Source organism: Salmo salar, chromosome ssa27 (genome assembly GCF_905237065.1).
Source record: "Salmo salar chromosome ssa27, Ssal_v3.1, whole genome shotgun sequence".
Lineage (NCBI taxonomy): Eukaryota > Metazoa > Chordata > Actinopteri > Salmoniformes > Salmonidae > Salmo > Salmo salar.
This window is the reverse complement of record NC_059468.1, coordinates 18,811,533-18,883,621: the sequence shown is the minus strand read 5'-3', so window position 1 is coordinate 18,883,621 and position 72,089 is coordinate 18,811,533. Positions and strand designations below refer to the sequence as shown.

Sequence of the window (72,089 nt, the reverse complement as noted above, 5' to 3'; positions counted from 1 at the left end):
AAGTGACAGTGTGGAATTCATTGTTTACGTTGCATGGCGTTGTGTGATAAGACCAGTATGCTGGTCCAGCACTTTGACACTCAGTTATGAGAGGGCTTTACGATAATACACAATGATAGGAAGAAACTAAACAGCATTCTTGTAAGCACACTTGACCCCAAAGCCTGAGGTCAATAGACTACCAGGTTAACTGTATATTGTACTAAGTAGGCCAATCGTTAATTAATACAGTACAAGAGTGCTGTGAGTCTGTGGTTGAGTGGTTACACTCCATGCTCTTTGCAAATGTATTGCAACCTCTGCTTCCTATCTGGCAGCTGAACACAAGAGCCCCTGCAACCTCTATAAAACAATATTTTACCAGGTTACATACTGTAACACAAAGTAACATGTACTCTGAATGTCAATCCAAGGTGAAAGTCAACATAAGTCCTTTGGTAACCATTCCTTTACCTACAGTGCATTCAGAAAGTATTTAGACCCGTTCGTCCTGTTTCCATTGACATGATTTGGAAAGGCACACACCTGTCTATATAAGGTCCCACAATTGACAGTGCATGTCAGAGCAAAAAAAGATGAACGGAGCAAAGTACAGAGAGATCCTTGATGGAAACCTGCTCCAGAGCGCCCATGACCTCAGACTGGGAACAATGACCTTAAGCACACAGCCAAGACAATGCAGGAGTGGCTTCAGAACAAGTCTCTGAACGTCCCTGAGTGGCCCAGCCAGAGCCCGGACTTGAACCCTGATCGAACATCTCTGGAGACCTGAAAATAGCTGTGCAGCGACGCTCCCCATCCAACCTGATAGAGCTTGAGAGGATCTGTAGAGAAGAATGGGAGAAACTCCCCAAATACTGGTGTGCCAAGCTTGTAGCATCATACCCAAGAAGACTCGAGGCTGTAATTGATGCCAGCCAAAGGCGCTTCAACAAAGTACTGAGTAAAGGGTCTGAATACTTATGTAAATGGGATATTTCTAAAAACCTGTTTTCATTTTGTCATTATGGGGTATTGTGAGTAGATTGATGAGGGGAAAAAAAACAATTTAATGAATTTTAGAATAAGCCTGTAACGTGTAAATGTGAAAGGGTCTGAATACTTTCCGAATGCACTGTGTATAGATTGGCCCATGGGCTGAGGACTACAGGAAGTCAGACCGACAGAATGTATTGAATCAGACCAGTTACTGTGCTGCTGGATAATATTATGGGATACAGGCTCTGTTTGCTCTCTGTTGCATGATCACAGCTTGAGAAGTGTGTCGAAACAGGCTTGGCATTAGAAAAGGAGTCTTTAGAGGAATAAGATAAGGGTTATGTTAGCCTAGTCTCATGCCACTGTGGGTAGAGACTAACGTAGGAGCTTGTTAGCATTGGCCCACAGTGTTACTACACCAGTAGCGATGAGTATTGAGCACATAATACCGCTCCTTGGGAGAGGAACAGGACATGGCTTCTGGCACCGCTTAAGACAAGTCCATATTTGGATAAACGTTATTTCTTACAGGCAGCGTCGGTTTACATGGGGAGCTGTTAGAAATAATTAACCAAGATCCTTCATCCTTCCCTAAACCATGGCATTCTTTGTTGAGTATTGAGCTGATAGGGCCAAACTCCATGGGATAGGAGGACATGGCATGACATCTGGCACTGCTTCAGAAAAGTCCATATTTGGGTGGCGTTATTTCTTCATGACAACGTTCTGTGTGGGACGATTAATGTGGGTGAGATTGGAGGTATAAGAAATAAGTAACCAAGTTCCTCCTCCTCCATCCATCCACCTTTGTGACTCCCATTTTCCGTCAACTCAACCATGGCATTCTACATTCTCCACCAAATCATCCCAATTAGACACAGGAAATACATGTCTGTTGAGGAGAGACATGCCAACAGCTGTAATACAATATCCTGACCTATTTATATTCTAAGACATTTGGCAGAACCGAGCCAGACATGACATGTTTTGTGTACATTCTATGCACCATGAAATGACCTGATTATCAGGCACATTTATAGTAAGTCTGTTTTAAGGCTCGGTGGGTACAATATTTCCTCTGTTTGTTCAATGGTTTCAAATATGTGATGTGGGTGTTGTGTATTAAATCACAATGTTGATTCATGAAATACAACTTTTTAGAGGAAACGAGTACAGGGTATAGCACTACACCCTGTAAAAGGATTCAAGGTCTATATGAAAAAATACCACAAAAGGGTGGAAGAATAGTTCAATGAGGTAGTGCAACAGAGAACCAAAAGTCTGACCTGTGATTGACTGTTTGGTCTTATTAATAGCCTCAACATTAGAATGAGACAGCCAACGCTTCCAATCATTGTGCTTTCATTTGTAACTATTTCTGGTTGACTGCTGCTGAAGAAAATACTGTGGAGAAAAATCTGACAGAGGGCAGAGAGAGGGCAGAGGGAGGAGGGATGGAGGGTAGAGACAGGCATGATGGAGGGAGGGGTGAATGGAGGGAGACACTGCCATACAGTACAGTTTTGTGACACAGCTGTCTAGCATAACTCACCCAGCTGTCAGCTTACCTCATCACATCTGGACTAGCTCAGTACGCCCACCTGCAGGCAGGACCAGGGTCAGGGTGCACCCAAACAACCACCCCCACCTGTTTATCAGCCAACCACCTAGGATAACCACCTCCACTTCCTATGGAATCCCACCAGTCTATCAACAGCAGCCTAGCCGATTACACAGGGATAAACCTGTCCATCTCCCAAATCCTTATTCCCAAATCCTTCTCCACCCCCCACCCCCCTCCACCCCCCATCCCCGGGTCAGGAACCCCGGTCAGAAACACCCTAACTGAAGGGAAAGACTGCTATTATTAGATCTCTGGGCGGGAAACAAGAGGGAAACATGGATAAACTGGGCCCTAAAAGAAGGTCACAAATACAATTTCTCTTTGTGTGACTTTTTCCTCCTGTTACTCAACAATCACATTACATTTCACAACAAGTAGTGAAACTGGTCAGCAGAGACTGCACTGTAAAGAGAAAACACTTCTGACTGGGAATGTTTGCAGCCCAAATTCTCACAGCAAACAAGAGTATTTTGGTGTGTTTACTTTCTAATGCCAGTCTAACAAAAGACACATTAATTGTATCATGGCTGGATTGAATACAAACATTATTGCTTAACAGCTTCTGTTATCAAACCCTGGCATCGATGTATAATAGAGTAAAACTTGAGTTCCGATTTCACTTCTTATTAGCCAAAAAAATGTTCTTGTCATGCTTTGTGTGTTCTGATAAGCTACCCAGGAAAGGGCAAAAAATAGCCCATATTAAACAGAAATGCCTATGGGGGAGGTGTTGCTGTATATGTTCAGAGCCATAGTCATGTAATGCTTAGAGAGGACCTCATGTCTAATGTTTTAGTAGTGGTAAAAGTACCCAATTGTCATACTTGAGTAAAAGTAAAGATACCTTAATAGAAATTGACTCAAGTAAAATGAAAGTCACCCAGTAAAATACTACTTGAGTAAAAGTCTAAAAGTATTTGGTTTGAAATATACTTCTGTATCAAAAGGTAATTATAATTACTAAATTATAGTTAAGTACCAAAAGTAAAAGTACACTGGGATACAAATTCACCGTTCAGCAGGACAATAACCTAAAACACAAGGCAGAATCTACACTGGAGTTGTGTACCAAGACAATATTGAATGTTCCTGAGTGGCCGAGTTCCAGTTTTGACTTAAATCTGCTTGAAAATCTATGGAAAGACTTGAAAATGTCTAACAATGATCAACAACCATCTTCACAGAACTTCAAGAATTCTAAAACAAATAATGTGCAAATGTTGTGCAATCCAGGTGTGTAAAGCTCTTACAGAAAGACTCATAGCTATGATTGCTGCCAAAGGAGATTCTAACATGCATTGACTCAGGGGTGTGAATACTTACAGTGGCAAGAAAACGTATGTGAACCCTTTGGAAATACCTGGATTTCTGCATAAATTGGTCATCAAATTTGATCTGATCTTCATCAAATAACACAATACAAAAACCTATGTACAGAGTGTGCAAATGTAGAAGAGTAGGGAGGTAGTCAATAAATAGGCCATAGAGGTGAAAATAATTACAATTTAGCATTAACACTGGAGTGATAGATGTGCAGATGATGATGTGCAAGTAGAGATACTGGGGTGAAAAAGAGCAAGAGGGTAAGTAATAATATGGGGATGAGGTAGTCGGGTGTGCTATTTACAGATTGGCTGTGTACAGGTAGAATGATTGGTAAGCTGCTCTGACAGCTGATGCTTAAAGTTAGAGAGGGAGATATAAGACTCCAGCTTCAGTGATTTTTGCAAATTGCTCCAGTCATTGGCAGCAGAGAACTGGAAGGAAAGGCGGCCAAAGGAAGTGTTGGCTTTGGGGATGACCAGTGAAATATGTCCGCTGGAGAGCGTGCGACTGGGTGGGTGTTGCTATGGTGACCAGTGAGCTGAGATAAGGCCGGGCTTTACCTAGCAAAGACTTATAGATGACCTGGAGCCAGTGGGTTTGGTGATGAATATGTAGTGAGGGCTAGCCAACGAGAGCATACAGGTCGCAGTGGTGGGTAGTATATGGGGCTTTGGTGACAAAACGGATGGCACTGTGATAAACTACATGCAGTTTGCTGAGTAGAGTGTTGGAGGATATTTTGTAGATGACATTGCCAAAGTCAGGGATCGGTAGTATAGTCAGTTTTGCGAGGGTATGTTTGGCAGCATGAGTGAAGGAGGCTTTGTTGCAAAATAAGAAGCCGATTCTAGATGTAATTTTGGATTGGAGATGCTTAATGTGAGTCTGGAAGGAGAGTTTACAGTCAAACCAGACACCTAGGTATTTGTCGTTGTCCACATCTTCTAAGTCAGAACCATCCAGAGTAGTGATGCTAGTCGGGTGGGAGGGTGCGGGCAGCAATCGGTTAAAGAGCATGCAATTAGTTTTACTTGCATTTAAAAGCAGTTGGAAGCCACGGAATGACTATTGTATGGCGTTCAAGCTCATTTGGAGGTTTGTTAGCACTGTGTCCAAAGAAGGGCCAGATGTATACAGAATGGTGTTGTCTGTGTAGAGGTGGATCAGAGAATCACCAGCAGCAAGAGCGACATCATTGATATATACAGAGAAAAGAGTCACCCCGAGAATTGAACCCTGTGGCTCCCCCATAGAGACTGCCAGAGGTCCGGACAACAGGCCCTCAGATTTGACACACTGAACTCTATCTGAGAAGTAGTTGTTGAACCAGGCGAGGCAATCACTTGAGAAACCAAGGCTATTGAGTCTGCCGATAAGAATGCGATGATTGACAGAGTTGAAAGCCTTTGCCAGGTCGATAAATGCGGCTGCACAATACTGTCTTTTATAGATGGTGAATATGATATTATTTTGGACCTTGAGCGTGGCTGAGGTGCACCCATGACCAGCTCGGAAACCATGTTGCATAGTGGAGATGGAACGGTGGGATTCGAAATAGTCGGTGATCTGTTTGTTAACTTGGCTTTCGAAGATTTTAGAAAGGCAGGGCAGGATGGATATAGGTCTATAACAGTTAGGTTGAATAGGCTAGTAATAGGGGTTGCAACAATTTCAGTGGATAATTTTAGAGAGAGAGGGTCCAGATTGTCTAGCCCGGCTGATTTGTAGGGATCCAGATTTTGCCAGGGTAGGGGTAGCCAGGTGGAAAGCATGGCCAGCCATAGAAAAAGGCTTATTGAAATTCTCGTTTATCGTAGATTTATCGGTGGTGTGTGTTTCCTATCCTCAGTGCAGTGGGCAGCTGAGAGGAGGTGCTCTTATTCTCCATGGACTTTACAGTGTCTCAAAACATTTGGGAATTAGTGCTACAGGAAGCAAATTTCTGTTTGAAAAAGATAGCCTTAGCTTTCCTAACTGACTGAGTATATTGGTTCCTCACTTCCCTGAAAAATACATACGTGCCCCACAAGAGATGCCACCAGGGGTCTCTTTACGGTCCCCAAGTACAAAACAAATTTAAGGCAATGCACAGTATTGCATAGAGCAGGGGTCTCCAACAGGTCGATCGCCCAGCTATGAGTAGCTCGCCAAACAATTCTGAAAGTACATGCAATTTTCACGTGTTCCACCGCAAACTGTCATAATCAAATTTCACAAGTGTCTGACACAGCAAGCTCTCAGCTACTACAGTTGAAGTTGGAAGTTTACATCCACTTAGGTTGGAGTCATTAAAACCCGTTTTTCAACCGTACCACACATTTCTTGTTAACAAACTATAGTTTTGGCTGGTCGGTTAGGACATTTACTTTGTGCATGATACAAGTAATTTCTCTAATTGTTTACAGCCAGATTATTTCACTTATAATTCACTGTATCACAATTCCAGTGGGTCAGAAGTTTACATACACTAAGTTGACTGTGCCTTTAAACAGCTTGAGAAATTCCAGAAAATGGTGTCATGGCTTTAGAAGCTTCTCATAGCCTAATTGACTTAATTTGAGTCAATTGGAGGTGTTCTTGTTTATGTATTTCAAGGCCTACCTTCAAACTCAGTGCCTCACTGCTTGACATCATGGGAAAATCAAATCAAAAGAAATCAGCCAAGACCTCAGAAAAAAATGTTGGAACTCCACAACTCTGGTTCATCCTTGGGAGCAATTTCCAAACGCCTGAAGGGATGAACGTACTTAGGTGCGAAAAGTGCAAATCAATCCCAGAACAACAGCAAAGGACCTTGTGAAGATGCTGGAGGAAACAGGTACAAAAGTATCTATATCCACAGTAAAACGAGCCCTATATCGACATAACCTGAAAGGCCAATCAGCAAGGAAGAAGCCACTGCTCCAAAACTGCCATAAAAATGCCAGACTACGGTTTGCAACTGCACATGGGGACAAAGATCGTACTTTTTGGAGAAATGTCCTCTGGTTTGATGAAACAAAAAGAGTACTGTTTGGCCATAATGACCATTGTTATGCTTGGAGGAAAAAGGGGGATGCTTGCAAGCCGAAGAACACCATCCCAACCGTGAAGCATGGGGGTTGCAGCATCATGTTGTGGGGGTGCTTTGCTGCAGGAGTGTCTGGTCCACTTCACAAAGTAGATGGCATCATGAGGATAGAAAATTATGTGGATATATTGAAGCAACATCTCAAGACATCAGTCAGGAAGTTAAAGCTTGGTAGCAAATGGGTCTTCCAAATGGACAATGACCCCAAGCATACTTCCAAAGTTGGGGCAAAATGGCTTAAGGACAAGAAAGTCAAGGTATTGGAGTGGCTATCACAAAGCTTTGACGTCAATCCTATAGAAAATCTGTGGGGAAAACTGAAAAAGTGTGTGCAAGCAAGGAGGCCTACAAACCTGACTCAGTTACACCAGCTCTGTCAGGAGGAATGGGCCAGAATTCACCCAACTTATTGTGGGAAGTTTGTGGAAGGCTACCCAAAATGTTTGACCCAGGTTAAACAATTTAAAGACAATGCTACCAAATACTAATTGAGTGTATGTAAACTTCTGACCCACTTGGAATGTGATGAAAGAAATAAAAGCTGAAATAAATCACTCTACTATTATTCTGACATTTCACATTCTTAAAATAAAGTGGTGATCCTAACTGACCTATGATGGCATTTTTACAAGGATTAAATGTCAGGAATTGTGAAAAACTGAGTTTAAATATATTTGGCTAAGGTGTATGTAAACTTCCGACTTCAACTGTATCTAATCAACGCAACATTGATATAGTCACTATTTTCTTAAAAAGACAGCCAATTAATTTCCAGTAATATTGCCCCTGTCTGTCTGTGTGGAGTGCGCATTTTTCTATCAGTCCATGTGTAGCCTGTTGATGTAATAACTGTCTTGTGGGTTGACAGAAATACTTTCCCAAAAACCTTCTCAGTTAAATGTTAACCGCAAAGTAGGCTTAACTGGCAGAAGTACAATATATCATGAGCAAGTATATAATTTGTATATATTATTTGTTAATTGCTAACTTTGTCATGAAATGAGCAGCAGTACAGAACCATCTCTAGACCGGCACAATAAAACAGCACATGCCTCACTCGCTAGATGTGCAATTAAAGTGCCAGATGCCCAATTAAAGGAGAATTACACCAAAAAAACATTTTTAAAAAGCAAGATTTTTTATTTTTTATTTTACAGGGCCCGCTTTAAGTTGTTTACTAACCATTATTTTACCAGGTATATTGACAGAACTTTCTCTTGTACACTAAGGTCACGGGAAAGAGTTGCAGGGGAAAGGAGAAGACCGTGCCTATTTGAAAGCTAGACCAAAAAAATACATTTTTCTTAAGTAGCTCTGATACTAGAAAAGATTGGAGACCACTGGTATAGATCCATAGATACAAGGAGTGTACTTCCATCTCAAATGACCCAGGCAAACAGCAAAATCAGCTTTAAAAAACTAATTAAACAACCCCTCACGGCTCAGCGGTTCTCAAACTGATTGACCCTTTTTGTGACAGAAAATTCATCAGGGGCCGCCTCATAACTCGAGTGAGAAAAAAATTGCATACAAGGAGCTTTACTATGACTTCAGCAGTGCATGGCCGAACAAACCAAGTCTCGGGCTCTGGGAAGGAACATTTTAAAAGACCATCTCTTGGCATCAGAGAGAAGATTGCCATTCTCAAGCTATTTTCCTGCATTTCTACACACCTCTGATTGGGTAAAAAGAGGTTGGGCCTGGAGAAATGTAACCACTCTCAAATTCATAGACAGAGCTAGGACTGACAATCCATGATATCAACATTATAGTTTTAACAATGTTTTGAGGCTATACAGTGTTTGTTTACATTGGACACAAACATTGGAGTAAAACAAGCTTTTATTTTGGGTCCTGTAATAGCTGTCTTTGGAAGAAGAGGACCAAGGTACAGCGTGGAATTTGTTCATCTTTTATTTTGGATGAAAAAAGGCACTTCACAAAGAAAAAACAACCGACAGCCAAACAGTCCTGTCAGGTATCCTAACACACTAAACAGAAATTAACCACCCACAAAACCCAAAGGAAAACAGGCTGCCTAAGTATGGCTCCCAATCAGCAACAACGATATACAGCTGTCCCTGATTGAGAGCCATACCCGGCCGAAACAAAGAAATACCAAACATAGAAAAAAGGACATAGAATGCCCACCCCAACTCACGGAAAAACACCCCCTGCCACGCCCTGACCAAACTACAATAACACATAACCCCTTTTACTGGTCAGGACGTGACAGGTTCTGATGGGGTACGACAGTTGAACTAAGCTCATGAGCCCTTTGTAAGTTATATTCTTCAAGAATCAATCGGTATATCAGGGTATTCCATACCAAAAATGGAAGTAGCAAATAAGGATTGAAGCTTTAAACTACAGAGCGTTTATGTAAAAAAAAAAAAACATTTTGGGGGAATAAAATAAATATTTTAAGTTGAAAAATGTATAATTGGTGGAGCACTAAGGATACCAATATTCATGTTAGCCTCCTAGGCCAATGTTTTAAATAGGGAACGAATTTGTTTTCAGCAGTTTTATTTCCATGATTGATGCTGTGAAAATAGGAAATCAGCTTTCTATTAATTTTAATTTTGGAAATCTGTTCCCAAGTATTCCCATACATAATAGAGAGACACTTCATATACAAATGTAAGAAAGGTTTGAAATGATTATGTTTTAGTGAAATATTATATATGTTTTGCCTTCTTGCTGTCAATTTGCAGTCCGGGCCCCCGACCATCCACTGAAGAGAAAAACCATCCTACAACTGAGTCTAGTTGATTATCATTATTTTACCTCAACAATTAGAACATGTTTAATTGGTCACTTAGGCTATTCCTAGCATCATAATTTCACTGAATTACAAAATGATATAGTAGATTTGATATACAATTTTTGGAACATAAAATAACATTATTAACCAGTTCTGAAGATTTGAAAATAACGGTCCTGTTCCGGAACACTATAGATCGCTTTTGTTCCCGGTTCAGTTTCTGTTCCTCAAAAATGGTTGTTCTATGTCCAGCTTTCGGTTCTCTTCCCTGATTGGTTGTAATTACCATGTTGACTGTACAATCTACACACACACAATGCATAGTCCGGGTAGCCATTTGATTAGCTGCTCAGGAGTCTTATGACTTGGGGTTAAAAGCTGTTGAGAAGCCTTTTGATCCTAGACTTGGCGCTCCGGTACCGCTTGCCATGCGGTAGCAGAGAGAACAGTCTATGACTGGGGTGGCTGGCGTCTGATATAAAGGTCCTGGATGGCAGGCAGCTTAGCCCCAGTGATGTACTGGGCCGCATGCATTACCCTCTGTAGTGCCTTGCGGTCAGAGGCTGAGCAGTTGCTGTACAAGGCTGTGATGCAACCAGTCAGGATGCTCTCGATGTTGCAGCTGTAGAACCTTTTAAGGGTCTGAGGACCCATGACAAATGTTTTTAATTTCTTGAGGGGGAATAGGCTTTGTTGTGTGTCACTATTTCGAGCTTAGGGGATTGGGACAGAGGAGGAAGCAAATATGTTAGCAGCACAATGCCGTCTGTCACTCACATGCACACGTACGCCACTTATTTTTTTGGAGAGTAGATAAGACATATCAGATGATACATCAGTATTTTTTTGTTGCTGTATAATAAATACATTTGTTGCTGTATAATAAATAGCCAAGCCTTTTTGTGAAATAGCACAAAGGTCTTTACGCTCTCTTTAAACTCTCTATGTTTACGTCCCAAACGGCACCCTAGTCCCTATATAGTACACTACTGCTGAGCAGGGCTTTCTTTCTTTCCCTCCCTCCCTCCCTCCCTCCCTCTGCCAGTTCGTACTGGTGTTTCTAAATAATACAGTAAGTGGCAGCACAAGTAAGGTGTGGCCTTACCTTTACCCTGCAATTTGACATAATGACCAGCAGAGATCAGCATACTCAAATTTTTGACATAGTCCTGCAGCTGCACAACGAGCATTAGTGTAACTTCAACAATGCAATCATACCACAATAAGATTAACATAGCATGATCGGTTAATTGCACACAAGGTTCAACCGAAATTTGCCTTCCGCTTTTAACAACCCACTCCGAAATACACGTTCAGTACCAGTCAAAAGTTTGGACACACCCACTCATTCAAGGCTTTTTCTTAATTTTACTATTTTCAACATTGTAGAATAACAGTGATGACATCAACCCTATGAAATAACACACCTGGAATCATGTTTAACACTTTTTGGGTTACTACATGATTCCATATGCGTTATTTCACGTAATTGCAAAGGTGGAGCGCTTCATCTTGCACCTTCAGTGCGCCTGTGCGAACTAATCTCAGTACACCTTCGACAGCGATTTCTGAGCACTGTATTCAAATTCTTAGCTAGCTAGCTACGCAAGCTAATATTTATCTAAGCAGTGTAGCTGTGTACAAATGAAAACGTATAGAATATACTAACCTGATAATAGTTGTTGCCTAGGCTTTGGCACTTTTGGTAGCTAAATTAGCTGGTTAGTTTAGTTAGTTCCGTCTGGCATCAGTTATGTGATTGAACGACGTAGCCAGCTAACAAGGGATTTAAAGTCGAGCGAAGCAGGAAGCAGCTTTTGGAGGAGTATTTCAAAGGTAAGTGCAGCTAACGTTAGCTATTATATCTTATTTCTCAAGATACACAACTGTGTCAGTGAGAATGTACATGTATTGTGCTCATTGTGAGTTCATGAAAGTTAACTGTTTAGCGAATATATAACTACACTAGTGATTAATTAGCCAGAACTCTGAAAACTAGCCACCTGTTGCTACCTAGAGCAAGCTAACGTGAGCTATTTTGCTTGTAAACTCTAGTACTGTGCTGTAACGAGTCTATCACAGCACTTATTTGGTATCAATAATCTAGCTAGTTTTGTCATTAACTTTATAGTTACAAGTAAATCTTTATTCCGTCTGACTAGATGTTCCTATTTTAGTTAACCAGCTAGCTAGCTGATAAACTAGTGCAACTAGATAGCTATCCAGGCAGGTCAAGTCAGGTGCGTTGCACAACCCCATATTCCATAAGACGTTGGGCTATTCTTTTGTGCCACTATAACGTTACATTACATAGTATTTAGTCTGCAAAATGTTGGTTAAAATTGATGGTAAGTTATTTAGTTGGCACATTAGTTATTTCTGTTTGGTGATGGACACAGTCAGTGCCCTGCTGGTTTGGCCCCCTGCAATGCCAAGTGCCAGAACAACAATATTGTGTACAGAATTCAAGGCAATTGAAGTAGACTTGACTTTAACCACAATTTCAGACTACATTTCCATCTGTATGCCATCAAATAGGCCTAAAAGCATTTCAGCAGACACACGCAAAAATACCAACAAGGCATTTTTAAATAGGCTAGATCTATTTTGTCTAGTACAGTCATCAGTTGGATTGTTTTCAGGACATTATGTGTCATATCAGCAGGTCAACAAAAAATCCTGTAGATAGACCCATACAGTAACCTTGCCTCGTCCAGTAACAAGCCATTGTTTACAGATTGCTCGTTGCAGACGATTCCGTAGCTTAGCATCCTTGGTCAACCTATACTATTGTCCCACTTATCAAATTTTATTGGTCACATACATATGGTTAGCAGATTATAATGCGAGTGTAGCGAAATGCTTGTGCTTCTAGTTCCGACAGTGCAGTAATATCTAACAAGTAATCTAACAAATTCACAACGACAACCTTATACACACAAATGTAAAGGGATGAATAAGAATATGTAAATATATGGATGATCGATGGCTGTGCGGCATAGGCAAGATGCAGTAGATGGTATAGAGTACAGTATATACATATATGAGTAATGTAGGATATGTAGACATTATTAAAGTGGTGTTATTTAAAGTGAATAGTGATACATTTGTTAAAGTGGCCAGAGATTTGAGTCTGTATGTTGACAGCAGCCGCTCTGTGTTAGTGATGGCTGTTTAACAGTCCGATGGCCCTGAGATAGAATCTGTTTTTGAGTCTCTCGGTCCCAGCTTTGATGCACATGTACTGACCTCACCTTCTGGATGATAGCGGGGTGAACAGGCAGTGGCTCGGGTGGTTGTTGTCCTTGATGATCTTTTTGGCCTTCCTGTGACATTGGGTGCTGTAGGTGTCCTGGAGGGCAGGTAGTTTGCCTCCGGAGATGCGTTCTGCAGACGGCACTACCCTCTGGAGAGCCTTGCGGGTGTGGACGGAGCTGTTGCCGTACCAGGCGGTGATACAGCCCAACAGGATGCTCTCGATTGTGCATCTGCAAAAGTTTGAGTGTTTTAGGTGACAAGCCAAATTTCTTCAGCCTCCTGAGGTTGAAGAGGCGCTGTTGCACCTTCTTCACCACGCTGTCTGTGTGTGTGGACCATTTCAGTTTGTCTTTGATGTGTACTTCCAGGAACTTTAAACTTTCCACCTTCTCCACAACTGTACCGTTGATGTGGATAGGGGGGTGCTCCCTGTTTCCTGAAATCTCGTTTTGTTGACATTGAGTGAGAGGTTATTTTCCTGACTCCGAGGGCCCTCACCTTCTCCCTGCAGGCCATCTCATCGTTGTTGGTAAGCAAGCCTACCACTGTAGTGTTGTCTGCAAACTTGATGATTGAGTTCGAGGCGTGCATGGCCATGCAGTCATGGGTGAACAGGGAGTACAGGAGAGGGCTGAGAACGTACCCTTGTGGGGCCCCAGTGTTGAGGATCAGCGGGGTGGAGATGTTGTTTCCTACCCTCACCCCCTGGGGGCAGCCTGTCAGAAAGTCCAGGACCCAGTTGCACAGGGCGGGGTCGAGACCCGGGGTCTCGAGCTTAATGACAAGTTTGGAGGGTACTATGGTATTAAATGCTGAGCTGTAGTCAATGAACAGCATTCTTACGTAGGTATACCTCTTGTCCAGATGGGATAAGGTAGTGTGATGGTGATTGTGTCGTCTGTGGACCTATTGTGGGGGATGTAAGCAAATTGGAGTGGGTCTAGGCTATCAGGTAGGGTGGAGGTGATATGAACCTTGACTAGTCTCTCAAAGCACTTCATGATGACAGAAGTGAGTGCTACTCATTTAGTTCAGTTACCTTAGCCACCATTGTTCCTGTTCCCAAGAAAGCTATCTTGAAGCATGTGGGCCCAGCAGACTGGGATAGGGATTGATTGAATATGTCTGTAAACGCCAACCAGCTGGTCTGCGCATGCTCTGAGGATGCGGCTAGGCATGCCCTCTGGGCCAGCAGCCTTGCGAGGGTTAACACGTTTAAATGTTTTACTCACGTTGGCCATGGTGAAGGAGAGCCCACAGGCTTTGGTAGCGGGCCATGTAAGTAGCACTGTGTTGTCCTCAATGCGAGCAAGGAAGTTGTTTAATTTGTCTTGGAGCAAGACGTCGATGTCCGCGACGGGGCTGGTTTTGTTTTTGTAATCTGTGATTGACTGTAGACCCTGCCACATACGTCTTGTGTTTGAGCCATTGAATTGCAACTCTACTTTGTCTCTATACTGACGCTTTCCTTGTTTGAATGCCTTGCGGAGGGAATGGCTACACTGTTTGTATTCGGTCATGTTTCCAGTCGCCTTGCCATGATTAAATGCGGTGGTTCACACTTTCAGTTTTGCGCGAATGCTGCCATCTAACCGCGGTTTCTGGTTGGGGGGGGTGGGTGGAATACACGGCTGTGACTATAATCGAAGATAATTCTCTTGGCAGATAATGTGGTTGGCATTTGATTGTTAGGAATTCTAGGTGAGGTGAACAAAAGGATTTGAGTTCCTGTATGTTGTTATGATTACACCATGAGACGCTAATCATAAGGCATATAACCCAACCCTTCTTACCAGAGAGATGTTTGTTTCTGTCGGCGCGATGCGGGAAGAAACCGGGTGGCTGTACCAACTCTGACAACATATCCCGAGTGAGCCATGTTTCCGTGAAACACAGAATGTTACAATCTCTGATGTCTCTCTAGAAGCCTACTCGTGCCCTAATTTCGTCCACCTTGTTGTCTAGAGATTGTACATTGGCGAGTAATATGCTCGGATGCGGTGGATGGTGTGCTCGCCTTCTGAGTCGGACCAGTAGGCCGCTCCTCTTCTCCTGCGGTGACCGCATTGTTTAGGGTCGGCCTCTGGGTAAGATCCCATGTCCAGAGTGGAGGTCCAAACAAAGGATCTACTTCGGGAAAGTTGTATTCCTGGTCGTAATGTTGGTAAGTTGACATCGCTTTTATATCCAGTAGTTCTTCCTGGCTGTATGTAATATCACTTTAGATTTTCTGGGCTAACAATGTCAGAAATAATACATAAAAAAACAAATGACTGCATAGTTTCCTAAGGATCTGAAGTGAGGCGACCATCTCTGTTGGCACCAGTGAATGCACTAGTATGTTGCTCTGGACTACAGTATCTGCTAAATGACTAAAATGTAAATGTTGGGTTGAATGTTGTCTTCACTATCAAATAAGAGTTTAAACACCATTTTTATCCAGGGTCACCTGTAGAGATTACGTGGTAGCTAAGTTTCGCGTGATTGCGTGGTCTAGAATGGACTACAATGGCAGCCCACAGGTGGAAAATGGGAGACACTGGATAAAAACCTATTTTAAACCCTTATATGGTAGTGAATGACACAACCCAACGAATCGTAAGTATTGTTCCTAGAAATATTAGATATGCCTCTGTTGACAGGAAACTGTTATTTTGGTGAAACCGAATAGGTTAGGTTGATCATGGATGCCAGGCTACGGAACCTTCCGCTACAAGACATCTGTAAACAATGGCTCGTTGCGGGACGAAGCATACAGTAGCCCTTGGAGGTAGGCTCTTTTTCATAAGCCCCATCTGGATGAACTACAGTTTAGTTTCACTGTTTTACAAATACTTGCAACTTGAGCAATGTCTCATTCAGCAGCATTAATATTAGTCTCTCTCAAGTTTAATAAGCCTATGCCTCGTTCAGTTTCATCTCTCTGGTTTCATTATGCTTGTGATTTGAAACAGAAAGAGACTGCGTGTGTAACAATGTAAATCATGTCACTGGGCATTTAGTTTCCACAAGTTTATAGAGTAGAGGAGCAAATACTTCTCAGGCATTCCATTGCATTCATTTTCTGCTTGTTCCAACAAGTGTCCATTGCCTTCAGTGCTGACTGGAGGTGGGAAACATTTCTGTAGCATAGGATACCTCAAGGTTTGTCTGACTTGTCAGGTTCTTCTAGAGAGAAGATGAAAGAAAGGGATTTTTTTTACAACAGTTTTATCATATTGTCGGTCGTTTTAAAGGTAAGGCTTTGTTTTTATAGGCTGCTTTAACACTGCCCTGCAAAAGGTGATGGAAATCTATTCTAGGTTCAAGTCCATGGTTTTAGGGAAGAGATTGGAATGTAATTTTTCTGAACAGAAGATTACAGAGTTCTTCGCTTTCCAATTCAGTACCTGTCATCCATCACATCTAGGCTACCTGATGATCGGCCTTAATTTAGTTAACAATTGTTTGAAATGGAAAGTTAATGATATGTGGTTTATTTATTATTATTATTGTTTCAGACCTATAATGATTATTGCACTGCTGTCAGTAGGCTATATGAATAATTTAGACCAAGGGCTAACCCCCCCCAACTCTGTGTGTGGACATGGCCAGTGCTGCAGAATTAACTTGACACAATGGGTGATTGTGCCCATCCAGCATTATGCTTTACTCTGCTCTAGGAACAAGCCGTTAGTAAGATGTCAGGGAGTACAGAACAGGCTGCACTAGTTGTAGCTTTCAGAAATATTGTAGAAAGCGATCACACAATTAAAGTGGAGAGCAGCTGATTTAGCAACAGAAGGCATTTTATGTAGGCATTTTTAGCCTGGTGCAGGCCTTCTATTGCATCAGTTATTGCCCTCCTACACTTCATGCATTACTAATCTATAGCCTAATAAGTAATACATTAATAATTTGGTGGGTGCTTATATTTGTCCTATCTCACACAAGTGTGTATTATACGTATGTGTGTGTTGGAAATGTTTTTTTGCATATCCCAACTACCCCTGAGACGCGCTCGTAGAGTTGGGTCACGGCCAGGGTCTGGCATTATCAACAGCGACCCTGAAGCAGTTATGGTTTGGTGCCTTGCTCAAGGGCACATCAACAGATTTTTCACCTTGTCTGCTCAGGGATTCAAACTAGCGACCTTTCATTAACTGGCCCAGTGCTCTAACCGCTAGGCTACCTGCCGCCCATGTAGGCTAGATGTGTATGTAATTGGCCGTCAAGGGAGCACCCACACCGTCACACGTGCTTTCATTTCAGTGGAAGTACATACAATACTCTGGCATGGTCACCTTACCAAACCTGGAAATCTGTCTTCCTGTGTTACTTTGTTCCTTTCGGTGTCATTTTCTGGTTTCCTGAGGCAAGAGAGGACTCTAAAACAGTCACTCATGTATGCAAACAACCTAAACATTCCAGTAAGCACAGAGAGACAGGTCGTCACCTGCTCTGCTCTGCTCGCTGACCCTTTGACGCAATGTAAAACGGCGGTAGACAAAGTGGTGTGTGTGCGTAACTATCTGTTGCTTGTTCAAGTGTTCAGGCCAGGACCTGTTGTGGTGTATTACGGAGCCCCTTGCCCTCAGAACAGCCTCAATTCGTCGGGGCATGGACTCGAAAAGGTGTCAAGTCTTCCACAGGGATGCTGCTTCCCACAGTTGTCAAGTTGGCTGGATGTCCTTTGTGTGGTGGACCATTCTTGATACACACGGGAAGCTGTTGAGCATTAACCCAGCTGTGTTGCAGTTCTTCAAACAAACCAGTTTGTTTGAACCGGCAGTTTAATCTCTTCTTGCCCATTCACCCTCTGAATGGCACACATACACAATCCATGCCTGAATTGTCCCAAGGCTTAAAATTTGTCTCTTCCCCTTCATCTACACTGATTTTGAACTTGATTTAACAATTGGCATCAGTAAGGGATCATAGCTTTCACCTGGTCAGTCCATGTCATGGAAAGAGCAGGTGTTCTTAATGTTTTGTCCACTCAGTGTACATGTAGGTCTACAAATAAATAGCCAACTGATTATCCCATTAAATATAGGAAAAGCAGAGTAACCAGGGCCAGGTAGACACTTGGCAGGCTCTGTCTAGTTCCACCAAGTGCCTGATGATCCGGCTGGCAGTGGGGATTAGTTGGGCTAATTTAAGTGGTGTACAGAGTAGTATACAGACAGACACTGCTACAGCTACTGCTGAGAGGAATGACATCACGTGTGTGTTCGTCTGTGTACACTACAGTAACACTGGACTAGTCGCCAAACCGGTTAGAGAGAGCAAAGCTGACCAGGCGTGAGATTGCTGCAACTGAAACAGGACGACTTAGCCCGACTGTTCTATGAATTATTTATTTCGCCAATGAGCAGCAGCTAAATTAGTGTTCAGGTTCAGTAGTTCAAGCAGTGTGTTTTTGGTGTTGTCACTTTTCATGATTAGGGCTGTGACTGTAATTGAATGACCGCCATTTAAATAAAATAACCGTCAAACCCGTTTAAATAGGCCTACATTTTCTTCTGTTTTTTGTATAAACTTTAGTTTCATGTAGATAAACTTCACCTAATAGCGGGATTGTTTACTAATGATTTATAAGCAGTTGTTATGGAAACTTAATCTGTCTACATCTCTTCTTTCCATCTGTTTGATGCTCGTGCAGCTAATTCGCTAGTTGTGCGTGGGTGTAGAAGCGCTAGCATATAGGATGTGTAAACTTTTAATACAATGCACATTTTCATTGCTTGCTAGTGAATAAATGGGTCTTTTAAAACCGGTTGGATGTGTCTGACTATTCATTAACTATTCAACAGCAGTCGACAAGGTTGTTATGGCTCTGAGGCCAATAATGCACTAATGTTGTGTCAAATGGACAAGGCGCCAATCCTCTCCAACCTGGCATGGTTTAATTTGATTCGGAACCTTATAAGGTTGATAAATAGGCTATGGACATGTTGTGTGTATTTGTTTCTATTTTAATGATAGTCAATGTCATACTATTGCATAGCTGTCGCTCTCCCCTTCATACTTTCCTTATCAATTCATTATCTCACAGGCATTCCGAAAGTAGGCTAAGGTAGGCCCAGGTTTTTGAATACCTTTTTAAGGAAATTAGAAATATTTGCTCTTGTGTCCGACATACGCTGGTGGCTTTGATTGACGGGTCCTTTTACAGGAGTGTCCATGTGAGTTCGCTGATTCTCTCTATAGGCCTAGATGTCCATTCAGGAAGTTTCCTAAAGTAGCCTGTCTGTATTCTCTCTTTAATAAGAATCAAACAGTCCTGTTATGATTTAATCTTGTAAAAGGCCTATTTTCAGAAAAGGCCCTTTCTCACCAAGTCTGTTATTTTCATCTGATTAATTAGGAAGAAAAAAAACATACAAGCATTTCTTGTTTATTACCCCGTTCACACCAATTGTGAAATATCGTCCTGCCACAATCTGTCAATTATTTATTTGGAACAGGTTATATTTTTGCGTCTTTTCGCATGTGAAAATAAGTTGGCCAATAGAAATGATCTGAGACACTGCCACTGACAGGTCTGTGGGTTCGTTGTGTGAATTTCATAAATTTCTCTCTGCCTGTATTTTATTATTATTATTATTATTATTTTTTGTATTGCATCAGTGAAGCAAGGTATTCATTTAGCCAATGTGATCGCATTACCCCAGTGCTAGGCTACACGTCGCTCTCACCATTTATACTTCCCCACCAGTTTATTGCCTACGCAAGAGGTTCGATCGATGCTTCTCTCCTCGAATAGGCCTATAGCTATTAGTTTAAAAAAATTGCTTGATGTAAGTTTCAAACTATATATTGCTGCTCATTGTCTATATATTAGCTACTCGTTCAAGAGCTAGAGAGAGAGGGAAGAGAGGCCAGTGGAATTGGCGGCGGAGATGTGTGATTTGTGCAAGAATGGAGCAGTGAAGAAGACAGAAAGATGCGTAAGTTAGAAGTTAATATGTGAATGCATAATTTGTATAGCCTATATATTAGAACACTTGTGCTATAGACAACCCTGACAGACAGAGAAATATCTGCCGGTGTTTACCCTTATCAATAAGTGTGTTGCACATATTTAGATAAGGCACTCAAATGGAAATGTAATGTCAACATAACCACCCATTGCTTTCCTAAAATGGATCAACAGCTGATCGTTAGGCTATGGACAGGCTGATCGTTAGGCTATGGACAGGCTGATCGTTAGGCTATGGACAGGCTGATCGTTAGGCTATGGACAGGCTGATCGTTAGGCTATGGACAGGCTGATCGTTAGGCTATGGACAGGCTGATCGTTAGGCTATGGACAGGCTGATCGTTAGGCTATGGACAGGCTGATCGTTAGGCTATGGACAGGCTGATCGTTAGGCTATGGACAGGCTGATCGTTAGGCTATGGACAGGCTGATCGTTAGGCTATGGACAGGCTGATCGTTAGGCTATGGACAGGCTGATCGTTAGGCTATGGACAGGCTGATCGTTAGGCTATGGACAGGCTGATCGTTAGGCTATGGACAGGCTGATCGTTAGGCTATGGACCGGCTGATCGTTAGGCTATGGACCGGCTGATCGTTAGGCTATGGACCGGCTGATCGTTAGGCTATGGACCGGCTGATCGTTAGGCTATGGACCGGCTGATCGTTAGGCTATGGACCGGCTGATCGTTAGGCTATGGACCGGTTGCGTGCATGTGTTTCTATTTTCTAATGGTTGTCAATTTTGTCTTCATACCTGTCACAGCTGTCTCTATATCCCCTTTAAAACTTCCTCGCCAATTTATATAATAGGCTGCATTGATTTAGCATTATCCTATAATGTAGACAATGTTTGATATCCTACTGAAAGTTTTTTTTTTTTTTTTTTTATATGTTTTTGGTAAAGGACAAATGTGAATTGCTTATGTGTCTGAGTGAGATGCGCTGTAGGCAGCTTTGATTGACCGGTCCTTTTAGGTGGGTGTGTGTTCGTATGAGTTCAGTATCCCTTCTTTCCTTTCTCTCCAAAACTCTTGAACGCGCCGTCCTTGGCCAGCTCTCTTGCTATCTCTCTCAGAATGACCTTCTTGATCCTAATCAGTCAGGTTTCAAGACTGGGCATTCAACTGAGACTGCTCTTCTCTGTGTCACGGAGGCTCTCCGCACTGCTAAAGCTAACTCTCTCTCCTCTGCTCTCATCCTTCTAGACCTATCTGCTGCCTTTGATACCGTGAACCATCAGATCCTCCTCTCCACCCTCTCCGAGCTGGGCATCTCCGGCGCCGCCCACGCTTGGATTGCGTCCTACCTGACAGGTCGCTCCTACCAGGTGGCGTGGCGAGAATCTGTCTCCGCACCACGTTCTCTCACCACTGGTGTCCCCCAGGGCTCTGTTCTTGGCCCACTCCTATTCTCGCTATACACCAAGTCACTTGGCTCTGTCATATCCTCACATGGTCTCTCATATCATTGCTATGCAGATGACACACAATTAATCTTCTCCTTTCCCCCTTCTGACAACCAGGTGGCGAATCGCATCTCTGCATGTCTGGCAGACATATCAGTGTGGATGACGGATCACCACCTCAAGCTGAACCTCGGCAAGACGGAGCTGCTCTTCCTCCCGGGGAAGGACTGCCCGTTCCATGATCTCGCCATCACGGTTGACAACTCCCTTGTGTCCTCCTCCCAGAGTGCTAAGAACCTTGGCGTGACCCTGGACAACACCCTGTCGTTCTCCACCAACATCAAGGCGGTGACCCGATCCTGTAGGTTCATGCTCTACAACATTCGCAGAGTACGACCCTGCCTCACACAGGAAGCGGCGCAGGTCCTAATCCAGGCACTTGTCATCTCCCGTCTGGATTATTGCAACTCACTGTTGGCTGGGCTCCCTGCCTGTGCCATTAAACCCCTACAACTCATCCAGAACGCCGCAGCCCGTCTGGTGTTCAACCTTCCCAAGTTCTCTCACGTCACCCCGCTCCTCCGCTCTCTCCACTGGCTTCCAGTCGAAGCTCGCATCCGCTACAAGACCATGGTGCTTGCCTACGGAGCTGTGAGGGGAACGGCACCTCCGTACCGTCAGGCTCTGATCAGGCCCTACACCCAAACAAGGGCACTCCGTTCATCCACCTCTGGCCTGCTCGCCTCCCTACCTCTGAGGAAGCAGTCAAAACTGTTCGCTGCTCTGGCACCCCAATGGTGGAACAAGCTCCCTCACGACGCCAGGACAGCGGAGTCAATCACCACCTTCCGGAGACACCTGAAACCCCACCTCTTCAAGGAATACCTGGGATAGGATAAAGTAATCCTTCTAACCCCCCCTTAAAAGATTTAGATGCACTATTGTAAAGTGGTTGTTCCACTGGATATTATAAGGTGAATGCACCAATTTGTAAGTCGCTCTGGATAAGAGCGTCTGCTAAATGACTTAAATGTAAATGTAAATGATGTCCATTCAGAAAGTTTCCTGAAATAGACCAGCCTGCCTGGACTTCATGTCTTTTATCAGATAGAAGAAAAAGCTATCTTGTTAATGACAGGTGCCAGTTTTCCGCTTCCTCTCTTATTAAATGGGGTGCAACAGAATGAAACGTAGCCAAGTGCCTTTCATGATTCATCCTATAGGATGCATAGCCTATATGCTATTTTCAGTAGCATATCATTTTTCCGGTAGTATATGACTTTTCTCATTACTGTGTCCTCTGGCCTCTTGGAACAACATATTGCAGCAGAAAATAACCTCAGCAGCGTTGGTGACGTTATGCGAATTGTTCAGAAAAGTGGAGAGAAACACGTTAGACTTGGTGATAATGGTTTATTGCGTCAATCGGAATCAGTATTTTGGGGGGCAATTCTTCTCCAATCTGACATTTCATAATTTATATACTAGATTAATATTATGAGGTAATAATGTGAATAATAATAACGAAATGCTACTGATAATAACAAACTGTAATGGTAATAGTGAAGTTGTAGAGAAAAGCGATGTGTTTCTTTTGAGTCTGATATGCGCCAATCAATGGTATGGTTATGTCAGTGACAGTGTACATTGGCCTGGCAAGACCATCACAGCCCTGGTCATGTGTCTGGATGTATTAGTCCCTAGTGACCGTCCCTGTCCTTCTCCTTGGCGGAGATATTGATCTGTGGTACCAGAGCACATACATTCTGTACTGTCAGCACTCTGTAGTAAAGTACAGCAAATCTGCAGTAGTAGTCACACCTCTACAGTCTGTCAGGCTGTTGTTTTATTTGACCTTCACTGACTTTGTTTTCTCTCTTTTATAGGAATAATTCAAGTCCTTCACAGAAGTCAGGAATCCCAGACACTACTGCTGACTGGGGACGTTACAAGGCCTATGGTCTTCTGAAGTGAGTAAGTTACCTAGCTGTCGGCCAGGAGTGTTACCTTCTGATTGATATGTAGGTCAAAGAATTTACTTCCTGTTTGAGCTCTGGGCCATTTTCACAAGGCGAATGTTGACGAAAGTTGCAGATAGAAATGGCATAAATAGAGCCTTATTCTACATTTCAGGGAGGCATGTTTGTTCTACGTGATATATTTCTACCTGGACGTTTCACAACATTGCACTAAGATGAACGCAGCCCTTTTTTCTGCTCAGGTTGGTCACATGGGCATCAGGGAGGGATTGTTTGTTTTGGTCAGTGGACTTCGGTCAGGGACTACTACATTCCAAAGTGCAGCAAAGGGCCGATACTGTACCTCCCACTAACCGCCCGCCCATTTTCTGCACCGATAGGCCAAGGCCACACTTACTCCACACGGCCAATCAAATCACAAGCTAGGCGACCACAGCATTCTTTGTTGCTGTGGTGACCGTTGAACTCAGTAGCGATCGGCCCTTTGTGGTGATCAACTTTGTCAGATCCTGATCCAGCCCTTGGTCTGGGTGCGTCTGCTTCAACGAACAAACACTCCCACTGACTGTCTCTCTCTCAGTTCAAAGAGCAGCTCTGAGCCTCCCTGGATACCCACTAAAGCTGTCCTTAGCTGTGATTACAGGAAAGGTACCTGATCGCTTGAAGAGGTGATTGTTCCTGCGGGCCGCATATACAGACAGTAGGCTTTCATTTAATACAATAAGTCACTGGCTGCGCTTGTCTTGTCCCATTGTCCAGAATAGAAAATAACTTACTGGTGTTTTGCTTAAACATTTTTTTGTGTCATGTAGTAGGTTATAGCTTAGTAGTAAAGAAACTAGGTCTGTCCCGAAGGAAAAAATAGATATTTGTCGACAGTCATCTGTTCTTTTGACCAGTCGATTGGTGGAAATGTTTTACCCGTGTACAGTACCAGTCAAAAGTCTGGACACAGCTACTCATTCAAGGGTTTTTCTTTATTTTTACTATTTTCTACATTGTAGAATAATAGTGAAGACATCAAAACTATGAAATAACACATATGGAATCATGTAGTAACCAAAAAAGTGCTTAACAAATCAAAATATATTTTAATTTGACATTCCTCAAAGTAGCCACTCTTTGCCTTGATGACAGCTTTCCACGCTCTTGGCATTCTCTCAACCAGCTTCATGAGGTAGTCACCTGGAATGCATTTCAATTAACAGGTGTGCCTTGTTTAAAGTTAATTTGTGGAATTTCTTTCTTTCCTTAATGCGTTTGAGCCAATCAGTTGTGTTGTAACAAGGTAGGGGGTATACAGAAGATAGCCCTATTTGGTAAAGACCAAGTCCATATTATGGCAAGAACCGGTCAAATAAGCAAAGAGAAACCACACTGGTATTGGCACGACACAAAAGGAACCCACCTTGTATTTAGTTTTGTCGACATTTGGAAAGTTGAGCATTTTACATTTAAGTCATTTAGCAGACGCTCTTATCCAGAGCGACTTACAAATTGGTGCATTCACCTTATAATATCCAGTGGAACAACCACTTTACAATAGTGCATCTAAATCTTTTAAGGGGGGGTTAGAAGGATTACTTTATCCTATCCCAGGTATTCCTTAAAGAGGTGGGGTTTCAGGTGTCTCCGGAAGGTGGTGATTGACTCCGCTGTCCTGGCGTCGTGAGGGAGCTTGTTCCACCATTGGGGTGCCAGAGCAGCGAACAGTTTTGACTGGGCTGAGCGGGAACTGTGCTTCCTCAGAGGTAGGGGGGCCAGCAGGCCAGAGGTGGATGAACGCAGTGCCCTTGTTTGGGCGAAAGATTTTCTTTTTCCATCAGGCCGGTGATGACATTTCTTACTTCACTCACATACAAATGTTTGATGGAAACCTGGTTAGTGCAAGAAAACAAAAAAAACATTCCCTATTCAACCCCTGCTCTCTTCACCTGACACATGTATCCATCACATGCTCGTGACCAATGGGGCCTTGCCTATCATAATCACATCAATAAGTTGTTTATAAGAAACTCCGAACACTGTAACACAATGTCAGCAAAATGGATGCGGAGGAGGTGAAAAATAACCTCTAAAAGGGGAATGTTTACTAGTTGCTCAGGAGGGAAAGTCAGATGAGTGGATGAAGTTTGACTGGACTACTAGAGATCAACATAAAGGAACGTAAGAAGCTCTGCGTTCGTATTGTGTGCCAAACAGGTGCTGTTACAATACAATATACATTTATTTCTGACCATTTGGAACAGTATAAACAATAAATATATTATAAGCTTACTTTTTTTTGTAAAGCCTTTATTATAGCAAAGACTAAAGATAGCCGCATGCATACGTGAATGCAATTGCCGACATGGAACAGATTTATTGTTTAGGCTAAGTATTCAAGGTTCCCTTTATTTCATTTTAAAATTAAAATGCTTGATTCCATTTCGAGTCATGAATGACTCATATGCTGTGAACATGAACAAATGAATGATTGATTGGTACAGTAACCTATATGTTGACATATAGGCCTCGGTAAGTTGCGGTATTAAGACAGCTCAACAGGATGCACTCTTAGGCCTACAGCTCGATGGTGGTTATACAATGCTGCTATACTAAGCCTACTAATGATAATTGCATTATTTATTGTTATAATGATGATGGTCATAATTGTAATAATAACAAGGAGATCAAGAAAAAGGAGGGTATAAGAGCTGCGTGCGTATTGTGTGACAAAAGGGTGCTGTTAGATTACAATATTTTTCTGACCATTTGGAACAGTGTAATCAACACCACATACATTATAAGTTATACCGGAGAGGCTGATTTAACGGCGTTATTACAGCATAGCAAAGTTTAAAAACAGATGAAATTGCTTTATCTGACATGTTGTGGTAGCATGAGGCTTGGAGCTCAAGGAATCGGTAGACTATTAAACAAACACTCAAACGGGCAACAGAAGCAGGATCTGTCTTATTTCTGCAGATATTTATGGATCATTTACAAAGTTAGGCTAGTCATTATAAACCTATTTAAGTAGGCTTCTTCACTTAGACAATTGAGGCCAGAGCTGGCCGTTTTCTCGTCTCCTCACTCCGTTGCTGCCTCCTCCACATTGTTCTCAACACCAATATGCTGCTTAACTTTGCTACTATACACTTGGCAACATGGTCTAGGAAAAGGCTCAATTTAACAGGGCAGTGATGTTTCAGAACTGCGGACAGCGACCGCTATCCACCCGGGAGAATGCGCATTTATCAAATATTATTTGTATTAGTGTTACACCTTTTAATATAACCAGATACAATTTCAGTAGCACATGCCACTGTAGGACTGTGCCATCCCTACACCCTCCACAATGGATTAGTCCACCCAGACAGGTGTCTTGTGCACCATAAAAATTTAAAACATTTGCGACTGACTGCTTGACTAAAGAAATCTTGGTCGACCAAACAATCGACAAGTCGACTAAATGGGGTCAACCCTAAAAGAAACCCTACGTGATATTGCCTCCACACATGTTGTTAATAACCAGAAGCTGTGCAGCTGGTACTGTGGGTGTAATTGATTGTATTGTGGTTGTAAATCAGCTGGTTGTAATTGGCTAACACACAGAGGACCTGTGATGCAACCCTGCTTGGATCTGTTCCCTAAAAGCTTGCCTGGAGCACATCAAAAAGTCAGCTGACTGCTTTTGGCTGGGTTAGCAACATTTTAGTTTAAAACCCAGAAAGACATTCACATGACACTGGTTCATTCCTCCATCACCTGGGTCTCTTTCATATGGCCACAAACTTCAGATCTGGCTCAGACAGAAAGTAATTGCTTGATAGCGACAGGTGATTACATTTTGCTAGTGTAATGAAATTAGTTTTGACTTGGCAGAGCGTCACCTGTCTGACTCATGGCTAGGCTGATTAATGCACAATTATGTCACAGCTGCTGGCTCAAGCTAGTCTTTTTAGAAGTCATCCTCTTCCACTTCCATCTGCTCTCTGGCTCAATGTAAATGATCAATCTGAATCTGGACAAGCTTCTGGAACACTACATCGATTTGCTACTATCCCGTGTGCCCAGAGTCCTACATTTTAATCTGAGGTGTGTTTCTGTGTCGAGTGGAAAGCTCAACATCGATTTCCTCCTGTCTTGTGTGTGACCAGAGTCCATAACACAGTGAGCACCACAGGAGGTTAGCAGGCAGTGCAACCAGAGGATCAAGGGCCGTGTTAATAACTAGGGACTGCTAGGGAAGGTGAGAGATTGATTTCTAAGCTACTCATTGAAAGGTTTTAATTTATTTTTACTCTTTTCTACATTGTAGAATAATAGTGAACACATCAACTTTGAAATAACACATGGAATCATGTAGTAACCAAAAAAGTATTAAACAAACAAACGTTTTATATTTGAGATTCTTCAAAGTATTCACCCTTTGCCTCGACGACAGCTTTCCACACTTGGCATTCTCTCAACTAGCTTCACCTGGAATGCTTTTCCAACAGTTTTGAAGGAGTTCCCACATATGATGAGCACATGTTGACTACTTTTCTTTCACCCTGCGGTCCAACTCATCCCAAACCTTCTCAATTGGGTAGAGGTCAGGTGATTATGGGGAGGCCAGGTTATCTGATGCAGCACTCCATCACTCTCCTTCTTGGTCAAATAGCCCTTACACAGCCTGGAGGTATGTTGGGTCATTGTCCTGTTGAAAAATAAATAATAGTCCCACTAAGCGCAAACCAGATGGGATGGCGTATCGCTGCAAAATGCTGTGGTAGCCATGTTGGTTAAGTGTGCCTTGAGTTCTAAATACATCACCGACAGTGTCACCAGGAAAGCACCCCCACAAATCACACCACCTCCGCCATCCTTCACGGTGGTAACCACGCGTGCGGAGATCATTTGTTCACCTACTCTGCTTCTCACAAAGACATGGTGGTAGAAACCAAAAATCTAAAATTTGGATTTATCAGACTAAAGGACAGAATTCCACCGGTCTAATGTCCATTGCTCGCGTTTCTTGACCCAAGCAAGTCTCTTCTTCTTACTGGTGTCCTTTTTAGTAGTGGTTTCTTTGCAGCAATTCGATCATGAAGGCCTGATTCACACAGTCTCCTCTGAACAGTTGATGTTGAGATGTCTGTTACTTGAACTCTGAAGCTTTTATTTAGGCTGCAATTTCTGAGGCTGGTAACTAATGAACTTATCCTCTGTAGCAGAGGTAACTCTGAGTCTTCCTTTCTTGTGGCCAATTTCATCATAGTGCTTGATTTGTTTTTGACTGCACTTGAAGAAACGTTCGAAGTTCTTGAAGTGTTCTGGATTGACTGACCTTGATGTCAGTCAAAGTAATGATGGACTGTTTTTTCTCTTTGCTTATTTGAGCTGTTCTTGCCATAATATGGACTTGGTCTTTTACCAAATAGGGCTGTCTTCTGTATACCACCCCTACCTTGTCACAACACAATTGATTGGCTCAAACGCATTTAGAATGAGAGATTCCACAAATGAACTTTTAACCAGGCACACCTGTTAATTTAAATGCATTCCAGGTGACCACCTTATGAAGCTGGTTGAGAGAATGCCAAGAATGTGCTTAGCTTTCATCAAGGCAAAGGGTGGCTACTTTGAAGAACCTTTACTTTGTAGAAAATAGTAAAAATACAGAAACCCTTGAATGAGTAGGTGTGTCCAAACTTTTGACTGGTACTGTATATTAGAGACTCAAACCATTTTGAATAAAGCTATTCATTTTACAGTAACTAAACTGCTTCTTCCTGGCTTTGCGGCCTGTCGGGTGTCTGTTGGGGAGATGAGAGGTAAGCACCACTTTACTACTCTGTGGCTCCTCTCCTCTCTCCCTCGTACAGACTGAATGCTCTGCCTGCTGGAAAGATCTGATGTGGTGTGAATTACTATTTTTACACAAACACTCTTATCTGAGGTATAAGGACCTCTGTTGATAGTCTCCACTGAGATACACCGTCGTGCGGGATGAGGCTGGCTAGGTCAAACAAATGTATTTTTAGGCTATGTCATTTTTTTTCTGATGTGCATATTTTAATCTAGTAGTTCTACTTCCTCATTTGCTCTGTTTCTTCCTCTTTTGTCTGACCCAGGAGCTGCTGGCCTTAGGACTGTGATGGAAAATCGTGGTAAGAAAAGTATGATTTCTATTCAGGCCTAAATTCTCTCCTAGCCTACTGATTTATGAAACTGGATTTAGCCTAGCTGTAACAGCGTGGCATGCCTTTTACTGTTTGAATGGCTTTGGTCTTATTGTCTAGGAAAATTAGATTTTGTTTGTGGTGGTCTTAGCTTTTGCCCTCAGTCAAAACATCTAAAAACCCACACATAAGAGTGTTCTAACCTAGCTAGATGTTATAAGTGTTGCATGCTACTGTGGTGTGCTTTGGAGATTACCATCAGGAATGGTATCGGGAAAGCCGAAAGTGGGGAGTCGACACTAACAGTGTAAAGTGCGAAGTTGACTGTGCTGGGTATGCGATACTAGCCTGTCCTATCCATTAGGGGTTGGGTGCAGCGTGACGCATGGCTCTGTTGACAGGGGCTGGCTATCTGGTTGGGCCTTTCTCCCAGCAGAGGACACACCTGTAAAGGTTAGGAAGCAGCTAAGTGTTTTTTTTTTTTTACCAGCCCCACACGGCCTTGGCTGTAGTCTCTAGTTTCAACTGCGGAAGGACCTCCGTGAGTCCATGGAAGAGGAGACTGTACTTGATACTGTCTCGTTAGTGTCTCCCTGACCTGTCGCAGACCGATCTGTTGTGTTCTATCGTTGGATGTATTGTCTGTTTATTGATCTCTGAAAGGCCTAGCAATGGCAGTACGATGTGAGTAAAAGGCTGTTTCTGTTTGTGATTTCTCTGTTCTGTTCTTGTGTTGAATTATTTATTATTTTTTTGTTTGAAACTGGTGAACAATGTCAATTATTTGTGAGGCAGTTTTATCAAGCAGAGTCTAAAAGACTGAACTTGATAACTGAATTAGGGAGCGGTGTGATTGTTTGTACTTTAAGCCGGCCCGAGATATTTTCATAGGTGCTGTATGTGTGGCCTCCCCTGGTCTTCCTAAGCCAGGCAGTGAAAGACGTGGGGGCTGGTCTGTTGCAGTCCTGGACAGGTCAGGGCAGTCTCCTGGTTGACCAACACACAAAAACAAATACATATGTTATGTTGTCACAATGCAGTGAAATGTGTTGTTTTACAGTTGCTGTGAAATGTGTTGTTTTACAGGGTCAGCCAAAGTACTACGGCGCCCCTGGAGCAAATTGGTCTTAAGTGACTTGCTCAAGGGCATGTCGACAGATTTCCACCTTGTCGGCTCGGGTATTCGAACCAGCGACTTCTGGGTTACTAGCCCAACGCTCTAACCGCTAGGCTACCTGCCACTCTATTAGGCTTAGAGGAACAGACACACAGTCACCAGCTAGGACAGAATAGAAGGCCAGATCTACTCAACTCTGACCCTGGCTGGCTTTCTGACCCTGGCTGGCCTAGTGGCCCAGCTCAGTATAAATATACCTCACTGATTTGATTTCCTCCCTGTCTCTTAAACTGTTTTTAACTGAGGTGTTTAAACCGGACTGATTCCTTCCCCATCATAGTGCCCAGAGCTGTACAGGGCTCTGATGGGGCCTTTTATATCAATGGGGGTGGTTTTGGCAGTGACTGGAGTGACATAGTCAGTGGCAGTAATTCAATCTATTTGTATAGTCATGTAAGCAATAAGAATAATCTCTTGCCCTTGACTCCTGTATTGTGTGTGTGTGACTTGATGATGATTCATCAGTATTATGGAATTTGTATTGTGTTGAGACATGCACTAGCCTATTTTTATTCAGCTCAAACAAATAAGCGTTTTCGTTATCACAGATTCTGATTCCTTTGATAATAGTCAATAAGGCCGGTATGGATCCATGTAGGGACCAGCTGACAGCCAGCTATGGTTCCCAGTGTAGTGGGCCAGATTAGGACGTTTTATCAAAAGCTGACCAATAGCCTCGGATTCCTAACATACCTGCCTGTCATTTCCTCTTCAGGGCTCAGTTTCTTGTATTTACCTGGTTCCACCTCTAGAGGGAGCTACTGTGTTCTGCACTGTGGCTCAACAGAGGCAAACAGGTTTTTGAATCGAGTAGTGTCAGATTTGAAAAGACGCACACTCAAGGACACACTCAATCTTTTTTATTTTTAAGTCAAGGTTATTCACTGTAGACATTCACACACTGACTACTTCATTCAGAGGAGTAAACAATTGGCTACTTTTCTAGGTTACACTCTGTATTCAAAATAGCACTGTTTGAAACATTGACAGGTTTGAACTAGTGTGAAGTAAGTTATCGTTCCAAGAATTGTGACACCTGTAACTGAACGGTTTAGGAATGTGTCAACAAACTGCACATTGCCACAGCCAACTAGTCTGTAAATCATTCATTGGTTATGGTGGACCTTTGTATCTCAGTTGGTAGAGCATGTCACTTGTAACGCCAGGGTAGTGGGTTCAATTCCCGGGACCACCCATACGTAAAAAAAAAAAAGGATGGATAAAAGCATCTGCTCAATGGCCATTATAATTATTATTATTATTATTATTATTATTCATATACACTCAGTAGCCAGTTTATTAAGTACACCCATCTAGTTTCAGGTGGGACCCCCCCCTTGCCTCCAGAACATCCTGAAGTATTCGGGGAATAGAAACATTACTCAATTGGTATCAAGGGACATAATGTGTGCCAAATCCTGACTCTACCATCAGCATGACGCAACAGGAACTGGGATTCATCAGACCAGGCAATATTTTTCCACTCATCAATTGTCTAGTGTTGGTGATCGCGTGCCCACTGGAGCAGCTTATTGTTTTAACTGATAGGAGTGGAACCCGGTGTGGTCATCTGCTGCGGTAGCCTGTCCGTGACACGGATCAACGAGTTGTGCGTTCCGAGATGCCGTTCTGCACACCACTGTTGTACTGCGCCGTTATTTGCCTGTTTGTGGCCCGCCTGTTAGCTTGCACAATTCTTGCCATTCTCTTTTGACCTCTCATCAACAAACTGTTTGCGCCCACAGGACTGCCGCTGGCTAGATGTTTTTTGTTTGTCACATCATTCTCGGTAAACCCTAGACACTGGCGTGTTTGAAAAGCCCAGGAGGCCGGTCATTTCTGAGATACTGTAACTGGTGTGCTTGGCACCAATGATCATTCCATGCTCAAAGTTGCTTAGGTCAATTATTTTGCCCATTCAATCAAACAGTAAATGAATGCCTCAATGCCTGTCTGCCTGCTTTATATAGCAAGCCACGGTGGCCGTGGTGACTCACTCACTGTAGGTGCAAATAATTTTCGTGAACAGGTTTGTGTACCTAATAAACGAGCGATTGACTATATTATATTGAGCTTGAATAGGTTCCACTCAGGCTACAGTTGAAGTCGGAAGTTTACATAGCCAAACCTTAGCCAAATACATTTAAACTCAGTTTTTCACAATTCCTAACATTTCATCTCTTAGGTTAGTTAGGATCACCACTTCATTTTAAGAATGTGAAATGTCATAATAGTAAAAAGAATGATTGATTTATTTCAACTTTTTTATTTCTTTCATCACATTCCTAGTGGGTCAGAAGTTTACATACACTCAATTAGTATTTGGTAGCATTGCCTTCAAATTGTTTAACTTGGGTCAAATGTTTCGGCTATCCTTTCACAAGCTTCCCACAATGTTGGGTGAATTTTGGCCCATTCCTCCTGACAGAGCTGGTGTAACTGAGTCAGGTTTGTAGGCCTCCTTGCTTGCACACGCTTTTTCAGTTCTGCCCACAGATTTTCTATAGGATTGACGTCAGCGCTTTGTGATGGCCACTCCAATACCTTGACTTTGTTGTCCTTAAGCCATTTTGCCCCAACTTTGGAAGTATGCTTGGGGTCATTGTCCATTTGGAAGACCCATTTGCGACCAAGCTTTAACTTCCTGACTGATGTCTTGAGATGTTGCTTCAATATATCCACATAATTTTCCTGCCTCATGATGCCATCTATTTTGTGAAGTGCACCAGTCCCTCCTGCAGCAAAGCACCCCCACAACATGATGCTGCCACCCCCGTGCTTCACGGTTGGGATGGTGTTCTTTGGCTTGCAAGCCTCCCCCTTTTTCCTCCAAACATAATGATGGTCATTATGGCCAAACAGTTCTATTGTTGTTTCATCAGACCAGAGCACATTTCTCCAAAAAGTATGATCTTTGTCCCCATGTGCAGTTGCAAACCGTAGTCTGGCTTTTTATGGCGGTTTTGGAGCAGTGGCTTCTTCCTTGCTGATCGGCCTTTCAGGTTATGTCGATATAGGACTCGTTTTACTCTGGATATAGATACTTTTGCACCTGTTTCCTCCAGCATCTTCACAAGGTCCTTTGCTGTTGTTCTGGGATTGATTTGCACTTTTCGCACCAAAATACGTTCATCTCTAGGAGACAGAATGCGTCTCCTTTTTGAGCGGTATGACGGCTGCGTGGTCCCATGGTGTTTGTACTTAGGTACTATTGTTTGTACAGATGAACGTGGTACCTTCAGGCTTTTGGAAATTGCTCCCAAGGTTGAACCAAACTTGCGGAGGTCTCCAATTTTTTTCTGAGGTCTTAGCTGAAAAATTACCGACTTGCCAAAACTATAGTTTGTTAACAAGAAATGTGTGGAGTTGTTGAAAAACAAGTTTTAATGCCTCCAACCTAAGTGGATGTAAACTTCCCACTTCAACTGTATGTGAGTTTTTTTAGTTTAGTTTAGTCTTTTAATGAGCCACATTTCCTGTTTTATTTAGTTTTCCTTCTATTAGCCTACAATACTGTCAATATTGTAGGCTGGTCTCTAAAGGTTGAGTAAATGCATTTCTGTGACTGTTTAGGTTCACTAGGCTACTAGTTAATTTAGTCTTAGGCTATTATAGCTAGGCTAGGGGAAGAACCAACTGTTAATTTCCTTCATGCTCTGCAGTCATAGTTTGAGATGGACTTTGTTCACGTTGCTATTTGCGAAAACATCTCTCATCCAGCAGCGCTTACTATATTTCATAGCAGTTTATCACATTTTTAGGTAAACTGATATCTACTGTTTCATGTATTGGCTCAGACTGAATTTGAGTGTAGCCATTTATGCAGTTGCGCATGCTTTCTTGTCCACTACATGGAACAGGAGTGATATAAGATCAACAATAGTTTGTTAGGCTATAGGCCTAGCTATTCACAAATTGGCCTCACGGTCAACCAGGCACTGCTGACTGGGCTGGCAATTGTCAAATCTTCTCTTGATAAGATTCTCAGTAAATGGAATGTCTTTGTGGACTCTGGGTTGTATCTTCTTGTAGACTTGAAGAGGTTGCATCCTTAGTCTAGTGCACAGCCCGCTCGGTCTGATTGGCTGGAGGAAAGACATGCCTTCCTCTCCCACCCCTTCCTTACCTCCCTCCCTCTAACCCACCTTATATCTCCTTCCAGTAGCTATTTCTCCTCTCACACCCTCAGCCTAAACAGAGTGGCTACATGTAACCACACCACTCACTGCTACCGCAGTTCAGTACAGCAGGGCTGAAGGAACATTGCTGTTAAACAGGGACTTCTAACTGACCCTGTTAAACACTCACTGAAATGTCCTGCTCCCTTTGTCAGTTCACTTCCCCCAATATTCCCATTGTGAAAGAAAGACCGATAGGAAGCAGAAACACCTTCAAGGTAATGTGTGCTCAGGTGTGCTGTAGAATTCAGCGTGCCCTGCGATATCGTGCCGGCGTTGATTTTAGCATTGTGTTGACGTTGGGGCATCTTAGGTGAGCTGTTATGCTAGTGTCTTCTCTCTTCCTCAACAGTTGGGCTTTTTCAAACTATCCATAAAATAAGAAAAGTGTTTTGATTTAACTCAGTCAGCAACAACTCTACCATTCAGCTGTCCTTCTGCGCAACAGCACATGCTTCTGTCCTCCCTTCACTCGTGTGGTGTACTTCACATTATAGGCTATGTGGTTGACTCCAGGAGAGTAACACGACACCTCAGTGACATCACTTCCTCTTTTCCTGGTGCAAAGCTCAACCCTCCACCTAGACCCATCTCACCTTCCACCACTTCTCACGTTACCAACCTCTTCTCTCCCCAGCAGACATGGGTTCAAATACTATTTGAATTCTCTCAAATAGTGTTAGCTTTTGCTCTCGTCTGTCTGGAGTACCAGATGGGCGGAGTTTGCACTCTTGCACATATATTGGTCCCGTTGTGCTAGGCAACCTCAATCAAGCCCAGATAAAGTATCTGAAAAAGTGTTGAATAATATTTGACCCCAGGTCTGTTATCCAGCGAGCAGAGAGCCCTCCCATTGCTGTTGTGCCTGGGGGCTGCTCTCTCTGCTCTGCTGGAGGGGGCTCACTCTGACTCAAACCTCTCTGGGCTTGACTACACTCCTCTCCTACCCCCCACCACTACCACGCTCACTCTCTCACCTCCTGTAAACCTTGCCCCTGAAAGATCTGCAGTGAGGAATGACCGGCATCTGAGTCTGCTGGTATGCTGCTGCCTTATAACTGGCATACTTTATTTATGAAGTCAGCTAGACAGACAGGAAGGAAGGGAGGAGGGGCTAGCTTCAAATGTGTGTGTGTGTGTGTGTGTGTGTGTGTGTGTGAGAGAGAGAGAGAGAGCGAGAGAGAGCAATACCAAAACACACAGAGCAATAGACGGAAGGGCAGGGCAGGACTAGAAAGAGAGAGAGAAAAAGAGGTAGAGAACGATGTGAGCCGAGGAAGTAGGAGTGTCTTGGGTTACAGGAGTGTTAAGGCGGTTGGGTTTGTTGGCGAGGATCGTAGCTGGGGATCTATTTTTCCTCAGTGTGTCTGTATCCCTCCCTGCCGTGGACCCCAGGAGAGGTACGGGTTGGTGGGACAGGGGCGTGGGGTAGCATGGGACAGAATGCAAGCAACGCTGAGACAGTGCCCCAGCAACACCAACCGCAACCTGCTCAACACAGCACCGGTGAGTCTAAGGACAGGACAGGAGCATGTACAGAACCTGAGGACATGAGCTTTTGTATTTGCTTTTGGAAGAGGAGTTTGTGAAGTAGCCTACTCAGGATAGTGCTATTTGTTTGTGTTGTATTGGGAGAACAGAGGACCTAACAGGACCTAAGGACCTGCTTTTGTATTGGTGTCTTTGGAAGAGGAGTTTTTTTGTGGAATGTTTTGTAGAGAAGTGTTTGTGTTAACATGGAACCGAGAGGGTAGACGGATATGGAGGAAATGTGGTGCAGGTGTTTTTGTGTTGGAAACAGAGAAAGAACGGAGGCAGAGAAGTGCAGGCACAGACCGGTGTGAGGGAATGGATGCTGGAATGTGGTGATTGTGTAATACACAAACCTCACCGACCACTCTGCTGTCTAAACTACACCGACCACTCTGCTGTCTAAACTACACCGACCACTCTGCTGTCTAAACTCCTCTTTTTTCCCTCACTCTCCATCTCTCCCTCACCCCTTTTTTTTATGATGAAACATGGAACCTTTTATTAAAAACAGTGGAGCTGGGAGTGCAAGGCACCAGCTGCCATCGTGAGTGTGTGTGTCAGGATTCCATCTCTTCTTATGGTGTTGTACAGTTTGCCTAGCCAAAAGCCACCATTGTTCCTCTCTAATACACAGAGACAAACACAGAAACCTGTTTTTGCTGCTGTGACTGTGAAAGGGCCTCTGTAAACTGTATGTTGAGAGCGATCTCCAGTCCCTGCTTGATGGGGAGGTGGCTCCGTATAGCTGAGCTCCAGTCTAATTTATTAGGCTTGGATTGTGAGTTGTAGTCAGTGAGAAGAAAACATTACAGTTGGATTTAGGCCCAATTGTCTGGATCTCTGTACCGTGCAGACTTATGGTGGGTTGGTGGCTCATCCGAGATTGTCTTAGAGTCGTTGGGATGAAGCAGCATGCTAATTTCTGTGGACAATAAAGTGATCTCCTTATTATCCCGCTTCTTCTTGTGCTCAAGTTTATTGTGCTTGTATTGTGAGTTTGTAAACCAACAAATTTAGCCCCCCATAGGTTTATTTGCTTAGTAAAAATGTGAACTGCATGACATGGTCTGGCCAGTCAGTGTTTGCTGTGTGATGTAGGGCTGGGCGGTATACTGTATTTTATGATATACCGGTATTGATGCAGGGACCGGGTTGGGTTTTTACTTTACCTTCTATGCCGGTATTTGAATGTTTGGTTTGTTAAATGTGATACGCCATGTGTAATGTCAATATTTATAGTTTGCTACTTGAGTCATCTCTCTCTGATCTTTCTCTCCGTGCCACTTTCCACACAGACCTAGCCACGCCCCTTGTCACTCAAGGAGCGCATTTGATGTTCCTGAACCACGAGACACTTGTGTTCAGTCTGCATTAGGGTTGGGCGATATGACAATGTAAACTCAAAGAAATTGAACGTCCTCTCACTGTCAACTGCGTTTATTTTCAGCAATCTTAACGTGTAAATATTTGAATGAACATAACAAGATTCAACAACTGAGACATAAACTGAACAAGTTCCACAAACATGTGACTAACAGAAATGGAATAATGTGTCCCTGAACAAAGGGGGGGTCAAATTCTAAAGTAACAGTCAGTATCTGGTGTGGCCAGCAGCTGCATTAAGCACTGCAGTGCATCTTCTCATGCACTGCACCAAATTTGCCAGTTCTTGCTGTGAGATGTTACCCTACTCTTACACCAAGGCACCTACAAGTTCCCAGACATTTCTGGAGGGATTAGTCCTCACCCTCCGATCCAACAGGTCCCAGATGTGCTCTTGCATTGAGATGCAGTGTCTTAGACCACTGCGCCACTTGGGAGCCCACATGCAACAATGTTGATGACGACAATGCTGTTTCACTTGGCTTCTTTATAGAACACTGGTGGATTTATATTATGACACTATTAGTTTGTGTTTCTTACATCAGCAAACAGCTAGTTTGTCTTTTCTTAGCAAGTTTCCCGAAATCTTGAGTCGCTGATTGTTAGCCGCTAATGCTAATAACAAGCTAACTAATAAGTGTACTGAGTAAGAGCAAACGTAGCTAGCTAATACAGCCTGATAATACCAGTGATGGTGTAGACCTAAATCAGCATGTTGTTTGTGCAACAGTATCTTCTAAATCAAAGAGGATTATGCGAAGCAAGAATATGTTAGCTACATGAAGTAGCTAAGAGAACATGCAATGTAGCCAAAGCTTATAGGGTCCCCTAGGAAACACCTATCAACACTTTAGTTCCTTCCCTATCACAATATCTCCTCCCTGGCATTTTAATTTGTTGTCATCTCAAACAACACTGTATTCAAAGTGTCCACTATTATGTTCTAACTATAGAATTACAATAGTCATTCTATTTCCATGATTCCAACAGTTTTGCTCTAATTCACAAGTCAAATCGCAATTGCAACATTTGGTTAAAAATAAGTCCTAAATTATTTTCCCATATCGTGCAGCCCTACATGGCAGTGTGGAAACTCTCAATTGAGCAGTGGTGTAAAAATACTTTCAAGTACTACTTAAGTTCTCTTTCTTTTATCTGTATGGTATTTTTGACAACTTTTACTTCACTACATTCTTTAAACAAATACTGTACTTTTTACTCCATACATTTTCCCTGACACCTAAAAGTACTCGTTACATTTTGAATGCTTAGCAAGACAGGAAAAGGGTCAATTCACGCACTTGTCAAGAGAACATCCATGGTCATCTACTGCCTCTGATCTGGAGGACTCACTAAACACACATGCTTCCTTGATAAATGATGTCTGAGTGTTGGAGTGTGCCCCTGGCTATCTGTAAATAAAAAAACAAGAAAATGGTGCCATCTGGTTTGCTTCATATAACGAATTAGAAATTATTTATACTTTTAGTTTTGATACTTAAGTATCTTTTATCAATTACATTTACATAAGTATATTTAAAACCAAATACTTTACTCAAGTAGTATTTTACTGGCTGACTTTCACTTTTACTTGAGTAATTTTCTATTAACATAGCTTTATTTTTACTCAAGTATGACAATTTGTGTACCTTTATCACCACTGCAATTGAGTGCAGGAAATGCAGAAATGATAAAAGTGCTGAAATTTGTTTTGGTGAATTGTTTTTATACTGTTCAATCAGAATGGAGAAAGACTGTGTCGTCCGGGTCCAGTGTCGTCCGGGTTAGAGCTTGGCCGGGGCAGGCCGTCATTGTAAATATGAATTTGTTCTTAACTGACTTGCCTAGTTAAATAAGGTTAAATAAAAAAATACATCTGGGTTTTTATATTGGAGCCCGTTGGGGAATGTTAAAGTAGTGTAGGCCTAGCAGGTATTGCATACTTTAAACTGAGTTGGCAATGTTATGTCATGAAGTTATTGCATACAATAAACTTGTAGCAGATGGTGACTCATACAGTGCAGTACATATATATATATATATATATATATATATATATATATATATATATAACCGTTCAAAAGTTTGGGGTCACTTAGAAATGTCCTTGTTTTTGAAAGAAAAGCACTTTTTTTGTCCATTTTAAAATAACATCAAATTGATCAGAAATACACTGTAGACATTGTTAATGTTGTAAATCACTATTGTAGCTGGAAACAGCTGATTTTTAATGGAATATCTACGTAGGCGTACAGAGGCCCATTATCAGCAACCATCACTCCTGTGTTCCAATGGCACGTTGTGCTAGCTAATCCAAGTTTATCATTTAAAAGGTTAATTGATTTTTAGAAAACCCTTTTGCAATTATGTTGCACAGCTGAAAACTGTTCTCCTGATAAAGGAAGCAATAAAACTGTCCTTCTTTAGACTAGTTGAGTATCTGGAGCATCAGCATTTGTGGGTTCGATTACAGGCTCAACTTTCTTCTCGTCAGTCTATTCTTGTTCTGATAAATGAAGGCTATTCCATGCGAGAAATTGGCAAGAAACGGAAGATCTCATACAATGCTGAGTACTACTCCCTTCACAGAACAGTTCAAACTGGCTCTAACCAAAATAGAAAGGAATGCACGAGTTGTGCAATTAGTGTCTAGTTTGAGAAACAGACGCCTCACAAGTTTTCAACTGGCAGCTTCATTAAATAGTACCCGCAAAACACCAGTCTCAACGTCAACAGTAAAGTGGCGATTTTGGCCTTCTAGGCAGAGTTGCAAAGAAAAAGCAATTTCTCAGACTGGCCAATAAAAATAAAAGATTTAGATGGGCAAAAGAACAGACACTGGACAGAGGATCTCTGCCTAGAAGGCCAGCATCCCGGAGTCGCCTCTTCACTGTTGACGTTGAGACTGTTTTGCGGGTACTATTTAATTAATTAAACTTTTGAACGGTAGTGTATGTATTTCTTAAGTACAGTACTCTCCTGTGCATACGTCCACTGCATGTGTGCATGGTATACCACCACAGTGCTACGCTCCTAGGAATAGAATGTCATTCCAACTTTATGGCTATGTTACTCCATGTAGGTGTCAGAAGCTGTTGACTCGTGTCATGGCATTGGTATGGGTCATTTACCGTGTGGACCCTTCAGTATTACTGCTGGTTGCGGAAGAGCAAACCAAGCATTAGGCTACTCTAGCAGCTCTCACTGCTTCTCTCGGCTTGTCATGTTAACACAGTCATGGCAGCAGGTGGATTTTAAAGCCGGGAAACAATGGGTGCATTCACCTTGCCAATATTGTCACAGATATCTGTTCAAACAAGAAGTGTGTGTGTGTGTGCTGATAGCCCCCCCCGCTACGCCTATCGGTCTCTGTGTAGCGGGGGCTACAGTCAGTCCAGGATTGTCTGACTCTGTGGCGTCACCTTTATTCTACATCTCTGCTGTACTCGGATACCTGCCTTCTCTTCTCACGTTGTCACGTTTTATTTTAACATGCTTGCCTTGCTACACACACCAAGAGACAGACAACCCCCTATTCCTCCCCTCCCAGCACCTGTTTAGTCTGTCCAGGATATAGTGTGAGGAGCAGCTGTGAGGCCAGTGTGTTTGACTGAGGGAAGATTCACTGCCCACCACCACTCCCTGTCCCTGCATCGCTGCACTGCCAAACAGTTCAGGTTAAGACCTCTCTGCGGTCAACCGGGGATCACACCAGACTCATAGAACTGAACCGAACCGACAAAGACTTCTCATAGAAATACCTGCACCTGACGACATTGTTCTGAATTTAAAGGGACATAAAAAGGAGCACTCATTTGAATGAGGTGTATCATTCACAGCAACGTAAACTAAGGCTTAGACTTAATCCCAAATAATTTCATGTAGAATACAGTGTAGCTAAGCTAATAGTTATGGTGACTTGGCATGGCGATTGCTGGTGTTCAGTTGGTATGGCCAGATCTGGTGACCATGATAAAGTATGGAACTGTCTGTACCCAAATGAAATATGTTCTGAGCTCTGCTGCTGATACATTTACCCTAGACTAACCTTAAGAAGTGTTGACAAAAATAGTACAAATAAAAATCCCGGAATGAGTAGGTGTGCCCAAACTTTTGAGTGTGTGTGTGTGTGTGTGTGTGTGTGTGTGTGTGTGTGTGTGTGTGTGTATATATATCACACACACAAAATATATGTATTATCTTATGGTTTTTGTATCTCAATCATTGTAATGTGATTAACCTTAAATCTATATGAAAATTATTAAAATATAAAATTCAACCAGAGAGTGCTTAGATCATGGGAAAAGGCCGCACTTGAATCATTCCCACAGTGAATAGCTAGGCCACTACACTATGAAACCACACACTATTGCAGAGTCTTTGATATTACTGGCCGCAATTGATATGGTGAAAACAATATGTGGGAAGGCAGAGGCACAGAAACTCACATCAATACCGTTGTCAGATATCACTGCTAAATTATGAATTTATGGTATTGCTAGCAGTCAAGAGGAAACTCTGCCTGAACGACTCAAACTCCCCAGCTTATGCTCTTCAAATGGGCGTTAGCTGTGAAGGCCGAGATGCCCATGCTTGAGGTCGGCCGATTTAATCAGCATGGCCGATTTTTCAAGGTTTCATAACATTCTGTAATCGGCCAATTATGGCCAATTACATTGCAATCCACGAGGAGACTGCGTGGCATGCTGACCACCTGTTAAGCGAGTACAGCATCAAAAGGACATTGTGGCTGCAAGGAGCCAAGGTAAGTTGCTAGCTAGCATTAAACTTATCTTAAAACAATCAATCTTCACATAATCACTAGTTGACTACACATGGTTGATGATATTATTAGGTTAACTAGCTTGTTCCACGTTGCATATAATCAATGCGGTGTCTGTTAATTGATCATCGAATTGCAGCCTCCTTCAATTTCGCCAAACGGGTGATTTTAACAAGTGCATTCGTGAAAAAAGCACAATCATTGCAATAATGTCACTAACCATAAACATCAATGCATTTCTTAAAATCAATACACAAGTATATATTTTTTAAACCTGCATATGTAGTTAAAATAAATTCATGTTAGCAGGCAATATTAACTAGGGAAATTGTCACTTCTCTTGCGTTCAGTGCAAGCAGAGGCAGGGTATATGCAGCAGTTTGGGCCACCTGGCTCGTTGCGAACTGTTGAAAGGCCATTCATTCCTAACAAAGACCGTAATTCATTTGCCAGAATTTTACATAATTATGATATAACATTGAAGGTTTTGCAATGTAACAGTAGTATTTAGACTTAGGGTTGCCACCCGTTTGATACAATACGAAACGGTTCCATATTTCACTGAAAGAATAAACGTTTTGTTTTCGAAATGATAGTTTCCGGATTTGATCATATTAATGGCTCGTATTTCTGTGTTTATTATAATTAAGTATATGATTTGATAGAGCAGTCTGACTGAGCAGTGGTAGGCAGCAGCAGGCTCGTAAGCATTCATTCAAACAGCAGCTCTTAGCAATGCTTGAAGCACAGCGCTGTTTATGACTTCAAGCTATTCAACTCCCGAGATTAGGCTGGCAATATTAAAGTGCCTATAAGAACATCCAATAGTCAAAGGTATATGAAACACAAATGGTATAGAGAGAAATGGTCCTATAATAACTACAACCTAAAACTTCTTAACTGGGAATATTGCAGACTCATGTCTAAAGGAACCACCAGCTTGCATATGTTCATGTTCTGAGCAAGGAACTTAAACGGTAGCTTTTTTACATGGCACATATTGCACTTTTACTTTCTTCTCCAACACTGTGTTTTTGCATTATTTAAACCAAATTTAACGTTTCATTATTTATTTGAGGCTTAATTGATTTTATTTATGTATTATATTAAGTTAAAATAAATGTTCATTTTTCATTCAGTATTGTTGTAATTGTCATATATTAATCGGTATCGGCTTTTTTGGTCCTCCAATAATTGGTATTGGCGTTGAAAAATCATAATCAGTCGACCACTAGCCCATGCATTGCATTTTTGTTTGCTATACGTGTTGGGGGATAATATTCACGAGGACATATTCTCTGTCTCATGATTCCGAGCATGAAACTGCACAGGAGATGTTAAGTGTGCTGCATGGCTATATTGACGAAAAACAGATTCCATATGGGATCGAATGGTTGGCTTTTGCACAGATGGGTCTTCATCTATGGCGGGCAGGCCGTGAATGTGCTTCCCTTTGCCACTGACAGCAACTGGTTGCAAAAGAGCTGAGCACATAACTCAGATATACTGCAGCAGTTAACTTTGATTGTAAACTACATCCACTGTGCGCATGCCTGTTCGCAAAGGTACACTCAACAAAAATATAAATGCAACAAGTAAAGTATTGGTCGCATGTTTCATGAGCTGAAATAAAATACATTTTTCATACGCACAAAAAGCTTATTTCTCTCACATTTTGTGCACCAATTTGTTTACGTCCCTGTTAGAGCGTTTCTCCTTTGCCAAGATAATCCATCCACCTGAGAGGTGTGGCATATCAAGAAGCTGATTAAACAGCATGATCATTACACAGGTGCACCAATTGGCATGCTGACTGGAGGAATGTCCACCAGAGCTATTGCCAGAGAATTGAATGTTCATTTCTCTACCATAAGCCGCCTCCAACTTCGTTTTAGAGAATTTGGCACTACGTCCAACCAGCCTCACAACCGCAGACCGCTTGTATGGTGGTGTGTGTGCGAGCGGTTTGCTGAGGTCAATGTTGCGAACAGAGTGGCAGTGGGGTTATGGTATGGGCAGGCATAAGCTACGTACAATGAACACAATTACATTTTATCTATGACAATTTGAATGCGCAGAAATAACATGACGAGATTCTGATGCCCTTTTTTTTAAGGTATCTGTGACCAACAGGTGTATATCTGTATTCCCAGTCATGTGAAATCCATAGATTAGGCCCGAAATTTATATATTTCAGTTTACTGATTTCCTGATTTCAGTAAATCTTTGAAATAGTTGAATGTTGCATTTTATATTTTGGTTCAGTATATCTGGACATATGGAATCAGCGCATGACAATGATGAAATGTATTTATAAAGCCCTTCTTACATCAGCTGATATCTCAAAGTGTACAGAAACCCAGCTTAAAACCCCAAACGGCAAGCAATGCAGGTGTAGAAGCATGGTGGCTAGGAAAAACTCCCTAGAAAGGCCAGAACCTAGGAAGAAACCTAGAGAGGAACCAGGCTGTGAGGGGTGGCCAGTCCTCTTCTGGCTATGCCGGGTAGAGATTATAACAGAACATGCAACAGGTCAGCACCTCAGGAGTAAATGTCAGTTGGCTTTTCATAGCTGATCATTCAGAGTACCTCTACCGCTCCTGCTGTCTCTAGAGAGTTGAAAACAGCAGGTCTGGGACAGGTAGCACGTCCGGTGAACAGGTCAGGGTTCCATAGCCGCAGGCAGAACAGTTGATTCTGGAGCAGTAGCACGGCCAGGTGGACTGGGGACAGCCATCAGGCTAGGTAGTCCTGAGGCATGGTCCTAGGACTGAGAGAGAGATGTAAAAATAAAACTGACTTTGTTGACTTTCTGTCTAATGAAAAGAAAATGTCTCCTTGTCTATGTAACAGACATATTTAGAAAACTGAACGCAAGCATACAGGGGAAATACAAAAACATTTTACAGATGAGTGACTGAATCAGTGGTTTCAGAGGAAATACTTATTATTGGTGAGAGTATTTCAAAAGCCAACCATGCCCCCTTCCCTCGACTGTGCATGTTTCTAACAGAAAACAGCATCTGTAAGTATCCCACACGAGTGATGACTAATCACCTCCAACGCTTGGAAGTGCACTTTGGGACCTACTTCCCAATCTGTTTGACTGTGAGCCTGGCTCAGTTGACATGCCGTTAAGTGAAATCGAACAGCTGCTGACGGATAGCCAGAGGCACACTCCAACACTCAGACATCATTTACCAAGGAAGAATTTGTGTTTACTGAGTCCGCCAGATCAGAGGCAGTAGGGATGACCAGGAATATTCTGTTGATAAGTGTGTGAATTGGACCATTTTCCTGTCCTGCTAAGCTTTTGAAACGTAACGAGTACTTTTGGGTGTCTGGGGAAATGTATGGAGTACAGTATATTTTCCTTAGTAATGTAGTGAACTAAAAGTAAAAGTACTTTACACCACCATGTGATGGTGAGTTGAGAAGGCAATCAGAAATACTGCTACAATGTTTTCAATTAACCACCATAGCCCCAAACAATAAAGTAAACATTGTCTGTTAATTAAATATATATATTTTTTCATGATTGGGGTTGTGAGAATTTTCAGATAACAAAATGGGGTCGTAGGCAAAAAAGTTTGAGAACCCCTGGGCTAGAGGCTACAGCCAAAACAACTGAACTCAATGCTCTGGTTTGAATATGTTTTGTTTTTGCTGGCATTGACTGGCTTCTCTGTCTCTTTCTGTCTCTCTCAACCTGTTCTGTGGAATTGAGGTGAAACTGGCGCCAGCACCCCCATCTTCCCGTCCTGAATCTTGGCCCCGTCTCGCACCACTTTTTTACATTTTTTATTTCACCTTTATTTAACCAGTAAGGCCAGTCGAGAACAAGTTATCATTTACAACTGCGACCTGGCCACGATAAAGCAAAGCAGTGCTGCACAAACAGAGTTACACATGGAATAAGCAAACGTACAGTCAATAACACAATAGAAAAATCTATATAAAGTGTTGTGCAAATGTAGTAAGATTAGGGAGGTAAGGCAATAAATAGGCCATAGTGGTGAAATAATTACAATTTAGCATTAGTGCTGGAGTGATGTGCAGAAGACGATGTGCAAGTAGAGATACTGTGGTGCAAAGGAGGGAGAAAAAAAAACGGGGATGAGGTAATTGGCTGTGTACAGGTGCAATGATCGGTAAGCTGCTCTGACAGCTGATGCTTAAAGTTAGAGAGGGAGATATACGTCTCCAGCTTCAATGATTTTTGCAATTTGTTCTAGTTATTGGCAGCAGAGAACTGGAAGAAAAGGTGGCCAAAGGAAGTGTTGGCTTTGGGGATGACCAGTGAAATATACCTGCTGGAGCGTGTGTTACCGGTGGGTGTTGCTATGGTGACCAGTGAGCTGAGAAGGCAGGGCTTTACCTAGGAAATACTTAGATGACCTGGAGCCAGTGGGTTTGGTGACGAATATGAAGCAAGGGCCAGCCAACGAGAGCATACAGGTCGCAGTGGTGGGTAGAATATGGGGCTTTGGTGACAAAACGGATGGCACTGTGATAGACGACATCCAATTTGCTGAGTAGAGTGTCACCGAAGTCAAGGATCGATAGGATAGTCAGTTTTACGAGGATATGTTTGGCAGCATAAGTGAAGGAGGCTTTGTTGCGAAATAGGAAGCCGATTCTATATTTAATTTAGGATTGGAGATGCTTAATGTGAGTCTGGAAGAAGAGTTTACAGTCTAACCAGACACCTAGGTATTTGTTGTTATCCACATATTCTAAGTCAGAACCCTCCAGAGTGGTGATGCTAGTCGGGCGGGCAGGTGCGGGCAGCGATCTGTTGAAGAGCATGCATTTAGTTTTACTTCCATTTAAGAGCAGTTGGAGGCAACGGAAGGAGAATTGTATGGCATTGAAGCTCATCTTGAGGTTAGTTAACACAGTGTCCAAAGAAGGGCCAGAAGTATACAGAATGGTGTTGTCTGCGTAGAGGTGGATCAAAGAATCACCTGCAGCAAGAGCGACATCATTGATATATACAGAGAAAAGAGTCCGGACAACAGGCCCTCCGATTTGACACACTGAACTCTATCTGAGAAGTAGTTGTTGAACCAGGTGAGGCAGTCATTTGAGAAACCAAGGTTGTTGTGTCAGCCAATAAGAATGCGGTGATTGACCGAGTCGAAAGCCTTGGCCAGGTTGATGAAGATGGCTGCACAGTACCTTCTTTTATCGGTGGCGGTTATGATATTGTTTAGGACCTTGAGCGTGGCTGAGGTGCACCCATGACCAGCTCGGAAACCAGATTGCATAGGGGAGAAGCTACGGTGGGATTTGAAATGGTCGGTGATCTGTTTAACCTTTTAGGGACAAACGTTCCGCTAGCGGAACTCCTCACCAATATCTAATGGTAGAGTGTGGCGCGAAATACAAATACCTCAAAAATGCTATAACTTCAATTTCTCAAACATATGACTATTTTACACCATTTTAAAGACAAGACTCTCGTTAATAATCTAACCACATTGTCCGTTTTCAAAAAGGCTTTACAGTGAAAGCAAAACATTAGATTGTCAGGAGAGTACCCTGCCAAAAATAATCACACAGCCATTTTCAAAGCAAGCATATATGTCACAAAAACCAAAACCACAGCTAATTGCAGCACTAACCTTTGATCTTCATCAGATGACACTCCTAGGACATTATGTTATAAAATACATGCATGTTTTGTTCAATCAAGTTCATATTTCTATCAAAAACCAGCTTTTTACATTAGCATGTGATGTTCAGAACTAGCATACCCACCGCAAACTTCCGGTGAATTTACTAAATTACTCATGATAAATGTTCACACAAAACATAACAATTATTTTAAGAATTTTAGATACAGAACTCCTTTATGTCAGATTTTAAAATAGCTTTTCGGTGAAAGCACATTTTGCAATATTCTGAGTACATAGCCCGGCCATCATGGCTAGCTAATTTGACACCCACCAAGTTTGTCCCTCACCAAACTCAGATTTACTATAAGAAAAATTGGATTACCTTTGCTGTTCTTCGTCAGAATGCACTCCCAGGACTTCTACTTCAACAACAAATGTTGTTTTGGTTCCAAATAATCCATAGTTATATTCAAATAGCTCCGTTTTGTTCGTGCGTTCTGGTCACAATCCGAAGGGTGACGCGCGAGCGCATTTCGTGACAAAAAAAATTCTAAATATTCCATTACTGTACTTAGAAGCATGTCAAACGCTGTTTAAAATCAATTTTTATGCTATTTTTCTCGTAAAATAGCGATAATATTCCAACCGGGCGACGTTGTATTCATTCACTGTTCCCAGCCTGACCACTCACAAACAGAGCTGCTGTACTTTGCCCAGAGACTGCAGACACCCCATTACACTTTCTGGCGCCTTCTGAGAGCCAATGGAAGCCTTAGAAAATGTCACGTTACAGCACAGATGCTGTATTTTCAATAGAGATGCTACAGAAGGACGACAAATTGTCAGACAGGGCACTTCCTATATGGAATCTTCTCAGCTTTTGGCCTGCCATATGAGTTCTGTTATACTCACAGACACCATTCAAACAGTTTTAGAACTTTAGAGTGTTTTATATCCAAATCTACTAATTATATGCATATTCTAGTTTCTGGGCAAGAGTAGTAACCAGATTAAATCGTGTACGTTTTTTTTATCCGGCCGTGAAAATACTGACCCCTATCCCAAACAGGTTAACTTGGCTTTCGAAGACTTTAGAAAGGCAGGGTAGGATAGGGTAGGTTGGTCTGTAACAGTTTGGCTCGAGTGTCTCCCCCATTTGAAGAGGGGGATGACCGCGGCAGCTTTCCAATCTTTAGGGATCTCAGACTATATGAGAGGTTGAACAGGCTAGTAATAGGGGTTGCAACAAGTGCGGCAGATCATTTTAGGGAGGGTCCAGATTGTCTTGCCCAGCTGATTTGTAGGGGTCCAGATTTTGCAGCTCTTTCAGAACATCCGCTATCTGGATTTGGGTGAAGGAGAAGTGGGCGAGGTTTGGGAAGTTGCTGTGGGGGGGGGTGCAGAGCTGTTGGCTGGGGTAGACAGGTGGAAAGCATGGCCAGCTGTAGAAAAATGCTTATTGAAATTCTCAATTATCGCAGATTTATCGGTGGTGACAGTGTTTCCTAGCCTCAGTGCAGTGGGCGTCTGGGAGGAGGTGCTCTTATTCTCCATGGACTTTAGAGTCCCAGATCTTTTTGGAGTTTGTGCTACAGGATGAACATTTCTCTTAGGAAAGCAAAGGCTAGCTTTTTCAAACTGCATGTGTATATTGGTTCCAAACTTCCCTGAAAAGTTGGATATTGCGGGGGCTATTCAATGCTAATGCAGTACACCACAGGATGTTTTTGTGCTGGTCAAGGGCAGTCAAGTCTGAAGTGAACCAAGGGCTATATCTGTTCTTAGTTCAACATTTTTGAATGGGGCATGCTTATTTAAGATGGTGAGGAAAGCACTTTTAAAGACTAACCAGGCATCCTCTACTGACGGAATGAGGTCAATATCCTTCCAGGATACCCGGGCCAGGTCGATTAGAAAGGCCTGCTCGCTGAAGTGTGTTAGGAAGCGTTTGACAGTGATGGAGGGGGGTCGTTTGACCGCGGACCCATTACGGACACAGGCAATGAGGCAGTGATCGCTGAGATCCTGGTTGAAGACAGCAGAGGTGTATTTAGAGGGCAGGTTGGTCCGGATGATATCTATGATATCCCGTGTTTACGAATTTAGGGTTGTACCTGGTAGGTTCCTTTGATAATTTGTGTGAGATTGAGGCGATCTAGCTTAGATTGTAGGACGCCCGGTGTGTTAAGCATATCCCAGTTTAGGTCACCTAACAGTACAAACTCTGAAGATAAATAATTAATTCACATATGGTGTCCAGGGCACAGCTGGGGGCTGAGGGGGGTCTATATCAAGTGGCAACAGTGACACTTATTTCTGGAAAGGTGGAATTTTTTTTTAAGTATAAGCTCGAACTATTTGGGCACAGACCTGGATAGTATGACAGAACTCTGCAGACTATCTCTGCGGTAGATTGCAACTCCACCCCCATTGGCAGTTCTATCTTGGCGGAAAATGTTGTAGTTGGGATGGCCATTTTTGGTGGCTATCCTAAGCCAGGATTCATACATGGCTAGGACATCAGGGTTGGCGGAGTGTGCTAAAGCAGTGAATAAAACAAACTTAGGGAGGAGGCTTCTGATGAAAACATGCATGAAACCAAGGCTTTTACTGTTACAGAAGTCCACAAATGAGAGCGCCTGGGGAATAGGAGTGGAACTGGGGGGCTTCAGTGCCTGGGTTCACCTCTACATCACCTTGAGGAACAGAGGAGGAGTAGGATGAGGGTACGGCTAAAGGCTATAAGAACTGGTCGTCTAGTGCGTTGGGAGCAGTGAATAAAAGGAGCAGATTTCTGGGTGTGGTGGAATAGATTCAGGGCATAATGTACAGACAAGGGTATGGTAGAATGTGAGTACAGTGGAGGTATACCTAGGCGTTGAGTGACGATGAGCGGTTTCTTCTCTGGAGTCACCAGTTAAGACAGGTGAGGTCTCCACGTGTGTGGGAAGGGACAAAAGAGTTATCTAATGCATATTGAGTGGGACTGAGGGCTCTACAGGGAAATAAAACAATAAGAACTAGCCAAGATAGCAGTAGACAAGGCATATTGACAGAGAGAGGCATAAAGCAATCACAGGTCTTGATCAGGAGAGCTAAGACAACAACGTGTAAATGGCACAGTGGGTCAGTTAGGTACATACAGGAACTGAGGCTGAGGCCGACAGGTAAACAAAATGAGGTACCGTGTTATTGAAACTGTCCAGGGGGCATCAGCTATGTAGCCGAGTGATCATAGGGTCAAAAGAGCAGCAGTAGTTGAGTCAGGGTGCCGTTCAGTCGTCACTACTACGCTAGGCGAGCAGGGGACACAGCGTTCCTGAAAGCTAGCGGGCCGGGGATAGCAGATGGTTCTTCGGCGACATCATAACAGAATAGCCTGTTGAGACCACATCGGGCGATCATGTCGGCAGTCCAGTCGTGATGGATCGGCAGGGCTCTGTGTCAACAATAAAGGGTCCAGGCCAATTGGCAAAAGATGTATTGTAGCCCTATAATTAGCTGGTATATGGGCCTAGCTCGAGGCTAGCTCATGCTTACTTCAAGACAGAGGCGTTAGCTAACAGTAGCCACTCGTTTGCAGCTAGCTAGCTGCGATGATCCGGTGTAATGATCCAGAGCGGCAGGAATCTGGTGATGTGGTAGAGAGGAGCAATCCGATATGCTCTGGGTTGATATCTCACTGTGCAGACTGGCAGGTATTGTCCGAGCTAAGGCTGGCTGGTGACCGAGCTAAAGGTGAAGACTGCTAGCCTTGGCTAACAAAGACTAGTAGCTAGTTAGCTGGCTAGCTTCAGATGGAGGTTCCAGTTATAAGGTCTAAAAAATAGCAGATCCGTACCACATTGGGTGAGGCGGGTTGCAGGAAAGTATATTTAGTTCGTAGATAGAAAGTGAGATTAAGATGTATATGAAAAAAGGCATCTATTTACACAGGATAAGACAAAGACAAACACACACGTCCTACTGCTACGCCATCTTGGAATGTATCTCTTGACTTGCTATGTCTTGTCTCCCAACCTCTATATTTTTGCCATCTCTCTCTACTAGTCTTTTATAACATTATTCTCTATCCTGTTTTTAGCATTATTTTATCTATTCCTACTATTTAGTCTGTCAAAACCGCTGAGCGTGGACAGAATTGTTATTTTACCTGAGGGCACGATATGCATTCTCTCTTCCTCTAGCTCTTTTTGAATCTGTCAAATTGCCAATTGAGTGAATTTGATCTGTTGCTTTCCACTTACCTTTCATCCCTCTTTCGCATGCCAGGGTGCCTGGTAAGAGTCAGAATAGAAGGGGGTGAGGGAGAGATGGAAGGGGGATGAAGTTGCAAATTGGCTCTGCCCTAAAGTGTGACCCATAAACTGGATTGGTGTGACCTCAGCAATATAACACAGATGACTGTAACAGATGTCTGGTGTTTTTATATAGAACTCAATGTGAACTGGTTGTGTAGGAACCTCATGCTATTCAAAGCTTCCTGGCTGGTTCCTTAGGTAGTGCATTTGATTGTCAGTCAACCATCAGCCTGCTGTGTCCTAAACATCGTCCTCTTGTGCAACGAGTGTGTGCAAGGACGACTCATCACCTAAGAATGGGTGGATATTTCACACCCAGTCTTCCTGGATCTGTTACATGATTTGCAACAGCAGGTGATGTTATCAGCTGGAGAGCAGTTATGAGTCATTGTTTCTGGGAGAGTAACCTAACCCTCTCCTCTCAAACGTGTGTTGTTTATTCTGCTCTTTAAATGCAGTTTCTATGGTAATTATGTGTTTACCATTGACTATGATGGGCTTATGTTTGTATTGAAACAGTTTTGAAACTTTCCCACTCAGTTCGATGTTGAACTCTTGTGTTAATACGTATTTGGCTGCTGCACTTATCAACTTACCTACATAAGAATTTCTGCCAGCGTGTACAACTCAACAGCCAATAAGAGTGGAATTCAGACCAGCCTTCAGCTTTAAGCCTCGCTCAGTCTGTACTGTGGTCTAGTAAGACACACACTCTGTACTCTAAGATGGCGCTGGAATGTAGAACCAACTAGCTCAAGCCTAGTTCATAGTCCTACAGGCTCTAGTTTTGTCCTGTCGAGTGCTGCAAGGAGAGACCTAGTTAAGCTGCAGCTGGCCCAAAACAGAGCGGCACTCTTGGCTAAGAGTTGAGGAGAGACTGACTGCATCACTTCTTTTTATAAGAAACATTAATGTGTTCAATTCCAAATTGTTTGCATAGTCAACTTACACAGAGCTCTGACACACACTTACCCCACCAGACATGCCACCAGGGGTCTTTTCATAGTCCCCAAATCCAGAAATATTTTCAAGAAAGCATACAGTATTATATAGAGCTGTTATCACATGGAACTCCCTTCCATCTCATATTGCTCAAATAAACAGCAAATCTGGTTTAAAAAAACAGATAAAGCAACACCTCACAGCACAACGCCTCTCCTCTATTTGGCCAAGTTAGTTTGTGTATTTATTGATATGTAGGCTACGTGTTCCTTTTTTAAATTGATGTAGTTCTGTCTTTGATCTGTCCTTGTCTATTAATGTCATGTTTTGTGTAGACCCCAGGAAGAGTAGCTGATGCTTTCGCAACAGCTAATCGGGATCCTAATAAAATACCAACTTCTGTAACACTACTGTTGGAGACATACTGTAGAGTTAGTTAGGGCCTAGTCTATAGAGGAAATGTATCCCTTTTTTACGAATAGGGCAGCACATTCAGTAGGCCTATTTTATCATTTTCTTTCCCCATGCCTTCATTTTCTGTCTTGTAATACGTGTCATGCCACTCACTTCTCCCTCTCCAGATGATGAGGTGGACTTGCAGCAGAGTACGACAGGGAGCGAGGGGGGGAACTCATCAGGCGGAACCCCTCCCTCCAAACGCAAGGGCAAGTTCTCCAGCTTCGGCAATATGTTCAAGCCCTGGAAGTGGAGGAAGAAGAAGAGCAGTGAGACGTTTCTGGAAACCTCAATAGGTACATCCCCTTTAGAAGTAGTCAAATTGATGGATGGATTGTACATCACTGTAAGGACGTGTTGAAGTTTAACGTTTTCTTATATCTTGCTGATTCTGAACAAGACTGTGCTAGCCCGATGAGCTAAAGCCTAGACGTTACCTTTAAGAGAGCTTAAGTCTTCATCGTCTCAGACAAGGTTACTCATCAAGCCACCTCTGTTACGGGGAAATTAAACATATTTGTTTACTTTCAGTGTTGGAGAGGAAGATCTCAGTAAGGAGACCTCGTCAGGAGCTGATCGACAGAGGAGTGCTGAAAGAACTCCCAGAGAATGGTATGCAGACTAGTGCCCGTGTCCACAAAGCTTGTCAGTAGGAGTGCTGGTCTAGGATCAGGCCTTTTGATCATAATAAAAAAAGATTACATGGACAGATCCTAGATCAGCACACCTACTCATAGATGCTTTGTGGATACGGGCCCTGATCATAGTGGAGTAGACAAAGACCTACATAGATACTAGTAGCCTATAATTTATCAATGGGAAACAAAACTAATAGTAGGGTAACACTTTTAGAGAATGCTGAGTTGTAGAGAATATCTTTGCTGACCTCAAATTCCTTATCAGAATGTATTTCTGTGTGACAGAGGGCAACGATGTGAACCATTCCAAAGGTCCGGTGGTGAAGAATGGCCAGCCAGTACCTATGGATGTTGACCAGGTCTCAAAGTCAGGGATCAAGATGTCCCGGGGGGAGGCAGGCCCAGGGCTCAACCCCACCTGGCTACCCCAGGGAGAGGACCCACGGCGGGGCAGCGTCCCTTCAGACGACCCCCGGAGCAGGAGCCGGGTGCCCTCTGACGCCTCGCGCTCCAACCGAGCCCCACTGGACGTAGACTCACATGCCAGGCTATCGGCCATAGATCTGGAGAGACGGAGTAGAGTGCCGTCTGACGTGTCACAGAGGAGAGGAGGGTCACTACCGAGGGGACCTGCTCCGGAGGAGGGGAGGCAACGGAAAGAGGATAAAGAGGACAAGAGAGAGGAGAGGAGAGACGGGAAAGAGGACAAGCGAGAGGAGAGGAGAGACGGGAAAGAGGACAAGCGAGAGGAGAGGAGAGACGGGAAAGAGGACAAGCGAGAGGAGAGGAGAGACGGGAAAGAGGACAAGCGAGAGGAGAGGAGAGACGGGAAAGAGGACAAGCGAGAGGAGAGGAGAGACGGGAAGGAGGACAAGAGAGAGGAGAGGAGAGACGGGAAGGAGGACAAGAGAGAGGAGAGGAGAAACGGGAAGGAGGACAAGAGAGAGGAGAGGAGAGACGGGAAGGAGGACAAGAGAGAGGAGAGGAGAGACGGGAAGGAGGACAAGAGAGAGGAGAGGAGAAACGGGAAAGAGGACAAGAGAGAGGAGAGGAGAGATCCTCGTGATGAGAGGGAGGAGAGAGAAAGAAAGGATCGGTGGGAGAGGGAGGTGAGAGACAGGGAAGATCGGCGGGAGAGGGAGGAAAGCGACAACAGGGAAAAGAGAGACCGGAGAGAGGAGAGGGAAAGGAGGGACAGAGATGATCGAGAGGGGGAGAAGGAGGACAAGGAGAAGAGAGGAGAAAAATATGACAGAAGAGAGGGAAACGAGAGAAGAGATGATCGTGAGAAAAGAGACGACAGGAGAGACGTGAAGAGAGATGATCGAGAGAAGAGGGATGACAGGAGAGATGACCGGGAAAGAAAAGACGACCGGTACAAGATAATAATTTGTGAAAAGTCAGACGAAAGGAGAGATGATCGTGATCGCAGAGATGATGGGGAAAAAAGAGGGGAGGAGAGGGATAGGAGGAGGAGTCCTCCTAGGGCTGCTAAACCAGAGACCCTCTTGAGACCTATAGAAGAGGGTCATCCTGTGGTCAGACTTCACTCTGAGATGGAGCTAAGGCAGAGTCTCCAGAAGACCTCCTCAGAGGACCTCCGTAGCAGGGTCCGCCCTGCCTCTGAGGCTTACCGCGGGAGCACCCTGCCCAGGTACATGCCATCTGAGGAGACCAAAGTAGGGGAGACCCGCGGACGAGCAGGTAAAAAACAGCCTGTGACGTAAAATTCAATGCATTTACATGTACGTCTGAAGGTTGCTCTCAAGTTCCACCCAGTTTATTGGGCACTTTGCAAGTGCAGTGTGTTACTGTCTGCTAGTTGAGTGTCTAGGAGATTCGGTTATGTATATCTGGTAACTCTGTGAATCTCCTTGTTCTCACCCCTGTGAAGTGTGTATGGACCTGACCAGAATCCGTCTTTAGTTAATCTGTTAAAAAGCTGCTTACTGTCCAACGTTGAGTTGCAGCTTATCTCCGCTCTGTGTTCTATGTGCTTAGCACTGTACAGTAACAGTATGCTTGTTGTGGTTGCACTTTGAGCCCCGGGACCAGGGGAAATAGAAACTCCTTTTGTCCTCCTGACCTCTCTCTGTGTGTGTCCTGTTCCTGTCTGTAGAGTCCACTGGTGTCCGCTTCGCCCCTGGCCACACCCCAGATCCTGACTCCACCCGTGACTCCTCCCGTAGAGAGCCGCCTCCTACCAAACAGGCCATGCTCCCTCCTAAGAGCCACCCCACTATCACCACCTCCACGGAGCCTGTCCAGACCTCCACCCCACCCTCCTCCTCTATCTCCCCTGCTGTAGCGGTGGCCAAGCCCACCAGGACTGTCTCCCTGGTCATCAGTGATGACCCTCCTCCCACCCACTCCAACCCTATCCCCCCCTGTACGGTCCATCCAGGTACCCCCCTCCTCCACCACGGGGGGAATCGGCCACTCCTCCCCCCGTACCCCCCCATGCCAAGCAGCCACCTGTACCCCCACCCAAACCCACCAACCGCAACAGCAACCCTGCTCTGCTTGGTGAGTTTACCCTGCCTCTGCTTGGTGAGTTTACCCTGCCTCTGCTCCCTGTTTGTACTGCTGTTTCACTCCATAATGTACTGCGTTTAATTGTACTACGTGGGTTTATGGATGAGTTAAGTCCCGTACCCTTCAAGTAAAGTGTTACAATTATGTTTGACCTTTTTGAACCCAAAGCAATGAGACTGTTGTTTTTAAGTGTCTTTTTCTGTATAATGGTTAGTCTCGATGCGTACTGAAACGCAGGGTGTTGTTCTATACAGTACCTAGGCCTTTTCTCCTGGATTTGCTCAAATCCTGCGTCCTCTCGTCTGTCGTCCTCCTTTTGAAAAAGGTCAAAGGTAATCGAGGAGAGGGAATGTGGATGAAAATGCTCTTGTATGAAGTGACTCGCCTTCTCCACTCACTCGTCATCAGGCAAATTACGTTTACAGAGGTGGATCCCAAAATTAGTGCGAAGTGATAAAACAAATTAAGTTAGTTGTGCAAGACATTTTCAGTAGCATATTGTTTTTAAATGTTTGCATAATTTTCTCCTTCAAGAAAACAACAGCTGATTCAAAGGGGGTGTGACAGATTTCAAAACTCTGCCGCAAAGTGCTCCGGTAGGAGACACTTGTGCTTCCTCGCCAAAAGGAGGCTATCGAGGAGGGGAGAACCATCTTCCGTTTGCCTATTAGCAATTTGACACACTCCTCAACCACTCATCAGTTTCCGGCTCACTGAGAAGGGAGGGCGGAGGACAGACTTTTGCCCAAACGAGAAAAGGCCCTAGTCTGCATTTTCAGTGTACATCGAGACAGTCTCCAAAGAGAGGGGCAGGCAAGGGTTTGTCTTTGCCGCGTTTATGCAAGCACAACATACGCACACACATTGCCGCACTGGCACTCCTCCGACAGGCTGGGAGTGACTCCGGAGCGTCCAGTGCTCTGATTGGCTGCCTCAGTGTTCTGTGTCTTCTGACCCAGCATGCTGCAGCTGCCCTAGGTCGGAGCCCATCCCAACAGTCAATATAGTAACAGTTGTTGTGACGCAATTAGAAAATTCCTATGCCATTCTGAAGGTGTGGTCCTCATAGATGCGTTACTCCATTTCACACTCACTCAACATTCATACAGCGGACATCTGCTGAACATAAAGTTGTGTACTGCGGAAAGGATAGTATTCATCATTTGGATCTCCTCTCTGATAGGCTTTCAGAGTCTGTATTCTGATTGGCTGCTACAGTGACACACTGACACACACCTCACGGTTCAGTTCTTCCCACTCAGCAAGTCTTAAGTCCTGCAGCTGCTGTTATTTTCCCTCCATGCCTCCTGGCTAATCCCAGGGGTCAGTGGCTATATCATATACACACACAGTGTACAAAACATTAGGAACACCTGCTCTTTCCATGACACAGACTGACCAGGTGAATGCTATGATCCCTTATTGATGTCACATGTTAAATCCACTTCAATGAGTGTAAATCAAGGGGAGGAGACGGGTTAAGTAATGATGTTTAAGCTTTGGGACAATTGAGACATGGATTATGTATGTGTGCCATTGAGGGTGAATGGGCAAGACAACAGATTTAAGTGCCTTTTGAACAGGTTATGGTAGTAGGTGCCAGGGGAAATGGTTTTTGAGTGTGTCAAGAACTGCAACACTGCAAGGTTTTTCACACTCAACAGTTTCCCGTGTGTATCAAGAATGGTCCACCACCCAAAGGATATCCAGCCAACTTGACACAACTGTGGGAAGTGTTGGAGTCAACATGGGCCAGTGTCCCTGTGGCATGCTTTCGACATTTTGCAGAGCCCAAGCCCCTACGAATTGAGGCTGTTCTGAGGGAAAAGGGGGGTGCAACTCAATATTAGGAAGGTGTTCCTAATGTTTTGTACACTCAGTGTATATAACCCTGTCATTGGTCATATTGCAAACATCCATTCTCTCTGTTGGAGAACAGTGGTTTATGTATCATCACAATATGTACATACAATAGGTCTACATCCTCACCAGACAATCATGTACTTATCTGTCAGCTTTCTATCCTTAGAGGCTAAATATTGGATTTAGTAAGATATTAGTTTAGATATTAATTGATCTGCCTAGCTGGGCAACAGTGACCAGTTATTCAGTGTCCCGCACCTTCAAGCAGCCTGCTGAAGGCCTTGACCTCCCTCATCTCTGTCAGTGTCCACATTGAACAGGGCCTCCAGGGTCCAAGGTCCCCTTCCTCATCACTACTGTACTAGCTGGAGAAGGCAGGGGGAGCTGAGCCTGTACCTTTCCCTGCCCACCTACCTCCACCGCCGACGGGCTGAACCAGCCTGCTCAGGTACCCTGTCCTGTGGGGCACAACCCAAGCCTGCCATGGTGTGACGCTGTCCTTCTGAATAACCATAACCGCTCCACACCACCAAGTCTAATGCCCAACCGGTGTCTATAACAACTGGATAACTGTTCCCCATTCTGCCCATGGTGTGAAGCACCACCAGCATAGATCGATGGTCCCCTACTACTTCATTCATTGCATGTCGGATTGAGTTGTGGCTGAACTGACTGAACTAACTTGACTTGGCTGGAATGAAAACAATGCATGGAAGTTAAGATAACTGCCAGGCAGTGTGCCCCAGCTTGTTAGTTGTGTAATCTTTGACTTCGATGAAAGGTGAAAGGTCAAGAGAGACTGCGGAGACGTGTGAAATGACTTCAAAATAATGGATTCGGACTAATAAAATGCTTTTCTGGTTGTTTTCAAATGAGTCAGGCTTGAATACTGCTGTGGATGATTTCCATCTAAACCGTAGGGTTAGATGTGTACCATTTTGCTAATGTCCAGGCCTGATATCATGCTTTTTAAATATGTTCCATCCATCCACTGGTAAATCGTGCATTGTGCCTTCATGAAACTAAACAAGTCATGTTAATCCTTTAACCAGGTTGCTTGAGTGTGAATGTGATGCCTTTTCTATTTCAGATTAATAACACTCTCTTTCTCTGTCAGTTCTGTTCTGTGTCTACTGCATGTCAGTACTTGTAAATGACTACTATTCATTCTGTTGTGTGTTTTGTTCCATAGCGGAACTCTCTCAGGCTGGCAGTGGTATCATCGTTGTTCCTGCCCCCACCAGGCGCTCTCCTCCCACTCCGCCCAAGAGGATGACCCCCGTCACCAAGCACCACTCTGGCGACCCGTCCCCTGAGCCAGAGACCTCGGGCCCTCTGGTTCTGTCCCTGTCCCAGTCCCCATACCTACTGTCTCCGTACCCCCCAGCACAGACCGAGACGACACCAGGGACACCCTCAGGGCAGTAGGATTCCAACTACCCACCTCTGACCCTGCACCAGCACCCCGACCTCTGTCCCATATACCCACGTCCACTCCCAGTTCCCACCCCCACTTACCGCTCCCCAACCCTGCCTCCGCCCCCCTCCCGGACCCACTCCCCTTCCCTCAGAAGGACCCTCCCAGCCCCACCACAGAGCCGCCCAGCCACCCCCCAGCCTCAGTCCCAGCCATCCCCCTTCACATCCTGATCCAGCGGGCCCTGTGCTCCCCCAGCCCGGCTCAGGCTAACCCAGATGGGTCCCAGAGAGCCCACTCCATGCTGTTTGAGTCCCCCCCCAGAGTTCCTCACTGAGCCTGGAGGCCGACGCTCCCTACCCGTCACCATAGAACCCCTCAGACTGTGAGTACACTACTTCATCATACTTCCATATTGTCACAGCATATCTATTACCACAGTACAAGCGGGAACAATATTTACGCTCAGCTGAAAATGTGACTCTGATCATTGCAATAGAAAAAGACATGTACAGTTGAAGTCGGAAGTGTACATACACCTTAGCCAAATACATTTAAACTCAGTTATTCATAATTCCTGATATTTAATCCTAGTAAAAATTCCCTGTCTGAGGTCAGTTAGGATCACCACTTTTATTTTCAGAATGTGAAATGTCAGAATAATAGTAGAGTGATTTATTTCAACTTTTATTTCTTTCATCGCATTCCCAGTGGGTCAGAATTTTACATACACTCAATTAGTATTTGGTAGCATTGCCTTTAAATTGTTTAACTTGGGTCAAACGTTTTGGGTCGCGTTCCACAAGCTTCCCACAATAGGTGGGCGAATTTTGGCCCATTCCTCCTGACAGAGCTGGTGTAACTGAGTCAGGTTTGTAGGCCTCCTTGCTCGCACACGCCTTTTCAGTTCTGCCCACACATTTTCTATGGGATTGAGGTCAGGGCTTTGTGATGGCCACTCCAATACGTTGACTTTGTTGTCCTTAATCCATTTTGCCACAACTTTGGAAGTATGCTTGGGGTCATTGTCCATTTGGAAGACCCATTTACTACCAAGCTTTAACTTCCTGACTGATGTCTTGAGATGTTGCTTCAATATATCCACATAATTTTCCTTTCTCATGATGCCATCTATTTTGTGAAGTGCACCAGTCCCTCTTGCAGCAAAGCACCCCCACAACAAGATGCTGCCATCCCCCGTGCTTCACAGTTGGGATGATGTTCTTCGGCTTGCAAGCCTCCCCCTTTTTCCTCCAAACATAACAATGGTCATTATGGCCAAAGAGTTCTATTTTTGTTTCATCAGATCAGAGGACATTTCTCCAAAAAGTACGATCTTTGTCCCCATGTGCAGTTGCACACTGTAGTCTGGCTTTTTTATCGTGGTTTTGGAGCAGTGGCTTCTTCCTTGCTGATCGGCCTTTCAGGTTATGTCTATATAGGACTCGTTTTACTCTGGATATAGATACTTTTCTACCTGTTTCCTCCAGCATCTTCACAAGGTCCTTTGCTGTTGTTCTGGGATTGATTTGCACTTTTCGCACCAAAATACGTTCATCTCTAGGAGACAGAACGCGTCTCCTTCCTGAGCGGTATGACGGCTGCGTGGTCCCATGGGGTTTATACTTGCATACTATTGTTTGTACAGATGAACGTGGTACCTTCAGGTGTTTGGAAATTGCTCCCAAGGATGAACCAGACTTGTCGAGGTCTACAATTTATTTTTCTGAAGTCTTAGCTTATTTCTTCTGAGTTTGAAGGTAGGCCTTGAAATACATCCACAGGTACACCTCCAACTGATTCAAATGATGTCAATTAGCCTATCAGAAACTTCTAAAGCCATTACGTAATTTTCTGGAATTTTCCAAGCTGTTTAAAGGCACAGTCAACTTAATGTATGTAAACTTCAGACCCACTGGAATTGTGATACAGTGAATTGTAAGTGAAATAATCTGTCTGTAAACAATTGTTGAAGAAATTACTTGTCATGCACAAAGTAGATGTCCTAACCAACTTGCCAAAACTATAGTTTGTTAACAAGAAGTTTGTGGTGGTTGAAAAACGAGTTTTAATGACTCCAACCTAAGTGTATGTAAACTTCCGACTTCAACTGTATATGCATACTTCATACCCACTTGATCACACTCTATTCAACAGTCAGATTCAATTGTTAACATTTCTCCCTCTCTCTCCAGACCTGAGGATGATGACTTTGACATTGAGGAGGAGTTGGAGAAGCTTCATCCCAGACGGATGCTGCCCCCCAGGCAGCCTGAGCTGGAGCCCAGGAGCAGGAGGGGTCTGGTGGTTGATCCCAGGGTCAGTGTAATCCCAGAGGGCCGGGGGCCCGGAGACAGCAGTGAGGAGGATGAGGAGACAGACTCTGACGGGCCCATCCTCTACAGAGATGACGATGAAGACGAGGACGATGATCCGCCAAGTAAGTAGATCTGAAGTCTGGTGATAATGTCACATGGATCTGGTGTTGATTTAGTGAGTAGATCTGAAGTCTGGTGATAATGTCACATGGATCTGGTGTTGATTTAGTGAGTAGATCTGAAGTCTGGTGATAATGTCACGTGGGTCTGGTGTTAATTTAGTGAGTAGATCTGAAGTCTGGTGATAATGTCACATGGATCTGGTGTTGATTTAGTGAGTAGATCTGAAGTCTGGTGATAATGTCACATGGATCTGGTGTTGATTTAGTGAGTAGATCTGAAGTCTGGTGATAATGTCACATGGATCTGGTGTTGATTTAGTGAGTAGATCTGAAGTCTGGTGATAATGTCACGTGGATCTGGTGTTGATTTAGTGAGTAGATCTGAAGTCTGGTGATAATGTCACGTGGATCTGGTGTTGATTTAGTGAGTAGATCTGAAGTCTGGTGATAATGTCACGTGGATCTGGTGTTGATTTAGTGAGTAGATCTGAAGTCTGGTGATAATGTCACGTGGGTCTGGTGTTGATTTAGTGAGTAGATCTGAAGTCTGGTGATAATGTCACATGGATCTGGTGTTGATTTAGTGAGTAGATCTGAAGTCTGGTGATAATGTCACGTGGGTCTGGTGTTGATTTAGTGAGTAGATCTGAAGTCTGGTGATAATGTCACATGGATCTGGTGTTGATTTAGTGAGTAGATCTGAAGTCTGGTGATAATGTCACATGGATCTGGTGTTGATTTAGTGAGTAGATCTGAAGTCTGGTGATAATGTCACGTGGATCTGGTGTTGATTTAGTGAGTAGATCTGAAGTCTGGTGATAATGTCACGTGGATCTGGTGTTGATTTAGTGAGTAGATCTGAAGTCTGGTGATAATGTCACATGGATCTGGTGTTGATTTAGTGAGTAGATCTGAAGTCTGGTGATAATGTCACATGGATCTGGTGTTGATTTAGTGAGTAGATCTGAAGTCTGGTGATAATGTCACGTGGGTCTGGTGTTGATTTCAATCTCAGAAGTCAAACTCAAAGTAAGTACAGTACTATCAAGGAAGGCCCTTTCGTTATTAGTAAAAACAGTATAAATAAGGGAAATTCCAAATCGGTTTTTCTATTTTCTTCCTTCATTGCATATATTTTACTACTTGCAGGTAAAGCTAACCCAAATGAGAAGTGTAATCTGAGAAGTTTACAATTTTCAAATGTGATGGAGAGCGAAGGTATTGTCCCATGTTACTGGAACTGTTTGTCTGCACCACCCAGGTGCCTTGGCCAGCCGTGTGACAAGGAAGGACACCTTGGCTTTGAAGCTGGAGAGACAGCAGGAGAGAGATGAGCGGGAGGGAGGACCGGTACAAGACGGAGTCGGCTTGCAGAGCAGGGAGCAGTGGGAGGCACTCAAGAACAAGATCGGTACCACGCTCAACAGGTAACTACATCTAGAGATCAGTGTGAATTGGGGAGGGTGGTGTTCCACTACCCTAAACGTGTGTTGTGTGTTTCTCTAATCAGGAGGTTGAGTCAGAGACCCACAGCAGAGGAGTTGGAGCAGAGAAACATCCTTCCAGGTAACTCTCTTTCCCTCTTTCTCTGTCACTTTTATTTTTTGTCAATATCAACTTCATGCTTCATCTACACTCGCAGTTGCTTTAATGTCCTTCACCTCAAGATAGACAAGCATCTCTCTGGTTTTACTAGTAACCCAAAACGATCGATTACGATACATTAGTCTGTCTGCCCTATAGATGCCCCCTTGTGGTCTGTACGTGTACTTACATACAATAAAAGCGATGGCTTGATTCATGGTGCAATTTGACCATTGCACTTGTTTGTTCTTGAGTTTAGCATTGGCACCAAAACGGTAGTGCCAACACTTTTTAGAATTTGATATCATATTGTCCAAAAGGTATTTTCACTCATGTAGCCTGCAGGTAAAGTTTTTCACGTTTGTCTTCTCGTTATCTTAAGACTCTGAAAGCACTACTTAAAAGCGTTGTCCTTAGACAGCTCTGTAAAAGGACACCATAATATTCAGACTGCAGTGTATCTAAGACAATGCACTTCCTTGTCCCAGAGGGTAAAGACTGATTAAAACGACTCCCGTTACTCCTGTGCTGTGTAGACGCCAGGAGAAGCTCATGGCCTGGAGTGCTGGTCTAGGATCAGGTCCCCCCCTGACAATATAATAATATTCATTATGATCTAAAAAGGAAAAACAGATTCTAGATCAGCACTCCTATTCTGATAGGCTTAGTGAATATAGACCCTGGTCCAGTCTACTATTTTCTCTTTCTCTCTCTCTGACTAGAGGCATGTTATTGTTCTGTCTCTGATGGGATGGAATGTCTTGTCTTATTGTAGCCAGGAACGAAGCTGATATCAGGGCAGAGCGGAGCGAGATCAAACGCAGACTCACCAGAAAGGTTAGCCTTACTCACTCACTCACACACACACACCTAACACACACACAAACACTGCAGAATTGAAACACATTTAGATACAGTACACCAACGTGCATACACACACACCGGTAACAAAGCAATCGTACACAGATATACAAATAAAACACTGAAATGTAACTAACCAGAGTTTATCATTTTAGTTCGACAGTCACTCAGTGTGTTTTCTGTCTACCTCCTCCCAGCTGTCCCAGAGGCCCACCATAGCAGAGCTTCAGGCCAGGAAGATCCTGCGTTTCCATGAGTATGTAGAGTGTACCACGACTCAAGACTACGACCGCCGTGCAGACAAACCTTGGACCAAGCTCACTCCCTCCGACAAGGTGAGTCGCAGTTAAGCGACTAACCAAATACATTGTAGATTGTAAAAAATGGTAACAGTGCTCTTCAACTATAGTATAGAGTGAGAAATCTTTGTACCTTTATACTAGGAAGTCCTGAGGTTCTTTACTTAACCATTTCAGCAGGGTTTTGAATTCCAGACATACAGTTGAAGACGGAAGTTTACGTAGACCTTAGCCAAATACATTTAAACTCAGTTTTTCACAATTCCTGACAATAAATCCTAGTAAAAATTCCCTGTCTTAGGTCAGTTAGGATCACCACTTCATTTTAAGAATGTGAAATATCAGAATAATAGAGTGATTTATTTCAGCTTTTATTTCTTTCATCACATTCCCAGTGGGTCAGAAGTTTACATACACTCAATTAGTATTTGGTAGCATTGCCTTTAAATTGTTTAACTTGGGTCAAACATATTGGGTCGCGTTCCACAAGCTTCCCACAATAAGTTGGGGGAATTTTGGCCTATTCCTCCTGACAGAGCTGGTGTTACTGAGTCAGGTTTGTAGGCATCCTTTCTCGCACACGCTTTTTCAGTTTTGCCCACACATTTTCTATAGGATTGAGGTCAGGGCTTTGTGATGGCCACTCCAATACCTTGACTTTGTTGTCCTTAAGCCATTTTGTCGCAACTTTGGAAGTATGCTTGGGGTCATTGTCCATTTGGAAGACCCACTTGCGACCAAGCTTTAACTTCCTGACTGATGTCTTGAGATGTTGCTTCAATATATCCACATAATTTTCCTTTCTCATGATGCCATCTATTTTGTGAAGTGCACCAGTCCCTCCTGCAGCAAAGCACCCTGACAACATGATGCTGCCACCCCCGTGCTTCACGGTTGGGATGGTGTTCTTTGGCTTGCAAGCATCCCCCTTTTTCCTCCAAACATAACGATGGTCATTATGGCCAAACAGTTCTATTTTTGTTTCATCAGACCAGAGGACATTTCTCCAAAAAGTACGATCTTTGTCCCCATGTGCAGTTGCAAACCTTAGTCTGGCTTTTTTATGGCGGTTTTGGAGCAGTGGCTTCTTCCTTGCTGAGCGGCCTTTCAGGTTATGTCTATATAGGACTTGTTTTACTGTGGATATAGATACTTTTTTACCCGTTTCCTCCACCATCTTCACAAGGTACTTTGCTGTTGTTCTGGGATTGATTTTAACTTTTCCAAAGTACGTTCATCTCTAGGAGACAGAACGCGTCTCCTTCCTCAGCGGTATGACGGCTGTGTGGTCCCATGGTGTTTATACTTGCGTACTATTGTTTGTACAGATGAACGTGGTACTTCAGGCCGTTTGGAAATTGCTCCCAAGGATGAACCAGACTTGTGGAGGTCTACAATTTTTTTTCTGAGGTCTTGGCTGATTTATTTTGGTTTTCCTATGATGTCAAGCAAAGAGGCACTGAGTTTGAAGGTAGGCCTTGAAATACGTCCACAGGTACACCTCCAATTGACTCAAATGATGTCAATTAGCCTATCAGAAGCTTCTAAAGCCATGACATCATTTTATGGAATTTTCCAAGCTGTTTAAAGGCACAGTCAACTTAGTGTTTGTAAACTTCTGACCCACTGGAATTGTGATACAGTGAATTATAAGTGAAATAATCTGTCTGTAAAACAATTGTTGGAAAAATTACTTGTGTCATGCACAAAGTAGATGTCCTATCTGACTTGCCAAACTATAGTTTGTTAAGAAGAAATATTTGGAGTGGTTGAAAAACGAGTATTAATAACTTCCGACTTCAACTGTATACTGTGTCAAACTAAAATCCCAAGAATGCAGTATAACCACTGCTTAATGGCTTTGCTGAGTTGTCCCCAGAGTATTACCTGGACCAGTTAAGCTAGGAGAAGAGGTTGAAACATAAATTATTGCATACTTTCTGCTATTGAGGTTCAAAATCCCTGAGGAAAAAAATAATTTGACCTTTTCTTAGATTAAAACTGAGATCTTAAAACATTTGCTGTTTAGTTTTTTTAATTTGCAGGACTTTTATTGACAAGTTAATATCTTAAGAGGTTGATATTTATGAGTTTTGAGGTTCCAGGATTTGGATATGAGGCAGTGTGCTGTTGCAAATACGTCTGACAGCTGGAGAGAACAACATACTCTTTGGCTCCATTTTCATTTTATTCATATCCAAGAAAGATGGAATTCTGAACTGTAGGCACTGATCATTTGATCTGTTTCTGTACAGTACATTATTAACGAGTAGACCTGCTCTTAACGAGTAGACCTGCTGCCTGTACAGTGCATCACATAACACCTGACTCAATCTTTGCTCTCTATTCTATTCAATCTAGGCTGCCATCCGCAAGGAACTGAACGAGTTCAAGAGCTCTGAGATGGAGGTTCACGAAGAGAGCAGGATCTACACCAGGTTAGAGTCCTATCCAATACCAATATTTTATTTTATTTACCTATACCCTGACCGGGACCCCAAACGAACCAAGGTTTCTCTAAAACTCGAACTGTGGTTGAAATTTTGCAAGTTGAAAGCCTAGATCTTCTTAGCCAGTGCACATTATGACTTTCCTCTGTCCCCACTCCTCAGATTCCATCGGCCTTAGCTGTTCTCCCTGGCCCGGCTGCAGAACAAGCACTTAAATGCAATACTGAGCCGGGGGGTTGCAGGACTGCAATACGGTGCACACAGACCCCTGGTGACTGCAATTTCCACAGCCCCCTATCCTGGCACAAGCCTGTTCCTCTCCTGTAAGGAACACTATTGATGGCTACATCTGAAACCATGGACTAGAGGTAAAGCCTGTCTAACCATGGACTAGAGGTAAAGCCTGTCTAACCATGGACTAGAGGTATAGCCTGTCTAACCATGGACTAGAGGTATAGCCTGTCTAACCATGGACTAGAGGTATAGCCTGTCTAACCATGGACTAGATGTATAGCCTGTCTAACCATGGACTATGGATATGGCCCCTCAGTCCATCCAGTCATTGTTAAAACAAGGGACTATGGATGTGGCCCCTCAGTCTATCCAGTCATTGTTAAAACCACAGACTAGAAGTGTGGCCGATAGATAAACGACTTGCATCTAAAACCATGGACTAGGGATTTGGCCTCTTGGCCAAACCACTTACTGTTAAAACCATGGACTAGAGGTGACCTCCATCGGTCCAACCCCTTGCATATGAATCCATGGGACTACTGGTACTACTGTACTCCAGCGTTGATCTGCCTGACCAGACAACCCACAGGGAGAGCTGGAGAAGAACTAGCTGGACGAGGTGTAGTGGTTTAGGCCTATTTCAGCTGCCATTTTGTAGGTTCCCTGTGCCAACACTGACTATCAGAATAGGAAGGACAAGAGGAACAGACGGCGATTGTGACAAAGGATGTCCTGTTTTGTTCCTCACATCCATTCTCTGTCGTTCCCTAAAGCGAGAATGTTCCCAAGATGCCTTTACTGTACCTGGTTTTTAGAGTTCCTTCAACACTTTGCCCTATTTTTATTTGAGAACAGAAAATAATTGAATACGTATTGATTGTTGATCATGACGATGGTCAACATTAGTACACGGTAGTATTAATGATTTAATGTTCAACTAAATGTGATGCAGAACTTTGTTAGACTACATGACGCTGGTGAACCCCTCCAACGTGTGTTTATGGGTACCCAATGGTACCAACCTTATCTCTAATGGGACAACACATGGAGTGGTACGGAAACTGTACGGAGTAAATGTGAAATCGCTATAGCTAGCCTACATGTCGGTGATGGGTTTAGTTGTCCAACCACAAGACATTAGTTAAATTGAAACTCAAATGTGGTGTCTGCTAGTCAGCTATCTAGCTGTGTTACATAGACCTTATTCAGCGTCGCACCATTTTCCCCATACACAATGATGTGCATTTTAACTGTGTTCTGTTGATTATCTAAGTGATTTTGTGACAGCCCATAATATAAGCTGACTAATCGTTTGTTCAGCGTAGTAATAAGGAACCATATTGTTAATGGACATTTAAAGTAAAACAAATAAGGAAGTTGTACAATTTGAAACGTTAGAACTAATATAATTTAAGACAAAACCTAAAGCTTACATACACTATAATTATTTAACGGTTAGTGTTGAAAGACTGCGGCAGGAACATGGATATATTTTTACTTCACAAATTGTTTTATGTTACTTTGTGTATGTAGGCCATTGGTTGGCCTCAGCTGTATAGACTTATCCTGTAGATTGATTTAATTGACTTTATATTATGTCTTCCTAATGTTAACACAAAATTGTTTTTAAATGTAATTAAAGAGTTACAACAGTGCTATTTTCTAATAATGTTACAGAAATTGGTACCGAAAGAGGGTTCCCTTATTTTACAGATGTTTTGTTTTTTATAAAGATATCTTTAAAATGATTTGCAAAGCTACTGTATAAATGAATGGTCAACTCGCACTCAAATTAAAATAAATGGTTTACCATCCTAAAGAATGTTGTCAACTTGTCATTATCCCAACACTTGCCTTTTGAAAAACACTCCAGGTGAGGGCAGTATTATACTGTACAAACTCTTGTTTGGCTGCATCTTCAAACTGTTCTGGGTGGAAATCTCAGGGAAATGTTGTGTGTTTTGGGTCAACAATAGTCAAACTGTTATGAATCTTCACTATCATCATACATGCAGATGAAACGTGTAGCTTAACTCTGGCAATAGAGTATTCTTGTATTCTTCAACTGTTGATACATGGGATAAACAGCCTTCCTTGATCAGACATGTTATATCATACTGCACATCAAACCCCAAGTTAAATCGGGTCCTGTTTGCTCCTCTCTTTACAGCCTTTGAAATGCTAATTATCAAGCCACGTAATAGAGACACGTTCATTGTGCCCACTCGACCTCATGTTAGTTCTTCTAAGCCAATTAGCTGTAGAATATTGTTATGCAAGTTATTTAGCAAAGTGAATATCTAATACTCTTCTACTCTTTCTTTATTGCCTTTCATCTTTGCTGATGTATTCTGTTTTTATTGTTCCATTTCTTTTCTTTCATTGAGTCCTTGGACTATCAATTGTGGACAATGTGTTCCACCCACAATAGCCATCAGTGGGTCCTCTCCTTACTGATACCAACGTCATTCAGAACAGCTGCACCATCGAGATCATCTTGACTGGCTGCATCACTGCTTGCTATGGCAAATACACCGCCCTCGATCGCAAAGCTCAACAGAGGGTGGTGCGGATGGCACAGTACAGCACTGGGTCCGAGCTCCCTGCCATCCAGGACCTCTATATCAGCCGGTGTGTCAGAGGAAGGCCTGGAAAATTACTTCAGCCACTCAAGCCGTAGACTGTTCACTCTGCTACCATCCGGCAAACGGTACTGGAGCATCTGCTCTTGGACCGGTTCTACCCCCAAGCCATGAGACTGCTAAATACTCCGGGTATACATTTAGTGAACTATCTTGCATGGACTCTATGCCCACTTTAAACGGGTTGGCTGACAATGTCACAAATTATGCGTGCACATCAGGTCTGTGGTGTTATGATTCGGAATGGTCAGATAGTTGGCAACATTGGCAAGAAGCTGCCATGTGGGGAATCGTAGTTGGCTCGTAATCTTGTTACTGTGATACCATGTCTTGTTTTGACTCTTGTCATGTCTATGCTAATATGACAAAAATTTGCTAGCTAACCAACAACTGACTATGTACAGTATGAGAGACGAGTGCTCATTGTGCAAATGTAATTGTTTTCAATAAACATTTGGAAACTAAATATAGTTTACATGTTGTCAACAATCTAAGCCAACCCCATAGTTGTGCATTAATCGGATTTGTTGCAACCAATAAAAATGTAATTCTTTGGCCTGAATGAAAAGCGCTGTCTGGAGAACCAGGCACAGCTCTTCACCCATCGAACACCATCCCTACTGTCAAGCATGGTTGTGGCAACATCATGCTATGTTGAGGCCTTGAATGGAGCCAAATGAATGCAGCCAAATACAGGGAAATCCTTGAACCTAGCTGAAATCCTTGAACCTACCTAGATTTACGTTCCAACAGGACAATGACCTCAAGCATACAGCCAAAGCAACACTGGAATGGCTTCAGAACAAGAATGTGAAAGTCCTTGTGTGGGCCAGCCAAAGCCCAGACTTGAATTTCATTTAAAATATTTGGAAAGACTTGAAGATTAATGTTCACTGTTGCTCCCCATCTAACTTAACAAAGCTTGATAAACTCTGCAGGGAGGAATGGGAGAAAATCCCCAAATCCAGATGTGCAAAGCTGATACAGACACCCAAGGAGACTCAAAGCTCAAAGGTGGTGCTTCAAACTATTCCTGTAGTTAATTTTCAATAAATGAATGTGCAAAAATGTAAAAGAAAAATATATATATATAAAAAAAACTTTCATTTTGTCATTATGGGATATTGTGTGTAGATGTAACAAATATATTTTATATATTTTGAATTCAGGCTGTAACAACAAAATGTGGAAAAAAGCCAGGGATATGAATACTATCTGAAGGCACCGTGTAC

At 43.2% G+C, this 72,089-nt stretch overlaps 1 protein-coding gene across 1 annotated transcript; it reads left to right on the top strand.

The window, feature by feature from the left end:
* The first annotated feature begins 36,051 nt into the window (after positions 1–36,051).
* Positions 36,052–70,034, top strand: LOC106588626 (phosphatase and actin regulator 4A). Its single transcript, XM_045709210.1, is given in 14 exon segments — positions 36,052–36,381; positions 54,020–54,190; positions 54,426–54,506; positions 54,818–56,236; positions 56,652–57,082; positions 60,247–60,663; positions 60,665–60,732; positions 62,543–62,787; positions 64,049–64,214; positions 64,298–64,353; positions 65,147–65,208; positions 65,430–65,567; positions 67,893–67,969; positions 68,144–70,034. Coding segments are annotated over 14 exon segments (3,420 nt in total). The 5' UTR covers positions 36,052–36,308; the 3' UTR covers positions 68,160–70,034.
* Positions 70,035–72,089: the final 2,055 nt, after the last annotated feature.